At 42.6% G+C, this 60,575-nt stretch overlaps 1 protein-coding gene across 3 annotated transcripts; it reads left to right on the top strand.

Annotated features, from left to right (window-relative positions):
• The first annotated feature begins 33,072 nt into the window (after positions 1-33,072).
• On the top strand, positions 33,073-53,643 carry E2F7 (E2F transcription factor 7). 3 transcript variants are annotated; one of them, XM_064509408.1, is made up of 13 exons: positions 33,077-33,243; positions 33,450-33,542; positions 36,951-37,226; positions 39,304-39,472; positions 41,932-42,216; positions 42,827-42,985; positions 44,054-44,191; positions 45,023-45,211; positions 45,819-45,903; positions 46,710-47,250; positions 48,135-48,405; positions 49,955-50,379; positions 51,717-53,643. In XM_064509408.1, the coding sequence occupies exons 2-13, from the start codon at positions 33,450-33,452 to the stop codon at positions 51,891-51,893; spliced, it is 2,808 nt and encodes a 935-aa protein (XP_064365478.1). In that variant the 5' UTR covers positions 33,077-33,243; the 3' UTR covers positions 51,894-53,643. The 3 variants fall into 3 exon arrangements, with proteins under 3 accessions (XP_064365484.1, XP_064365478.1, XP_064365468.1); XM_064509398.1 differs by having other exon boundaries at positions 33,413-33,542; XM_064509414.1 differs by lacking the exon at positions 42,827-42,985 and having other exon boundaries at positions 33,073-33,243; positions 33,413-33,542.
• Positions 53,644-60,575: the final 6,932 nt, after the last annotated feature.

The following is a 60,575-nucleotide window of genomic DNA, read 5'->3' as shown; positions in this document are numbered from 1 at the left end:
GGACCGCTAGGGTTATCAAGCTGGCCGTGGACGTCCACACCCCTCACCCCAGACCAGATCGTAAGCAATTATAGCGAAACCGCGGACGACACGTGGGACGACAGTGGGACCTGGCCAATTCAGTTTCCAGCCATGGGGCAATATTGTTTAAATCGTACCCAGGAGGGAGGGATCGAAGTGGGGGAAAGTAAATGTCGATGGACACTCGCTCGTAAGCCACTCGATAAAGACGGGAATCTCCACTTATGGACGTGGCTCGATGAAACGGGGCACAATCGGGGATTTGAGGGATACTGGTCAAACAAAAATGAAACTTTAACTCTCCAACGATCCAATTATCCCCCTTACAAGCAAACCTGCAAATGGGAAGGCGCTTCTGGGGCTTGGTATTGTACCAGCCAAAATAGGTGATGGGACGGTCACATTTGTCAGCCCTCTGGGCAACAGAGACACAACTTACTTTCAGTTCCCACCAGGGATAGACAGGCCATTTGCTCAGAGCATCAGAGCTAAGAAGGGGCATTATTGGATCTGTGGACACAGCATATAAATTTTTACCCGTGGGGTGGTCGGGAATTTGTTATATAGGGATTATCAGATCTTTGTTTTTCCTTTTACCAGAAACAGGCGGACCTCAGTTAGGCGTAAAGGTATCTGATAACCTCGGAGACAGAAGTGTTGCCTGTAAGACGTGATCCATTAAGGCAGATTTGGGTGGGACGCAAAAATGGGAGAATAACGAGTGGCCTCCTGACATACCCCCTGGAGGCCACAATCCAGTGGAAAAGTTGAAAGAATGAATCAAACAATTAAGAGAGAGGTAGGACAATCAGCACCAGATATAAGGAGAAAGCTTCAGAAAGTAGATGGTATGTCGGGGATGTTAATATAAGGTGTACAATAACAGGGAAGAAGTAGAGGGAAAGGAAAAACAAAAGGAGAAACTGAAAGATAAGAGGCAAAATGCTGCAATGTTGGCAGCTGCATTTGCCCGGGCACAAACTTCCTCTCAGGGAAGGGGTTTTCCAAAAGGACAAGGATGTGGAAGAGGGCATAGAGTAGGAGGGGATTTGGGAAATAGAATTCCACTGAGGAGAGATCAGTGTGCAATTTGCAGGGGGAAGGGGCACTGGAAAAATGAGTGCCCGAAGAGACAATCAGATCATTGGAAACCTCAGTCTGCATCTGTTCCAGAGGCAGATTTGCTCATGATTGGTACAGAATATTCAGACTGACAGGGACCGGGGGTTGAGAAATTGGATTCCCCAGCCGAACCCCTGGTTTCAGTAAAGCTGGGGAACGAAATGCAATAGATCTTTTAACTCTGCAGTCCCAACAGATGCGCATGGCAATCCATCAGCACCGCATGGTTTTAGACTATCTGTTAGCTGAAGAGGGAGGGGTGTGTGGGAAATTGAATATTTCCAACTGTTGTTTAGAGATAGATGATGTAGGCGGAGTAGCTCTCCAGTTAACCAAAGATATCAGAAAAAATAGCCCACATCCCTGTCCAAACCTGGAATGGCTGGAGTGGCGATTCGTGGTCCTGGTTACTGGGGGCACTGTGAGTGAAACAGTTAATATTGTATTTGTAATGTGCAGTTGCTGCTTTAATGTTCTTATCTTGTATAATTCCTTGCTTTGTTCAATTAATCCGACATGTTGTGTCAAATATGCAATTTGTTTACCTGTTGTAACAATCACTTACCTTGTTAACTCAATTTTGATGTTTGTTCTGTGAAGTTATATGTTGTTAAAGTTGTTAAAGAATAAGTTTGCATTGAGCAAGACCTCTGTTTATTGTGCGTGCTTCTACCTTTTCTATATTTTTCCTTCTGATCTCTGTCTCATATCACCACCATGGACGAAGGCTATGAAGACTTCAGGAAGGAGACGTACCAATCAATGTTTAAGTCACGGGGTGGTGTGGCGGACAGATGAGTGAACTTTTGCCTTAAACATTTCTTGGTACATAAGGTGCAAGCAAACCAAAACCCCAAACAAGCCATCTGTTCCCAGCGGAAACAGGACTGAGCTGCTGCGACCCCTGAAATGGTCTCCCTGCAACCATTCGGGACACACCGAGCCTGCGCTGAACCGGACCACGATCGGGCAGAGACTTTGGGACCTGGACTGCAAATTACTGCCGCTTAGCACAACTTTTATAAAAGTTGCTTAGCATGAGTAGCTAAATTTGCTGAAGCCTTAGGCCGCACTCCCTAGTTCAGTGAGAAAGGGCCCCAGAGCTGGTGCAGACTGGAAAGATAAGGGAGTTACCAGCAGTTTGCATTCCTATGCGTCACACTCCGGGAGGGAGGATGTCAAGGCTTTGAAATAAGGCCTGCTTGGGCGCCAGGACCCTGAGAAACAAAGCCTCCCCTCACTGCTGAAACAGTGTTAATTAGGGGGGTCTGGATTGTATCCTCTTCATCAGGACCTTGGAAGATAACACTGTAAGTGTTAATTGCTGGAACAACACCTGTTTGTCAAGGCCCTGAGAAAGAAGGGCAGAGTAAAGATAACAATGATGAGACCCAATAAGGGAGCAGGAGACCCCAGACCCAAAGATTACTATTGGTCTGAACTGCCGCATGAGGGGAGGGAAACTTAATTTGAAAAAAGCTATAATTGCCCAGGGATTTCTTTGTTCAGGGTCCCTCTTCGGAGGCACCCGACTCGAGCTGTAACTACTGCATGCGTGTCATTACAATTTATTTATTTAATTTGCCTTGATTTGGCTCCAAACTTTTCAGCGGGAACCTAGGGTCGGACCCTGCTCGAGTTGTAATTACTGCATGCGCATCGCTAAAATTTACACCCAGGGTGAAGAGGACCAACGGGACACCGCTGGATCCACGGGTGGTGATATCTCTTTCTCTGCCCCATTTCTCTCTCTTTCTTTCTCTCTTTCCTCCCCTTCACCTTCTCCCCCCACCTTTTCTCCCCACTCTGTGGAAAATAAAGTTAAAAGGTTGTACAATATTTGACCGGTTTTAGCGTCTTAATCTCGTCCTTGGGATCGTAACGAAACCCTCCCGATATTGGATCGGGACAAGTGCCAAAGGGGACAAAAAGCTTATGTCAGCAGATTTTATAAATACACCTTCTATATGAAATTTTAGTGTAAACAGAATAACACAGTGGCTCAATTCCCAAAGATGCAGCCCAGAGACCTCACACTAACATGGTTAAGAAAATTGAGCATGGATATGTTATCAGTTCACGTTTCTTATATCTAGGATAATGAAAAGTCACAGAAAAATTAAATAAGCTGTGGGTAAAGCATTGCTTGGGACAAGCAAACCTGGCAAGATGCTCTTACACATCCTTAAGATTCTCTAATCATAATGACCTCACACCATCCAAATCCACTAACAGCTCCTTACACCTTGGGGTTATCAAAGATTCTGGGAGTGGTTTGTGCATTCTCCCACTCCTTGATTACTCATCCAGTTAGAATACTAAAACAGTACCATTATGAGATAGTAAATAGCAAAAGCCATTTAAAACAAATAGTTAAGATGAAATCGATTCTGAATTTTTCCATGGTTATAAGTGTACCAGTCCTTAAGCACTAAAATTAATTGTGTCTAACAAATATTTCAGCAACTGCCCTAGCCACCTGAGTCTTGTGTGTATAATTGTCACTGGGGCAATTTAGATAGTACCTTGAGCGCCTCTCAGTTTACACCAGGATAGTAGTGAGGGATTTTGATAACTATCAGCCATTTTTAGATGCCACCGGAAAAGCATATCTGCATCTTCTTTACACACATCTTGGAGACAATCCAAGGTGTTAGACTGGACTCCCTGCCAGCTCAAGCAGTCTATCTACAAGATACAGCATCAGACACTGTTTTGATTTCATCTCTCAAAAATGAACCTAACACTTGCACTGGAGGGACTACCCACTGGGCAAAAGGTGGGTCCTTGCCCATTGAAACCCCTGGACGGTAACTGTCATTCCTGGTGGCAGCCTCCTGTGGAATGGAGAACTTCAGCTGACTTCCACATAGGTCAAACACACTATGGATGTTAATTACCTTTGGTAACTATTAATTGAAAATGACTCAAATTGGTAACCCAGAGGCTCTCTAGCTCATTAGCAGTTCCCTGAACCATTCTGTCCCCTCTCTGCACGAATGACTTGTCAATGCAGAAGGCAACTCTGAATGAAGTGCAATAGCCACAGCTACAATGAGGGAACTACGCCATCCTCTGGCCTGGTTGCAGTATGAGGAATAATACAGCATAGATATATACAGCAACTTCTACGAAGAATACAGCACAGATATACACAGCAACTTTTACAGTTTCATTAGAACCGTAAGAATGATAAAAGACACTGCAGAAGAACAAAAAGAAAGGTCATTGCCATCGGAGACATTCCTCATATTTTTTTATCACTCAATTAAATCGACTATAGGCACAGCATACCTGTGTGGTGGTCTTTTTTTTTTTTTTTTTTTTTTTTTTGAAAAAAACAACCCTTTTAACCACATACAGCAGGCCAGAGTCAGGAACAGTGCACTGGTGTTACATCAAAATGGAAATCAGAGCATTGTCACATGTTATAATATTCAGTGCCTGTAATGCCTCACTACCTGGACTTCCAGGAGCACTGAATATTATACACTACCCTTGTTTCAGTACTGAGGTAAGAAACTTTAAGGCTCATTATAAAGTCTTAAGTACACTTTGAATATCTTCTGTAGAGTACACAGGAAAGGGTTTATGAACAGTGCTGAAAAATGAGTTAAACCAGCGAATAATGAGAAAAAGTAGAACAGCAGTATAGAGTTTACCTCTCTCTACCTGGAATAGAGACAACATACAAACTTAGTCTATGGATCTAAAGCACAGGTAACTTAAACAGCTTTAGATATGAAAGTTAATAGAAAACTAATTTCTCTTCCCACCCCAAAAGAAGTACTTTTCATCAGTGTTGGCATATAAATTTGGCACAGTCTGGGTAGAAGAACGATTATGGCACGTCCTCCACCTAGCTCATGATCAATCTGTCCCCATCTTCTCCCTTCCTTCATAGTGAACTGCCAGAAAAGGCAGAAAAAGAGGGAACAACAGACTAAACCAGTATTGATATTTGTTAATTTTCTCTACTATATAGACTTTCTCTGCTGTATCAAATAGGGATGTATGAATCCTCCAAGGAAACACATATCTTGCTAGAGCCACACCCTTTTTTATAAAAAAACCTTCATTCTTTATCGGCAAAACCTTATTTTTTTGCTATAGGCTTGGTGGATAATTTCAGCCTACTTCAAGGATCAGTTTGTCCCACCATGTAATCCCAGATGTTGATATTAAACCTGAGTTCTCCTACCTCCAAAAAAAGTAGACAGCTTGATTTTGAAAAGTCTTGGGTTCTCTCTTGTCTCCTCACATCTCTGAACTTCATATTGAAGGAGATGCATCAAAGACGACTGTCCTCTTCTCTGAAAACTCTGCATTTTGTTTTCTGTTGCATTTAAGTCCAAAACTGCAACTGAAGCAGTTCCTAGAACAGAAATGTAAATGATTTTTTTTCATTCCTGTAAGCAAGTGATCTACTATATAGAAGAATAAGCCTTAAAAAGTATTTAAAAAAAAACACATTAAAAAATTGGGGGTAAACACTGTCTGCTGTCTGGCTACTTAGTAACATGCAGCTATAGCTGGTGTCATTAGTAACAAAATACTATTGTTAAATCAAAGGCCTGAAGCTTAAAACTCTGCCTTGCATGAACTCCCAGCGACTTCCAGTCAGGTCATATTGTCTTCACCTCTCTGTCCTTGTCTCTATCATTTATGAGGCTCGAAAACCGCACTTCCTCTCTTACACCAAAAGTAGCTGTCTGTTCATTCAGAGACCGTTAAGAACCTTACACTTTTCACAAAGCTTGTCAAGCACCATCAGCCAGTAGTGGGTAAATTGCTCTGCCTACAGCTATGTCTGCTGTTAATCAGACAGCATTATTTATGATGTTGACCAAGGTAGAATAATTTCTGTTAGAAATAAAGCAGTGGCAAGCATCCCACACCATTCCTCACTAAGTCTACTTCAAATTCCTTTACAGATACCCACTTCTTTTTGGTTCATATATATGTAAACATAGACCCAGCTATCTACCTGCTTAGATGATTCTGTCAAGTGCTGCTCATCCTTCTGTCTATTTTCAGGAGCAAACAAACAAAAACTCATTTCCCCTCTCTCTCAAATAAGAGAGAATGAAAAATAATGGAATGCATAAGCCTTTATATCCTAACAAAGCATTAGAGGTGTTGCACATTTTTATTTTCAGAAAACAAAGGTGACATACTAGAAATTTTCTATTCCAAATAATTACTAAGCTGGTAAATTTTTTTAATAGTTCAGACAGGGTAAAAAATAGCTTATATGAAATGTGTCAAATAGAGCTTATTGCACAATGAAAGGGGAGACTTTGAAGTGTACCATCTTTAGATTTAATCATCCTAACCAGGATTAATAAAATGTCATTGGCTGCAGAAACTAACTGAATAACAAATGGTAATTAGAAAGCAATCATTCAGTATTATTCATCAATAACAACTCAATTTTATAAGGCTGCTGTGTACCTTCCATCTGATGTTGAAAAGCTTCAATGTCCAAAGAGTCTATAAGATTACAGGTTTGATCCAGTTCCAATTAAAAACAATGGAAAGACTCTCAGTGGCTTCAGCAGGAACTGCTTTGGATCGCCTTTGTGCAGGAAATGCTTGGGCCTATGTTGGACTAGTGTATTACTTGTTGCAACAATTGGGAAAATAATTGGTGCTGAAGGCAACTAACACTTTACACAGATGAGCTGTATCTGAATATGTATCAAAGAATGCAATAGAAACATCTGGTGAAATACAAGGTTTGGTGGAGGAAAAATGACAGTGGTGATTTTGAAAAAAAATCTCACTTCATGAGATAAAGTTCAGTGTTGAATATTTTTTTTTATCAGTCTTGGACAAGCCTGTTTTATAAAGTTCTTTAAACATCTCAGTTTTCTAAGAGAAGATATCCATCAGCATCATCTGAAAGTAGCCTAGATATTCTAAGATAAAATATTTTCTTTGTATTTCCCCTCTGCTATTCATGGACCATCTCCAATAAGAAAATATCACTTGCAACCTATTGCTTCTTTGTGATGGAGGAGGGAGCTGGTGATAAAGTCAGGGTAAGAAATATTGTCAGAATAAAATCATTTGGCCTTTTCAATACAGATTTACAGCTCACTATCTGTCCAAGTGTAGGTATAACTAAAGATAGAACAGGTGCAAATGTAGCAACACACACTTCTGGAAGAAGAGTTTGCTAAGAGGAAAGGTAAAATGTTTGCAGAGTAAATCTTTACTTAAGAGCCATAGAGTTGATCAAGGCTTCTATTTACTCATAGTGCCAATGTAACACTGCTCTGCAGAGCAGACTGGTATCCCCAGTGATCTCTCAGAAGGACATTCAGATATCATGACGGTGCCATCCTTTACCTCTCCATGGAGGCTGTCAGCAGGACAGCAGTTCACCCAATACAGGCCAGACAGCCAGCAGATTGTAGCAGCTTTACCAAAAAATAAGATTTTTGATGGCAAGCTGAATTTTGTATTGAGTGACCTCTAGCTCAAGTCAAGGTGAGCACTGAAAAAAAGTCATGCAAACACACAAGGCCCTGCTGGTTTGCATTTGTTAAAGTTTTCCTGCCGACCTGGATCCATACCTCCTTCTGAGACTCCTCTTCCTGCTCCCTTGGCAGAAACCGTTTGGTTGGCTCTAATCCAGATGCTTCACCTCTGACCCATTTCCCTCAGCTGCTTTTCTCTGTGGGCAAATTGGGTGTTTTCTAGTCTCTCCTACTCCTAACCTGAAATGGAAAAGTTCCTGGCGCCACTCACCACTGCATACCCCAGGTCAGGCAAGTGCTATAGCTTCCGACATAACTAAGTTCTTACAGAGCCTACCACTGAAAGATTTCCACTACGTTTCCACCATCACATAGAAATGATAATGACAGCATGCTGGGTTCGATTCACTTCCCAGAATAGAGGCATCTAATGCCCCAGCATGTCCCAACTCATTAGTAGCTGCCTCTCCTGTTAAGGTGTAAGTCTTCCAGAGGTCCTGTGCCATAGCTCGTGGCCCCATGCATGTGTCTTTGGTACCTTCCAGCCTCCCAGAGGTCACTAGACACCTCTGTTCAGGCAGCTGAACTGGTTCCCTGGTTCTATGCCTCATCCGCTCCCCTACTACTTCTCACTGTCAGAAAATTATCCCCTATGGGATTTCTCCTGAGCAGGAGTGGAGTCACCCTCCGGAGATCTACTCTGAGCATCTCTTCCACACAGCTGTGCAGCACGCTGTGTGAACAGTGGGGCGGGCTGGAAAAGTTTGATGCCAGTATCAGTAAAAATCTGGGTTTACTTGATGTAGCTCAGAAAGCCAACTTGAGCAGCTCAGTAAATACTTTCTTCTTAATAGGGCCAGTCTGGGTTTTAATGAGTAAGGAGTCTTCTCATATTATGCAGCACAAGTTACATGGAGGAAGCAGATTTATCCCAAAGAGCATAAATCCTGTAACAGATGGGCTGGCCATGCTTGCATTTATGGATCTGACTCCCCTCTCCAAGTCGGCATGATATTCACCAGCACAGCCCCATTAAACTGGATGGGTCTCTAATCCTTAAATGTACCCATGACTTTTCAGGCTGACTCCATGTTGACATAAAAATACATGAACCTGCAAGACTGAGAGCCTCCCACCTTACTCAAGATTTAGCCTTCCTGAGAGAACATGGACATGGAAAGGATGGGATGACATGCAAGCTCTGAAGGATGTTACTGAGCTGTGTTAAACCCGGGGGGTGTGTGTGTGGTGCCTGGTGCAATATCATTGCTCTGAGAATGATAAACTAAAACAGTTGTTTTTTCACATTGGTTAGCAAGGGTACAGGCTGACTATCACAGGCAATCAAGTTACTGCAAACAGCCATTACAGTGGTCTGACAAGCTGACTCATCATCTGAAGAATTTTAACTAACCACCTGCATGTTTCTGACTTACTGCAATTGAGGAATAAAACCTGTAAGTGTAGCTTAGCTTAACATGTTTTGCTTTACCATTGCATCAAGTTAGGAGTATACACACAGCCCAGGTTAAGGCAACTCAGCTTTCTATCTGCAGATTGATCATCTGTTCAGCCCTTAATACCTTCAGACGTTCAGCACAGCCTACCAGGAAAAGTTTATAAAATATTTTGGTCCCTAAGCATTTTGTTTTCATTTTGTGCTCTGAAAATCCCTCTTTAAATCAAAGATATCCCCTAAGCCTCAGACTCCTAGCTCTAGCTCCAAGGAAAGCTGTTCAATTTGCAGAAAGAGGTTTGAGCTTCTACACTGTTTCCCATTGAATATTTTGCTGGCAAGATTTTGACCACTGTTTGTAAATCCTCACAAGCTTAATTAGTTTGAGTCAAACCTAGATTGTTTTGGTTCAGCAAATGTTGTTGAATAAGAAACAGAATCTTACTGAACTGTGGAATTATATAGCACAGCTCCCTCTAGAAATAAATTAAAATTCCATAATTGGAGTAGGGTTACATGAGATGTTTTTGGAATGGCCAGATTTGGGCTTTGCATTAAAGTCTTCTTAGCAGAAAACACCTCACCTACATCAAAGCTTACTTCAAATTTAGATTTTTATATTTCACATTAGTAAATGTTCAAAGGTCAGTTTCTATTTTTGTTTCTAGAACAGTTATTTTAACTCCATTCTTCCTAAAAATATGTTCAACAGTACAATCAAAGCCAAGGGACTGTGAAATATTTTATTGCCAGGTAAAAGAACATTTTCCTCCCAAACCAAACATTCACTCAGGCACAAAGAAAAGAAATTATTGGCTCCTCAGACAAAATGTGTATCCTTAGGCTGTTGTGCCTTTTTGTTCCATTATGTCTGCAGCAAAGCTCAAATTGACCAGAGATAAAAATACACTTTTTATTTTGTTTATGACCAAGCCAAAGTATTTGCATAATTGAATAAAAAAAAATTTGCCTAATGCAGTTGAAGATGTATTTGGTAGTTCTGGATTGCTTGAATATGATTGATTTTCCTGTTTTATCTTTATCTTGCTCAATAAAATAGTAATGTGGACATATATCAGCATAATTCATGTCTGGCCATTCTCAAGGCTCTAAAGGGTTCTATAATATTTCCCTTGAAGTCAGTGTATACTTCACTAGATCAGCTGACTGATTTTTCATGTATAATAAAGATTCCTTTGCTTCAGTAAATCTCTTGATTCCAGCAGCTATTTGATAGACTTGTGTCACTTTGGCAGGTTTCTAATTCTATCATAAAGATGAAAACTAAAAAATGATTCCCAAACTTTACATGCAGGAAAAATATGAAATGGCAAAATCAGACTAAGAAGCACCTCATATAGCTCTAAGTAACAAATAATCTTTTGGATCTTTTTAATGTATAGCTGTTGGTTGGGGTTTTTTCCTTGTATCAAGGAACAAGTGTAGCTTTTGGAAGAATTCAAGAAAAATAATAATATGAGGTACAAGAAATATATGTTTTGCGGACAGAAGAAGCAATTAAAATACTCTTTATCATTGCAGCCAGAGAGGACCATACATGGTAGGACATGAGACAGGAGACCACTACCTATAAGCCAATACAGCATGGTCACAGTTCTGCGGCTCTCGTTGTACAAGGAATCTGGTAAACAATTTGAAATAATTGTGCACCCTGAAAACACAGAGCATTTAACTAGTGGGTCAGCATTCAGTCTCCACTTGAACCACTGGCTTCCTTCATGGACATCCCAGACAGAGAGCTAAATGGAAGTATCCAAGCACATGGGAGCCCAGCTCATGGGGCTTAGTGCAGAAACTGCCCATTTCATCTGTGGTGGGTGAAAAGCAGGCCTATGTCTTAGCCTCTGTCCAAGGCTTTTTTATGTCTCGTGCTAGTTTAGCCTATATAAAGCACACTCATCAAGTGACATGATGAACAAGCACAAATGTTTCAAGGAAATTCATCCTAACAGTGCCTCCCTTAATGAAAACATGGTCAACTTGTGGATCACAACCACAGGTCGAATTTGCAAAGTTCCTCTTTTCCTACACAGCTACAAGGGATAGGGCAATTTTGAAACCTCTGTGTTGAAAGCTAAGCTCAGGATGAGGAATAGGTTGAGAACCGCACCTCTGAAATTAAAAATGGCCGCCACGAATGTCACAAGGTCTGTTTTCTCTTTGCATTTTGGCATTGTTTTTTTTTAGGATTTATGTTTTTTGTGCTTTTCTCTGAAAAAATACAAGCTATCTCTAAAGATGAAGATAAAAGACTTCCTTGAGCACAAGCTGTCAGAAAGTTACTTAGGAGAAAGACCAAATATTATGGGACTTGTAACAAAATCTGAAGGAAATGGCAAGACTGCATCACTTTCAGGTAGGTCCCTCTTTCCTGAGGGAGCCTGATGGACTTGAGTTGTTTGTGCTTTTGTTCCCTGACACTTCTTCTTTTGCCATCATCTGCTTCCCAAGGACGATGTCTTTCTGGTCTCAGTATATGCATGAATGGCTTCAGCTATGTGCAGTCTATCCTGAGCTCTGGATGACTGTTCCAGTATGTCACACGGGATCTTGAACCAGCCACAGTTCCTCCTCAGTGGCTTACCCTTCACAGGCTGTTTGGGGCACCCAGCTGGAACAGACCTTGAGAATCCTTGTCCGTACTGCAGTCTTCTGATAGAGTCCCTGCTTAATGCTGCAAAGAAGACATTAGTATTCTGTCCTTTATTTTTCAGAGCTGTGAATTGTGGTGCAGTGCCTTGTGAGGGCTACTTCTCAGCGTAAAATAGCAGGAGGCTACACAGTACCCTTGAAATTTCCTCTCAGTGGCAGAAGGGAATCTGCTAAGCGAAGGCAGAGATAGCAGACTGCCAGGGCTGGCAGACTGCCGCTATACAGATCTCTAAGATCCTCGAGAAGAAAAGCTTCCTTTCCATGGAAGTCCGATATCTCAGGACTCACATAATCTTCTTTGTCAGCCATTAACCAACCAGCCCAGCCAGAGCTGTAGCAAGATATCTTGGCATTTGACCTCATCCCCAACCTTTTCAGCCTCTTTCCAGCTACTGCTACAGACCCTCTGCTCCTCTGTTTGAATAACAGCAGCAAGCGCCAGGAACTCACAGGCAAGGATTGTCCCTCTTCCACAGGTACAGGGTGGTGCCCTCCCCACGCTGCCTTTCCTGTGGCTCTGGGCCCAGCTTTCTTCAGATGAAATGGTTCCTGCTACACAGCATTGATTTCCTCATGTTGGAGCAGGAACCTGATGTCTAGAAAGGAGAATATAGTGCTATGACCTACTGTGAAGAAAGGTGGAAGAGGAAAAAGATGGTTGGGCAGACAGGTACATTTGCATCCCTCTAGATTTTTCTAGAGTCCTACACATAGGCAAAAGTTGTTATCTGGACTGCAGAATTTGTCCAACTAAATGATTATCACAACCTCCTCTTTTTCACTATCCCTCTCCAATATGTTGCCTTTGCCTCATATTCACAGCTTCCTCTTACTTTGACCCATTGGTGGCTGAGAGGCAGTGTGCACTCCTTGGCAAATCCAGGGGCCTAGGGATGATATATTTCCTGGCAAACAAGTAAAAATACAGGTGTTTTCTGCCTGGCTGGACAATCAGGCCCCTCCTCATTCTCAGAAATCCATTTTCCTCTACCATATCGCCTTACATGTAATTAGTATCTTAATAATGCTATAATATTCTGAAGAATTGTATGCACAAGAGCATACGTAACCCACCATCTTTTGTTGTAACACAACCCTCTGTGATTTTTAGGTGTGACAAGTAACTGTAAATCTGTTTGTTTTAGGATGTCTTTTGCAACATCTCTCTAAATGATCCAGTGAAACATAAAAATGAACATTCAGTTTATAAAGATGAAGACACTTTCAAGGCTCCAGGTTTTATTTCCTGGAATGCATATACCCAAAAGGAGATGAGGTGCTCTTAAAAAGCTCAGTGGAGATTTGAAGTTTAGCTGCCTGTACTTTCCTCAAGCAGTAATCTCACATACTTTATTCTCCTTTTACCCAGAAGTTAGACCAGCAAAGATTCACACAGGGTTTACACATGGCAAGGACCAGAAACCAATGAAATTATGCTGTTGGGAGCTGAACTGAAACAAAAATCTATTTAATGAGCTTGGAGAGTGGCCTTTACTTGTTCAAAGAAACCTGTTCTTTCATCTCCTTCAAGTGCTCTTAACTGCCTTGGCAGACTGATCCCTGCCCCTAATCCAAGCTAGGCTGAATATTTTGAAATGAGCACATCTCTCCCTCAGTTATACCACTGTGCATCACAGTAGGTGCATCACTTAGCTGTGAAGCTGGAGGGTGGGACGTCCTGGGTAAGGTGAGCTGTGGGCTGCCTAACAGGACTCACCATCCTTTCTCCATTAATCTTCTTCTTTTCTTCACTTGCTTCTTTTTTATGGGAACCCCTTGTCCTCTTCTCCTTTCCTGTTTAACTTCTCTCTGCCTTTGACCTTTTGCCTTGTTAACTGATTAATCCTTCTTTGTCTCCCCTTCCTTCCCTCCTTGCCTCCTCTTTGACAAAAGGTGACATGCTGCTCATGCTGGGAGCATCTACCAGATGACTGAGAAAACAAGCTTGGGCTTGTAAACTGCTGGAGGAAATGACAGACGCCCCTTCCAAAGTGACTGCCACACAAGTGCCAAAAAATAGAGGGATGAAAATCAAGCCATTTTCAGGCAAGAATGTATCATCTTACCAAGAGATGAATGGCTCACAGGAGCCTGTATGCACTAGGAGGAATGAAGGCTGTTCCTCTAGTCTGGCAGCTCTTCTGCAGCAGCCTTCTCTGCCACGTTTCCCCTTGACAGATTGAAATCCTTGCTTGAAGATATCCACATTTGACCTGCATAATGTTGCATAAATAGGGCACTGCATAAATAAGTAGTAATATCTTGCTATTTTCTACACCAGATTTCTGAAATGCCTTACCAAGATCAGCATCCTCCTTCCTGCTCTAGAGAGAGAAACTCTGACACACATAAAAGTGCAGAGACCAGGTTGGTGTCACACAATGAGGCGATGACAGAGCCCATATCTTGTGTGTCCCCAGCCAGTGCTCCATCTGCTCCCCAAAAACTAATACACTGACGTTTGTTTTTAAAATCCTTTTCTACAGAGGCACCCTTCAAATGTTGCATAATCTAACTAGATACCAATTAAGAGTCTAATGACAGCTGCGTTACACTCTCTTTCGGAAAGGGCCCAAAACAAACAATTTGTTTTCAATTGTTATTTTTTGTAGTTATAATAACTAAGCACTTTATAAATAAGAAAGGTCAAAATAAAGACCTGAAAGAAATTTACTGGATATAAATTTCCACGTATCTTCCATCTGTAAGTATTGTTTTGTCTCACCTGACTAGAATGATTACTGTATTTTTTCATTTTTAAATGGCTACCTTGGGAGTCTGAAAAACTTAAGATTGATTATAATTTATGCAGAAGTTTTCTAGCCAATAGAACTGACAACACTTAGGAGATGCTTTTGGCTTCAAAGCTTGCACATATTTTCGGTCCAGTGAGTGGCACAACATTATGCACTATGTCTACAGTTTATGTTAATATTGGATGGTCTTAAGTGTTGCATTTAATTTATGCCTGAAAGTTGTGAAGCAACTAACACTTAACAGAAAAACAAAACCAATTCTGAGAGCCTTTCCTCTTTTAATAAAGTTTGCTATGGCAGATATTTTATACCTTACAACTATAAAGGAGGGTATAAATGAGAGTTAACGAATCTTTCATACACTTTAACACCAGAAAGCAACATTCTGCTTATGTAGTTTGACCTCCTTTGTTTAAAAATAAGCAAAAATAGCAACAAAAACCCCAAGCCATAAAATTTCATCAAGATGTTGCTGAATAAAACCCATAACTTTGACATATGAGTGCCAAGATAAAAAAAGTCTGCATTTTACAATCTCTAAGATGTGGAGAAACACTTTTTTTAATAGGAATTGCCTTTAAAAGGCTTGTATACCAACCTTCTGACACTTCTCCCTACATACTAAGCCTTGTTATTGGCTCATCCTGCAGGGAAGAAACTGTTGTTTACAGTACAACTTTACCATTTTTGCTATTTTAGGACTCCCCTCTATCATGGCAATATCTGAAGATCCTTTAGGGCAGCTCTACTTGTCTGAGTAGTGTAAGAAGCTGTGTGAGAAGGTTAAAACTCCTTCAGGTTTATAAAAGCTTTGCAGACACCAATATCAGTTACATCCATCAGACTAGTAAAGATGCAGTATGGATAGAAACTGCCTGCCAAGAAAGAAATTTGGGCCTGTGTATGGTGGCTGTATCTCTGAAGTGGATTGACAACCTAATTCTTGCAGCCCCAGCTGCTCCCCAGTCCCCCAGCCCCAGCCCCACGGGGGTCTGCAGCTCCCTTGGCTGAGCCAGTTGAAGAGGGAAGAAAGACACTGTGAAACAAGTCTTGCTGAACAAAATTCTAATGCTTTTTCTTTAGGAGATAGTTTGAGCACTACCATTTTTTCTAAGTAAAATTTGTTAGCTCCAAAGCCCTTAGAAGACCATTCCTCTCCCTTTCCTTCCTTTCTGGATGCATTGACTCTCCTCCAATGTTATGGAGATACAACTGTTAAGCGTGTCATGCCCTAAACTGGATCAGTAAAAAGATCCAGACTAAAACAACATTCCACAAAAAGATTTTTTTTAAGCTTGGTGTATCTCATGTTCTGTCATACGTGGCAGCCACAGAAAAAGTCGTATCAGCAATAAAAGGGCAGTGAACTGCAGAATGGGTATAGGAAGGAGAGGGGGAGATGTGGAAAGGTCAGAGGACCCTCAAGCCAGCTTTGCAGGTAGAACTAATGCCCAAGGGATGCCATCCATGCCCTTGGGCTCCACATGGCTCTCTGTAAGAGGCACTCCCGGCTTCATGAGCCCCTACCTCTCTGTCTTCCCACTTTCAGATATTTGATCCCTCTCCACAGTGACCTCTCCTTGAGCCAAGTGCTGGTGGGGCTGCGCTGAGAGCTGTGCCAGGGAACTGGTCTGGGTTAAAAATAATCCTTTTGTACCCAGGGGCAGGAACTCCCACACCTGCATGACTGCTAAAGGAAGTGTAATATGACTGTAACTTGGATTTGAAAGTGTGTGCGTGCATGTGTGTGTGTGCGTGCACATATGCGTGCGTGCATGTTTTGTTATGCCAAATTGAGAGATTTAAAGAGCAGTCAGGCACACAACTCAACTGGCAGTGACATACAGAAAGGGAAAGGGACTGGCATGAACAGTGAGGGCAATTACTACAGCCTAAGCACAGTCACACTGAACACATAAATAATCTACCTTCCTTTCAATCTCCATTTTCTTTTCCTACCACTTCCTCATCAAACTGGCAAGAAATAGCAAGTATATTGAAAGACTAAAGTCCAGGTTGGACAAATTTATTCATATCCTGTTACTTAATTATTCTACTGACATCCAGTTGATCAAAATCAGATGTCTGAATCTGGGCCCAAATCTAGTTATATTAAACAAAATTTGAAACAAAAGTCCAGTTGCTCATAAAAGACAGTTTCCTGCAAGATGCAATTACACAGTACAATCCTTTCTGAGAAAAAATGTCTCTTTAAACACTCTACAGAAACACATACTATAAGAGAGAGAATGCTTTTACTTAAAAGAGCTATGTCAAAATTATTGTTCTCAAAAATAACACATAGGGTGAATATACATGAATGACAGGAAAAGCTCTCAAGCATTCGTCCAGTGCAATATACCAACTTACTTGTGTCCTTCAGAGTTTCACAGAAACAAAAGCTGAGTGTCTACTCTGAAACAACAGAGTATCTCATCCACATACCAAAAGGTAACTATTTTCATTATTAAAAATTTGAAAAGGTGTGTCATGGGAGCGCTACAATTAGAGAACAGAACATTGGAAGCCCCAAAAGGAACTGCTGAAATGGGAATTGTTCAGATAAACTCAGCAGTTTGCTGCAGCAAGGGAAAAAATCCCACCATCATTCCTGAACTCAAATCTGATGACAGTATAAACTAGAGTACGGGAGCAATATATACCAGCCTGATATATGTGAAGACTTAAGTCCTCAGAGTTCTTGTCCATAGCAGGCTGAATATATTTTCTGTCTACATGAAAAATATAGTGCAGTTGATGGGCTTTTCTTTAAGAATGTAGTAGCTGTTCCATAAGCTGTTTCAGAAGTCTTAAAGGACTTAAGTACTACAGCTGAAGCATGCCCTTCTGTCCTTCCCTCTGATTTAATAGGACCTTTCATACTTCAGTTTGTGTTACCTTTGTCAGTGAATAGAAAGAATATTAATGTAGTTTCATTGAAATTACTTGCCAAAAAGAAAGCTGCTTATTGGATTTTTTTTTCTACCACATCCTATGTATCAAATGTTATTTTCACCTCTGAACTATTAACATGCGTCTTCATTTCAGATGCCAGTATTACAGCTGTAAAAATGGAGAGTAAGGACAAATGAATAGTGACAGGTATATATTTAAACCTTTTATTCTGTCAAATTCGTTCCAGCAACAGTTGATTTCCAGAATCAATACTGGCTGACAGCCAGTCATTCTAAATATCGCATCTTCAAGAATCAAATCTTACTCCCTATCACACTACACAGACGGCATACAAAAAGCAAGACCCTGAGAGCTTCAATTAGGTACATTTATGATTGACATGGCTAAGTTCACTTCGCATGCACATACACTTGCTGAATAATTTGTCCTTAGCATGCTTTTCAATTTCCAAAGGAATGCAGAAGCTTTAATGAATCAATCTACGTGTTTGCAAGACTGATATTACAAACCTCTTTACAAGCAAAGAGGTGTTGCCCCATCCCCAGCTAGAAGAGTTATCAGCAAGTCTCGAGCAAAGCAAGGACGTTTCATGTCTGCAAACATTTTAGCTAATCTCCAGTGATGATAACAAGATTCTGACCTTGAATCCATGTCACCAGTCACCAGCCAGTGTCAGCAGACCTGTCTGTTCTGTGATTTGCACAAAAAGCAGTGTCTTTCCCTGAGCTGAATACTTGCAAATACTTGCTGTTCTTGAACTAAGTGCAACCAAGTTGCCCCAGCAGAGTTGCCAGTGGGATGCAACTTCTTATTCCAAATCACTCAGCATTTCTCTCTAGTCCCCTAGGCACCTAAATTTAATAGATAACTTTCTGCACAACTTCTCCAAAGCTACAGAGTGCCCCAAAGCTACACAGTCTAGACCACTCAGCACTCATGCCTGCACCTGAGCTAGCTCCCAGTTTCACAGTGGAATTTGCCATTGCCAGGCTGCGCGTGGAATTCCTAAGCCCGAGGTCCTGGGGCAGAAAGGGCAGGCTTTGGTACCCCAGTCACAGCACCCAGTACGCTGAGCCTGGGACAAGCCCAATCCAGCTGACAGCAAATACTGGACAGAGGGATGATCTGAAACCCTGCCTCTCCTTCAGACCTGCAACCAGTGCTTAAGCACCTTCCCATGGCCCTAGCCTGGTTACAAATGCAAGACTGAAAACACCTCCTGGATTTTGTATACCAAGCTATCCCTGTGGCTGTTAATGACCTTTCCCTCAAAGCTGAGGAGGCCAGCTCTCAGGGGCAAGTTTGTCTAATCTTTATTCCAACATGCTCCAAACTCCCATGTAGGAGTGTGAACCTCCAACTCTAGACTGTCAAGTCCACTCAAGGGAGGTTCCCAACCTTTAGACATTCAGGTCCTTATTGTGTCTGGTCATTACTTTTGTTGGTGCAGCAATGAAAAGGACCATCAATCTTAATCTGGAACAAAAGCAATTGTAAAAAAGGCCAGAATATACCTGCTAACACTTCTTCATTACTACTTTCTTACAGTCTTCTCGAACACAGGCAGAGAACAGGTAGTTCCCTAACAACCCCCTTGAACACCTTTAAGTTTCTCATTTGTACCAAACATTCAAAAAAGAGAAAAAGGCTAACTGAAAAGGAGCAAAAGAAGTCAATGGCTTTTCTGGAAATTGTTCTGATTCCTTAGAGAGTGAGAAGGGTTAAATAAAAAAGTTAGATTATTAACAATTTTCACCAAGCAGTAAAAGTAAGCCTTGAGCTTATATTTAGCCATCCTTGTTATTTAGCCAAAAGAAGTAGTGGTAGCTTCCATCTAAGTTTTGTGCCAATTCTCTAGGTTAGATACGGCATTCTTTCTTGACAGTGTAGGCAGTACCAGTAAAATCAGTTTTGTTATGCCATCTAAAGAGACAGCCACTGCACCGAGCCTAATTGCTTGCATTCCCAGCAACCCAGAGTGTGGTTGGAGAACACTGGATATTGTTGAATAAGCAATTCATTCAAAGCCTGCACTGAAAATGACTAGCTTTTTACCATGTGATTGACTACCTGGTCTTTGCAGCTTCCCAGTCATTAAGAAGGAAACAGTGCTGTTATCTATTTAAGTGCTATGTCATTTCAGACAATTGCAAACTATGTCAGCAAGCTGCAATGCAGGCATATTCAGAGGTTTCACACAATTATTACAGGCCACAGAGCTTTCATAATTATTTGCACTTTTCACCTGCTCAACCAGAGTAGCTGGAAGAGATTAATTTCATGCTATAGCTGAATTCCCAAAGGAAGCAGAAGCCTCTGATTGTACATGCTGCAGCTCAGACACAGCAGCTCATTCATACACTGTAGAGGGCTTCAGAGAGTGAGAACAGCACTGCCATATGAATATGCAATTTACACCTGCAAATCCAATGGTGGCATTAACACACTTGGAGCTAAATCCTACAGTAGCATTCCAAAGCAGAACTTTCACATATTCACTTTTACTGTCTTAACAGACAGCTTAATGTAAAGAAAATTTTTACACTCAATCAGGTAGCATATTTCAAAATTAAGTATTTTTCACCCTGTTTAATTAAATTGTGGAACTCATTGCTCCAGAACAGTGAATTGGCGAGAAGTGTAAGAGAGTTCAAAAGGCACTTGTGGAGGGCCTGTTCAGAGATGGCTGTTCAGCAAACATGACAGTCTAGATGCAACTGCTATCTCAAGAAGTTCTCTACTGTATTGGACATGGGAAGATGGACCAGGAAAAGGATTATTTGCTGTGTATCCTGATTTTATACACTAAGTGTTTGCTACTGTATGTTGTGGGACACAAGATGCTAGACAGGGCAGACTTTTGGCTTAATCTAACATGACCTTTCTTATGTTCTCCTATACTCATCATAGAATCACGAAACAGTTGGGGTTGGATGGCACTTGAGATCATCTGGTCCCAACCCCCAGCAGGTTGCCCGGGACCATGTCCAGACAGCTTTTGAATATCTCCCAGGATTGAGAGGCCACAACCTCTCTGGGCAACCTGCAACCTGTTAAACCACCCTCACAGTGAAGAATTATTTTCTTATGTTCAGATGGAATTTGCTGTATTTCAGTTTGTCCCCATTGCCTCTCCTCCTGTAACAGGAAACCACTGAAAAGAATCTGGCTCCATCTTCTTTGCATCCTCCCATTAGATATTTATAAACATTGACAAGATACCCCCTGAGCCTTCTTCTCCGGGTGGAACAACCCCAGCTTCCTCAGCCTCTCCTCATATGTCAGATGCTCCAGTGCCTTAATCATCTTTGTGGCTCTTCGCTGGACTTGCTCCAGTATGGCCATGTCTTTCTTGTACTGGGGAGCCCAGGACTAGACACAGCACTCCAGATGTGGCCTCATCAGTGCTGAGCAGAGGGGAAGGATCACCTCCCTGAACTTGCTGGCAACAATCTGTCTAATGCAGCCCACAATGCTGTTGCCCTTCTTTGCCACAAGATCACATTGCTCAGTCATATTCAACCTGTTGTCCACCAGGACCGCAGGGCCTTCTCTGCAAAGCTGCTTACAAGCTGGTCAGCCCCCAGCCTGTATTGGTGCATGGGGTTATACCTCCCCAAGTGCAGGACTTTGCATTTGAACTTCATGAGGTTCCTGTCGGCCCATTGCTCCAGCCTGTCAAGGTCCCCCTGAATGGCAGCACAACCATCTGGTGTTTCAGCCACTCCTCCCAGTTTGTATCATCTGCAAACTTGCTGAAGGTGCACTCGGTCCCACCATCCAGGTCATTAATGAAAATGTTAAATAGTTTTGGCCTCTGTATCAATTCCTCAAGGACACCATTAGTGACTGGCCTCCAGCTGGACTTTGTGTCACTAGTCACAGCCCTCGGAGCCCAGCAGTTCAGCCAGTTTTCAGTCCACCTCATTGTCTATCGTTACAGTCTGTACTTCATCAGTTTGTCTACGAGGATGTTATGGGACACAGTGTCAAGAGCCTTGCTAAAGTCAAGGTAAACAACATCTGCTGCTCTCTCCTCACCCACCAAGACAGTCATCTCATCATAGAAGGCTATCAGGTTGGTTAAGCATGATTTCCCCTTTGTAAATCCATGCTGGCTCCTCCCGATCACCTTCCTGTCCTTCAAATGCTTCGAAATAGTATCCAGGATTAGCTGCTCCATGAGCTTCCTAGTGATGGCGGTAAGGCTGAGCAGCCTGTAGTTTCCTGGATCTTCCTTCTTGCCCTTTTTGAAGGTGGGAGTGACATTCACTTTCTTCCAGTTCTCAGGAGCCTCTCCCGAATACCATGACCTTTCAAAGATGACTGAGAGTGGCCTGGCCTCAATATCGGCTAGCACTCTCAGCACTTTCCAACACTTTCTTACTTGACCACTCCCTCCCTCCTCCATCATTCCTGGTTTAAAGCCCCCCCTAGACGGCAGGTCAGGTCAGCAGATAGCGCCCTATGTCCCCCACAGCAGGAGTCTCCCACTACTAAGAGTTGCCACTTCCTTTGGACACTCCTGTGCAGCTGAAGCTCAGCTGGCACAGATGCTCCATTTGAAAGTGTTCCCAGCTCCTTGTCAGCTCAAGGGGAGTGAGCCTATTTCAAAGTCTGCAAGTCTTCAGGTGGAGCAGGAGCCCTCCTCCTGGTGCCAGAAGTCACAGGCTTCCAGCCTTCGCCACTGTGGGCGTTTCACTTTCTGATCCGCTAGGCATCAGAAAGGGGCTGCCTGCCTGCCCCTTCACTACATTCGGAGGTTCAGACTCCTGAAGCAGGGACAGTTGCTTAAATAGCTGTCAGGGACTATGCCCTGTGGCGTGTCACCACCATAGCTGAGGAGATGTGTGGTGGTCCGAGCAGTGTTGCCAGGCCCTTCCTTGTGCCCTTTTGTGCGAAGAGCTGTGCAAAGTGCTGCATCCGTTGGCTGCCTCTGTTAGCTGTGCTCACCAGCAATAACCATAATGACTGGGCCACAGCTATGAATTCATGAGTGTTGTACAGTTTTCCTTAAGGCATTCTCCTTGCATCTGGTATCCTTCCTGCAAATGACTTTATGTCTGTACATGGGAGTCTTTAATAAAAGGGATCTCAAGTGTATTTACTTAAGTTAATTGCAGCTTATAGGCCTGACCAGACCCAATCTAAGTGACTTCCATTTCTGTCCTTCCTCCTATTTCTCACCATCTCCCCCACAGTTTTAAAATATTTGAGAAACAGATGGTGAAAAAGACCGACCTGAGGCATAGCTAATTTCTTCCATAGAGAGGTGAAAGTTACGATTTTTTTTTGGTAAGAATTTTGGACCTCTAAAAATCTATATACTCTTGAGAAATCTTGATGTACTAAATCAACTACAAATAAATAAATCTAAGAATTTGTGCTATTTTTGTCACTGCGGACTTGGTGAAGAGGAACTTCATTATTATCTTTGTTAGTCAACCATGCCATATGTGCTGCAGAAAATCCTCTAGCAGGAAGAAGCAATTCTTCAACAGCCAGTGCACTTTTACATCTCCTTCTGCAATGAATCTATAGGTTATATTTGTTGAGACTCTTGTTCGCATCAGTATCACTGAGATTTAGGGCACATGACTTCAAGCTTCAATGTAAAAGCATGCAAATTAGGTATCAAAATACTTTAAGTAATTTTCTTTGCATAAACTATGTAAAGCCCTTTTTAACATCTTCTGATAAAAGTTTTGCATTTTATCATACCGATGGAACAGTTCACAAACGTTTGTTTCACAAAATACCACAAACTGGTCTGAACAATTTTGTATTTAAACTTACTTTTCATCAAATTGTCGTGTTACCTCTGTATGTCTGAAGCAAATACTTCCCTACCACAGGCTAGATGCATCTAAAAGCAAAGTTTGTTGAGTGTATGCGTGTTCCAGACACCTGGACATATGCCAGAGCTATAACAAGGTAATGTTATCCCTGCTTCCAAGAGAAGTGTTGTTTGTATTTTTCTAAGAGAATAAAAATAAGTGCATTTATAACAATCTTGCTAGTAAAGCACTGCCCAATATACACTCCAAAGGCTCTAAGAGAAAGCCTTCTTCCTCACTTGTTTCACACAAACTATGTCAGGGGCTTAAGCACTCAGTTAAGTTAAAAAATAATTTTAAAAAATGAATTCACTTAGAAATTTGAGTGGTTAATGAGAAAGGATATCTTCCTATGACTTTCCCTATAGTATACTCAAGCAAGAAATGCAAAAGGGTAAACACAAAAAGCAGCAACATAGAAGTTAGGCAGTTTTTCTGGGCTTGTAAATTTGATTCAAATCCAATCAATTCCACGGTGATTGACAAGCTATTGCAGTAAGTTAGGTCTTAAAATGCACCAAACTCTTACTAGTTCCTCAGCTGATTTGCCAGGCTCGCAGGGCATGTCTTGAAAAACAGACAAACGGTACTCCGCTTTTATTTGAAAGAGACTCACAGTTCTGTTCTATATTGTTATTTTAAACGCTAGGCTAGGGTTCTAGCATATTTTTTATGGCATTGGTTGACCTCTGTCAAATCATCCACATTCGTACATCAGAGAAAAAGCAAAGTACTACTGTTGGCTTACAAACATGAGAGAAATGGAAATGCATCTAGAGCAACCTTTAAGACACACTTTGTAATATAATACATCTCACAAACCTTTAAAGGATAACAATGTTAGAGTCTTCTCTGTTCTCTGGCCATGACAGGACCACTACACAGGTATTTCAGTTTATCCCACTTCCAAGAGCTCTCTTTTCATATCAAGAAGGAGGAAATTTCATTAAATCACAGCCTGTGTGTGCTGTGCTCGGATCATAAGTATCAGTTGGCTCCTTTTTTTCTTTGAAGTGTACTTTAAGTATAATACTAAATCCTTATAAATACCAAGGGATTCAGGGTCTGCTCCTATTAGGTAATAAATGTCTTCCTCCCTTTGCAGGACAAATAAGCCCCCTAGAGAGTGATCTCTATCAAATGAAATGCTGAAGTGTTGCTTTATTTTAGTGTCATTATTTAAAAAAATGCAGCTGTATGGGACTTCAAATGGAGAGCCAACTCTGCTCAGTTATTTATTGGTAAATTATCAGGATTACAGACTAACCTTGCTGCAGATAGAGACACTTTATATGGCTCTGCACAGAACAGCTTGGGGCTAGTATACTACTCCAAGGACAGCACTGCACGAGTGCACCTGTATTGCTCCATGGTACAGTTCAGAAGCAATGCTGCTGGGTAGAAGCAATTCAGCTAGTCAGCATTACTAAACCTTCTTCCAGGTTGCAATTAGTCCCCTTGAAAACCAATGAGGTATTTCTGCTCAGAGCTCCAAGAACTGAGAGTACTGAAAAGCAGTACAGATACCACTGCACACAGTGAGACAGATCTAGTGCAGCTCCATGCAAACTGGCTAGTGGCCTTGGGACAAAAAGCGTCAGGAAGAAAGAAAACGGACAACCAGCAGCAGCTCTGAGTAGCACTCCACGCACCATGGATGGAAGGAAGCTGAAAACGTAACCACAGCGCCAAGCACTTCTGCACTCCAAAAGGGTTTATTAGCCTGGGTGCAGGGTCATATGGCACCAGTTTGGGTTCACTGTCCAAGCAACACACTTCTGAAACCTAAACCTCCGGACAATGTGACGCATGGTCACCAGAGTGTCTGTGCAAAATATACTTTCTGGTTCCACTCTTCACCCCAAAGTTCGGTTGCTCTGAAGACTGCTGCAGCTGGCTCTACTGCACAGCATAGAGAGTTTCAGAAACCTAGACTCAGGCGCTTGGCTTTATCCTCAGTATCTCCTGTCTTCTGGGTGTATATGGCTTCCCTCTCAGCATGTGGCTGAGAGGGCTTTAGGATTCAGCTAACAGCCTCTGGCTAGCCCTGGGCTTCAGATTCCACTCTGAGGGTCGGGGACCTAAACGCTACTGTTTAGGCACTGAGGTGCCTAAATCTGTTTAAGGCTGCACAGAATAAATGCATTGTGCTGTACTACCCATGTAAATATGTTTGCGTCAGTTTAGACCTAGTTATTGACAGTAACTAGAGCGGGCAGTGGTGTTGTAGTTTGAGCCCAGGCTCCAGCCTAGTATGCTCCCAGGTGGCAGGAACCACTTGGGTGAAGAGCCCAAGTCTCCTTCTTCCCCAGCAAAGCGCACGTCTGGGACTTCGTGGCTGCTGTGCAGAGGTTTTCTAGGCAAAAACTCTTAGATAGGCAAGTTTGCCTAAGCTGCTCTTTAACTGCCTAACTCCAAGTTTTGATCTGATCAATTCCTTATCAATATTTAAGAGCTCCCTAAATCCTGCTTGTAGTACAGATTTTCCCCATTTTTGCTTATTAAGAACTGATTTTCTTTGTTTTGGGAGCCCTGCCTTTAGGACTCGCCACTAGACAGGTGAGTTTTATGTAAGCATAGAGCTTACGTAACACGAGAGACCAGTGGGAACTGCCCTCCTTTCTATATTAGGTTGATGGGCAGTGAGTCCAGTGACAGTTTCACTGATGCATGGTAACTTGTCGAAGCAGTAAGCTTTGAGGACATATTGCAAATAGACAGCTGTGCCTGCTGTCTTCCCGTTGGGTGCAAACTTTGTGGACAAATAAAAAATAAAAACTGGCAAAATGTGCAGATGAGCAGCGTTTTCATATATGAGATATGGATTGCTTGATGAGAAGGGCCTTTTGCAAATGAAGAGCATCTGTTAACAACCAACTTAAGTTATTCATTTAGGAAGAGGGAATGCAGGTCCCTCTGCATAGCTATGGGGCCACAGCAGTGATTTCAAAGGATGACCACAGAAGACAACCAGATAATAATGAGCTCCCACCGCACATGCTGGTAGAAGGAGGACTAGTGCAATCCCTGTATCGGAAGCAAGGAGCAGAACAGTTTGGAAATTTCTGCAGTGAGTTTTTCCACCCTGATGGAAATGCTGATTTTATCAAAACCAAGGCTTTCCTGGAAGGTTGGTCAATTAAAGAAAGCAAAATATGTACTTTGACTGACGTACAACATTTCTTTCTGGTAATTTGGTTTGGGAGAAATGAAGAATCTAAAAAAAACCACAGTCGTAAATCTCCATATAAAGTTTGAAATTTTCTCCTGCTGAAGGAGAACCCTCTTGCATGCAGTTTTCTAAGGGAGTACAGATTAGGAGTGGGCAATGATTTTACAACTCCGTAAAGCATTTGTGAGACTGGCACACAATATAAAGTTTGGATATCCGTATTTTAAAAACATGTAAAGAAAAACTGGAGAAGCTGTTAGAAGAATAGAAGCAACAGAAAAATGGCTTTTGTGGGAAATGAAGACTCTGAGTCTGTTAAAATGAATAAGAGGTGGCTTGCTTGTTATTCCAGCACTTTCATGAGAAAATGAAATACTGAAAGGCCCTGCAGTTTAGGGTAGAAAAGCATAACAAGAACCAATGGCTTGAAACTGAAGCCAGACAAAATCCAATTAGAATTAATGAACAAATTTTAATAGGGAGAATGGGATAATATTTAAACAAATAGCAATGGAAATGATGGATTCACAGTCTTTTGTTGTCTTCAGATCAATACCTCAGGCTTCTCTGGAACACAGGCTTCAGCCAAACAGAAGTTCTCAGGATCAATACAAGGATAATGAATGAAATTTAACAGCCTGCAATATACAGCAGGTCAGACCAGATGATCGAATGATACCTCTGGCTTTATAATCTAGGGACAAACATGTAAGATCAAAGTACACAGGGCAGAGTAATGAAATGAGGCAGGAGCGTGTACGGCAGTCTTTGCCAGGATTACTGTGCTACAAAACTAAGAAGCATGTGACTTGCTTCTTCTTGCTTGCCCATCTCTTGATTTTATTCCTACATTAGAGGATATTTTGTGGATACATTGCATTACTGACTATAACAGTTCTCACAGAATTCTCTTGGTAGCACACTACTAGGTCATATTGGGACTTCTGTTATAACACTTACAGTCATAATTTTCAGGTAAGATTCTGTTTTTCAAACTCGTATTTCCCATGTTTGGCCCCATTTAAAAATGACTGAGTGAGGACTGTTGTCCTGTTTTTGAACTGAAATCACTTACACTCATCTGTAAGGAGGTATTTGGCGCTCTTTTTTACTGCTATTTCAAAAAGCTGGACTTTCAGGTGGCGGGTCCATGGAGGAAACCACTTGCTGAACTATTTTGCACAATGAAATGGTAGCATATGACGACTAGAGAGCATTTTTGAATATTTACAGTACAGACTGCATCCTTCTTTGAGTTAAATTACAAATGGATCTATGAAATAACAAATCTTCCCTGTGAATTTGGGGCAGAAATGGTTGGGTATTGGTGTTTTATTGATATTCCAAAAAAAAAAAAAAAAAGCCCCAAACATACAGCTCTAGGATTTAACTTGAATCAATGGAGACTGTAGTTGTGTGGGAGATGTGTGGTCTCATGTCTGAAAAGCATCCCATACTGTGAGGTTCTGATTCTCCTGCGGGTAAGACTGAACATGCTAAACAGAGATACTTAAAACACTTTCCACTGAAGGTAACCTGGAAAGACAGAGAGAGGTGTTACACACTCTTGTCTCTGTGACACAGAAACAGCAGCCAAAAGATATCCACAATCCCTTATCTTTTAGATTGAGGGCTGTCAGGGTAAAGATGTTAGAGGCCCAGGAAGACAGGGTTTCAACCAACTATTATTGTGTCTTTCCAGCATCACCACATAACACTTTAATAATTGCTTTAATAATTTAATAATTGCTTTATGTTAGAGATATTGACTCTTTGCCCATTATATTTTGTTGGAAAATCAGAAGCCCTAGCAGAGAAGGTTTATGGTATGGCATATTAAGCAAACTATGTCTCATTCAGAGAGGAGTAATCTTACAAACAGCTGATCATTAACAGCTATTTTATTTCAGTATCTAAGAATCACTGCAACTGTAAATGCTACCTTGGTGAAAGATTCAGCATTCAATAAAAACAGCAACTGGAAGGGATTTTCAAGTGCAACGTGATTCAAGAGGGAGATGATTTAGTGAGCTACCTACTTTCTCATGTGACCTCTGGCAAGTTACTTGAGATCAGACCCATAAAAGAACTGAGGCACTGCCAAGCCAGTTGCTCAGCTCCCAGAAGGGGTTTCTCAAACCTGCTGCAGTGCCCAAGTGCACTGCAGGCAGAGAACCGGCTGTCTCCTGTGCGCAGCATTCACAACCCCGAGCAAGGCCACACCTATGTTGGGCAATGGGAAAGGCAGCAGAGAGGGAGCTGAACCTCTCCTACCAACTTGTAGCCTCAGGTGAAACACCAACAGCTCTCTCCTCATTTGAATCCAGGGAAATTGCTTCCTCTTTTCTATAAATAAGGCAGAGCCAAGGGACAAAGCAATTGTACTGATAAAACAGTTAAGCAATTAGAGCACTAAGAAAATGGGAGACTTACTCAATGCCTTCCTCTACTGGAATGCATTCAAACTTGTATAACCTACCTGTTGTTTACCTGAGCTACCCGGCTGCGGTCTACTTTCGTCGTTTGTTACTCTTCTCTGTTTCCCCAGTTAGAGCTGCAGCTCTGTATTGCAATGAATGCAAGCTTCGAAAGCACGTGGCACCGCAGCACAGTGACAAGGGCCGTGCTGGGTCCAGGTCCTGCTCCCAGCCCTGCTTCTGTATTTTAGCCATGGCAAATAATGCCAAATGTTCATAGGATCACTTCTAATACAACCTCTTTGGCTGGTTTTGAATGTCACACAGTCACGGTTACTGTCCACGTCCATGCAGAACACACCTAGCCCAAGGCAGCCTGAAGTCACTGAAGGGTGGGAACATCCCCCGGGATGAGCCAGAGCCCAAGGCAGCAGTATCTTGGGAAATGATGGGCAGCAGACATCAGGCACACTGGTAACTTCACTGGTGACTCACTCTGGTATCTACAAATTCCCTGATGGCTCAGCAGTTTGATGACTCAGTCTGGTTTTTGATGGAAATTCAAACAGACAATTTGATCTGTGTGGGGATCTGTCTCTTCCTCATCTATAGCTTTTGAGCCTACTGGCTGAACTTCCAAATGTCAGCCAAAATTGTTAGAGAAATATCCTTTCCAGAATAACTGAGCTCATAAGAAGAGACAGCTGGGGAGAGAAGAAGAAAGGAGAGGAACTATCAGGTCTTTGAGCAGTCTTATTTTTTTTGTGTTACAAGAAGTCATACAGGTTTAACGTGACTGATGTCTTCAAAATTATTTCCCATTCTGTGATGGAAATTACTGTTGGAACACTAACACATTGATATGATTTGTTTTTATCCATCTCCTGTGCCAAAGGTATTGGCTATCTATCACATAGAATTGCACTTTCGCCTCTGTCTTGGATGAAATACTGTATTTTCAAGGCTGGCAACAAGTTAAAAAACTTCAATGGGAATGTTTACTTCTTAGTAGTATTCATGTTAAATATAGAAAAAAATATACATTCATCCATATATCATTTACACAAAATTGTAAATAATCTTACAGGTTTTTGTGGGTCCTGTAATGAAGTTATATAATGAAAAAATTAAAGAAGAGGTATTTCTATTTAAATTTAGTAGTCTAATTTTTAACTCATTCCTTCCAGGTGTAGTAGATGATCTGTGCACATAAGATATAGAGGTAGATATAAAATCTTAGAGCATATAATGATGTGTGTGTATACAGCTGCAATAATTAATCTTAGAATCAGTAAGCTTCTTTCAGTTGCTACAGGCAGGAAGGGAAAGGTAGTGTTATTTCTGTTCCTGTTACCTTGCAATATACTAAATAGAGTTTGCATTTCATTATCAGAGGAGATTTGGGTGTTTATTTCACTAGACAACTAGCTAGCTTATTAAATTCATTTTAATAATGTATATTGATCTTAAGGAAAAATTAGCATTGATTAACAAATATAGTATATATTTGTGCCTTACATTGTATAATAGCTTAAAATTAATTTGCTAATTCTGAACATTTTCAATTCCACATTGCAGAATAATTACTATATCCAAATTACTGCCAGTATCTCCCAGCAAAGTGGCTTCTCCAGTCTAAATACACCTAATCTTCTCAGACTAAACCAGCAGCCACTGTTCCTTCACCCCCGCTGCTGCTCCCACAGCTGCCAATCTGATGTTACGTTACTCATCTTCTCCCACCCTGGTCTGCATACACAACACGAGCACTTTCATGTTCTGTACTGTACCTGGTGCCAAGGTGGATTCTTGCATCCCTGTTAAAACACAGAAGCACTGCATGTCTATCTCTGTCTCTTTCTGCCTGCACTTGTCCCCATGGTGGGCTCCACGACTCTGTCTCGATCTGCCCCAAGGGCTGAATTTCACTGAGCAAACAGGCTTGATTTCTGTTTGTCGGATATCTAACTCACACGTGTCCTCTTTAACAGACTGCGGCTTTTCCAGAACAGAGCTATTACATAATTTCAGCCTAGATGTAGTAAGCAGTCCGGCTGCCAAGATTAGTGGACATGTAAACCATCAGCAAAACTAAATGAAGGTGTCAAACCTAATTCAAATTAGTCCTCTCTTAATGACTTGTAAAGGGCTTTAGTAGTATGCAATTTATATTCAGAGACAACTTTAACGTAGAGTAAGAAAGAAAAACCACAGGTCTTGAGCATCTATTAAAGACCCCAGGTCCGTTCCAACGGCGAAATGGAGATATTACAACTCAGTAACATCGTAAATGGAATGTGCTGTATGACCTATATAGTCTATCTGTATTTGATGCTGACAAGTATCTGGACTTACGCTTCTCTGGTCTCATGCCAACCTATAGGTATGTTTATTTAATCACTTAAAAATGCTCAGATTTTTAGGGCCAGAAGCAATTATATCAAAAGTACTACAGTCATTAAACATGACCTCCTGCATGCTCATTCCATAGAATTTCACCAAGTGATTCAAACATTAAGGCCCTAAGCGCTGTTAAGCTGTTAATCAGAAAATCACTGTAGTAGAGCTGCGAATGCAGTTAGACCTACCAACTTTCACAGCATATACTACTTTATCACGGATTTTAATAATTGGCAGTGGATGTACAATTGCTTGTGACAGATCTAAGATAAAGGTCTGGAAATGCATTTTGCAAAGTCACTGCTTTCTAAGTACATGGACCAAACGGGCCAGATGGCATTTTCGTATCACCGGGGATGCAGCACACAAACAGGTTCCCAGCTGCTAAACTTTTTTTCTCTCTTTCTTGGCCTCAGCCTAGGGTCCATGCCTGGGCATGTTGGACTGCGATGCAGGATTCTTGTCTAGATTTTCCATGACTCTGCATCTCTTACGATTCTCAGGAGTCTGTTTTCAGAGTTCCTGTGAGTCAGAGCAGTAGTAGCTTACTGGGAATGTCCCTTCCTACATATATAACTGCTCTGCATGCAAACATATACTGCAAAGATATGCTTTGCAATCATGGGATTAATTTTCCTCTAGACAATAGGAAGACCAAAGCCTGAAAGCGTAAAGGACTTTATTTTTTTTAATTAAGGGGTTCTTGAGGAGTTTATATTTCACTCTGTTCAACAAACTGTGGTGCACTGGAACTTGCTGGAAAGAAATTAGAGAAGGCTAAAAATGAAAAATTAAAATTCATGCCCAAGACTTAATATTTACCTGTTATCTGCCTCCCTATTGAAAAATGTTTTTTTCCTTTCCCCAAAATTAATTATTAAGAAATGAGTAACTTTAAAAATTATCAGAACTGCATATGGGCGTTCTTCTTCTGTGACGACTCATTACTAAGCCATGAGTGATTTGAGAAGGAAATCCTCCTACAACAAAACAAGACAGGAATAATGCTCCAGCATGTCTGTCATTAGCATGACAAAAATAATTATCTTAAGTACAAACTCAATCTAAAAATCAAAATTAGTTACACTGCACGGAGGAATTTTTTCAGACACGATTTCAAGCTTAGAGCAACCCTCTTTCAAGTTTAAAGTACTTCTGCATAGCAGAAATCCATTATTTTGACATTTTCTACCATTTTTTTCCTAATATCAAGTAATCAAATAGGGCAAACTAAAAAACAAGGGCAGGACGACAGGAGCCCCCGGGCAGCATCCCAGGCAGGTGAGCAGCAGCAGCGACCACACACTGCACCGTGGGTGCACCCCCGAGGCCTGCCCGCACTCGAGGGAAGCCTGAACCAGCGCTTTGGGGCGGTGGGTGTGCAAAACCAGGTAGCGCAGGGCTGCTGCTTTCCACAAAAACAGTCACCAACCTACCGAAATTTCATTTTTCCGTTAACCGGTGACCTCGCGTCACGCTGCCTCGGCCTTTCCTCCCCCACGAGACGCCAAAACCGCAGGGATTCCCCCCCGCACACCGCCTTTCCCCTCGAGAATTGCCCCCTCAGTGAGCGGGGGGGACCCGCGGCCCCTCCCGGCGCCATCTGCTCCCCGCCCGTCCCCCCTCGCCCGCAGCGACCGTTTCCCGCCCGCCAACGGCCGGCGCGGCGCGGTCCCGCGCGGCGGGCTGCGGGGGTGGGGGGAGGGCGGGCCGAGCCGGGCCGGCGGCGCCCGCGCGCGGAAAAGGAGCGAAGCGGCCCCGCGCGGGCGGGAGCGTCGTCCCGCGCCGCGCCGCCACGCGCCGTCTCGCCGCGCGCTGATTGGCGGGCCGGGCGGCGAGGGCTCCCCGGCGGGCCGCGCCTGATTGGCCGGCTCGCGCAGCGATGGCTCAGGGCGCCAGAACGGGGGCTTTAGCGCCTGGTGGGAGCGGCGGGCGGCAGAGCCGCGCGCCGCCCCCGCAGCGCCCCGGCCCCGGGCCCGGCCGCGCAGGTGAGGGGCGCCGCGGCCGCCTCACCGCACTGCACCGCACCGCACCGCGCCGCGCCGCGCCGCCCGTTGGGGAGCGCAGCCCCGCGGGGGAAAGGGGAGGGCCGGCTCCGGGGCGGGCGTAATTTCTTTTAATTCTTTTTTTTTTCCGTTGCTTTTTTTTTTAAACGAGGTGGGTTAAAAGCGCCTTCTCGCTTGCGCCGTTGCAGATGGAGGCGAGCTGCTTGTCGCTACGGGACCTGGCGGGCGGCCGGCCGGCGCGGCGGGGCCGCGCGGACGGAGCGGCAGAGGGGGCGCAGAAGGTGAGCGGGCGCGGAAGGGGGGGTCGCGGGGCGCTGCCTGCCCTCCTCGCGCTCACCTGCGCCGGCCGTTTAACGGTCCCCCGCGCGCCCGGCGGGCGGGCAGCGGCGCGGCGCCGCAGCCGGGGGGAACCAGTCCTCGGCGCTGGGCTGGAGCCACGTTGTCCCTCGTCCCCTGTGCGGGGGGAGGCCCCGTCCCGGACCGCGGAGGGCCAGTCCCGGCCGAGGCGGGTGGCATGTCCCTTCCCGCCCCCCCGGTCACGTCCCCCCCCCCCCCCCCCACCCCCGGTCACGCTCCCCTCACTCGGGGCAGCTTCGCTGGGGATGCCCCAGTGCGGCCACCCCACCCTGCTATGCCCATGGCATATTGGCTTGTGGAGCCAAAGCAAGGAATGAGGCTTCTTACCTGTCTGCAGCTCAAGCTTAGAAGTGCCCCCGGCACTACTGCTAATGCTAAGAGACAGTCCTGTGAAGTAATCTGAGTTGTTTTGCAGTTGACAGTAAGTGGAGTGCTTGCATTCTGGGATTATTACCCAGGGAAACCCTTTTTAGCCTTCAGGTAATGCATAAAATTGACTAGTTTATTGCAGGCGTCCTAGTAGCGACCATTTGGCAAGGTGGGGGGTTGTGTACAGGCTTTCCCATTCAAAAGTAAACTAATGCCCAGCCTTAAATCACCTTAGGATAGTACTGTCCTGTTATTCGTCAGCACTTTGAGCATATCAGCAGGGGCTCATGGAGATGCCTGCTATGCTTGCCTTCTGGCTAGGAAAAGTGTAGCTTCATTAACACCGTTGTGTTCCCAAGCTGATAAACTGACCTGTGCTGCTCAACAAGAAGCAACAAACTTACTGTTCCCCTCCAGCCCTGAGAGAGGATATTTAGGCTCAGGCATCCATTACTCAGCATTGGTCCTGAACTAGACCAGACTGACCTGCCAGTCAAGCTGTTCATGCTTGGTCTGAGTTCACCCAAGATCACACAGCTTTATTTGCTGTTGACAGACTCAATTCCTGTTCTTTCAAAGATTTCTTTCAGTTCCCATTTACGTGCTAAGTTCATTGGGCCAGCCTCTCCTGTCCTCTTGTAAGCCATCTCCCCTTAGATCAAGATGGATCATGGATTTTTTTCAGTTGCCCTTGCAGTGCAATGAGTAAGGAGTCAATAGAGCATTGCAGGCCACTGAAAGAGCAGGGGAAGGGGATGGAAAAGGTAGAAGGATTTAAGTTAATAGGCATTATTGAATGACATTAAAGAAGAAATCAAGATTTGGAAGTTGATAGTAGATATGTGCTTCTCACAGTAACAGCACTACTTTTTCATTGTGATATGTTTGCACAAACATAAAAATTTGAGGTTATAGAACTGCTGGCTATTCTAGCTGCCCTCGTTACAATTCCATTAGTACCAACCATAATGAACAAGAACTTTACAGGAAGGTAGACTTTCTCCATTACAGATTAAATGTTGATTCACTGCCAAATGTGAAATTGCAAGGATATATTGAGTGCCAGTGCTATGTGAACATATATTACAAAAAGCATTATGGCCTGTAGATTGAACCCTATTTGTCACAGTGTAATAAGTTATAATTGGCTGTTAATCATAAAACATGGCCATTTACATTCTTCTGGATAAGCTGTAGGAGAATATATGCAGAAGTGTTCTTTATCGGTGCTCAAAGCAAAGTACTTCTGATGTGCCAACTTCATTCCCAGATTGAATGCTACACAACTGCTCCTAGTAAAAGTGTCCTTCACTTAGTAATAAACCTGTTTCTTTTTTCCAGATAGACTGTACACAATAAGGTGATACAGATACTTAAATACATGACTCCAAATACCAGATAGTTACAGCTGAACTGCTGTAAACAAACAGCGAAGTCTTAGTTAACTTAGCAAAGTTCTTAGCAAACCTGTAGTCACTTAACATTTTCTTTCAGGCAACTATTGCATTTCTTACAGTTGACTCTTTGCAGTGTTAAAAAAAAATATACAATACAGTATCCAGTCTCAAAGTTATCATGTTAGATTTTTAAAACTCAGGTCATTTTGAAATAAATTAAGTAGTAATCTTAGTCTGAGGAAGAAGACTTGGTTAGTTTGAGACCAACACCCAAGAAAACACAGCTAGACTGAAGAGCAAGCAACTTCAAGCCTAGTTTGTAGTTTAGGAGCACTTTGCTGTGGTTGCAAAGGCTTCACTCAATTCCAGCAAGTTCTAAGCTCGACTAGCTTTCTGTTGATATTCTGTCCACTTCCTATCTCTTACTTTATCATATGCAATGATTCCAAGGAACTAAAGCTATAAACCACTGGGAAATATCTGGAGTTTGAAGACAACAGTGCCCTGTTTGTAGGATATTAAGGAGAGTTTTAAGTGATAACTGGACTACCTAAAGACTGAACATTGTTCTCCCTGGGCAAAAAGAAACAATACAGCTTTCTGCATGGCCATTTTGCAAGTGCTGCTCTGTCCCCAGTCCAGGATACCTGTTACAGTTCTCAATATCTTGCAAAGAAAACTAGCATGGCATTCTGTCTTCTACTTCCTTTAGTCTTCAGCCTGTTAGTACAAATAGAAAGTCAATTCATGGAGTGAAGTAGCATCTCACGTTTAAAAAACCCTGATCTCTTTGCTAATTAAAGAATACCATTGGTACTTTCTTGAACCAGTCCATTTAGGTTAGCTATTGACCTGTAGCAAGAGTTCTTGCAGTAAGAGGGAAGAGGTAAAGAGGGTGGCCTTCCTATAGGACCCAAATATTAGGAAAAGTTTGGTTGTAGCTAGGGACTGGAGGGAGTTGAGCTTTAAATAAAGAATGATGAAAATCAGCTGATGAATCACCAGACTTCTTCCTCTTAGCTGTAGTCAAGGCATACTCTGAGGGAGATTTTTGCCGTTGTTCTAAGCAGCAGATAGCAAGCTCTGCAGCTGCACTTCACTTATAGATGAAGTTAAGTTCATTTTAGTTTGACATTTCATGACAGTCTGAGCTGGATCCCCAGCACAGCATTCCATTGGGGAGCTTTCTAAAAGCAGAACAGCATATTTTCTTGCTAAGTGCAATGTGACCAATGCATTATTTCAGTTTCAATCCAATTTAATGATTTATACTTACGGGCAGTACCGGCTTATAATAACAGGTAGAATTTAAAAGCCTGAAAGGCCACACGTTTGACTGCTTGACCTCAGCTTCTGTAATTCAGAGCAATATCTCATACACACTGCCTCCAGTACACTAGTGTATAGAATATTTTACTGCTTCTGACAAAGGCAGAAAAGTTGTTCTAAATATAGCAACAAGTGCCATTGCTTGAGTCACTAAGATTACCTTCATAAGAACAAAGGAATTGATTGTTGGACTGTTTTCTTTCCTGTTGTGTTTAAACAACCTTTTCTTTTTAATAGGAAAACATATTTGATAGATCCAGGATGGCCCCGAAGACTCCCATTAAAAATGAACCAGTTGACCTATCAAAGCAGAAAGGCTGCACCCCGGAAAGAAATCCAATTACACCTGTTAAGCTCACTGACAGACCTCAACCTGACCCCTGGACCCCCACTGCTAACCTGAAGATGCTTGTTAGTGCTGCTAGCCCTGACATGAGGGACAGGGAAAAGAAGAAAGAGCTCTTCAGACCTATAGAAAACAGTGAGCAGAATGGCATGTCTGATTGTTTACAGGTGAGACTCAGAACGCAGTTACCTTATATTTAGTCAGGACTCAGACTTTCCAGTACCATTATGCTGATCAAGCTGAAGGACTGTTTTTAATGAGCTTCTTTAATTTTAATAATGCCTCAGTTTTCCTCCAGCTGGCCTTTTGCTCCCTATGGGAAAATTGCATATTTCCAAGGACAGTTGCCCATGCAGCACTAGCAGAGCAATAGGAATTTCAAAGACTAGAAGTAGCTGTCTTAAAAATAATAATTTGAGACATATCCTGAAAATTAGTTATCAGGAAGGATGGAGAAGGAAGTAGAGCTTAACTGTGCTAGTTTCCCCACCCTAAGTACTTGTGAAGGTATTTTGCATCCACATTAGAAAAAACTGCCAGATCACTTGTAAACAGGCAAGTAGCATGTTTAGCCACAGCATAACCATTTTCAAAACCAAGTAGATTACAGTGGGGCATAATTTTTTTCCACTGTACTTTTGCAGTCTTTGTCTGCAGCAGCCAGGCAAAGCAGTCAGTTAAAGCATCAGCCACCTTCCAGCTCCAAAACTAGCAATCAAGCAGCATGGTCAAGACTTTTGCCTTCCAGGAGTCAAGCAGTGGAAGGCTGGTCCCTGTTCTCACTTTAAGAGGTCCTTGCCACTTCCTAGGAATGGAGAAGATGAATTCCTCAACTGTAATGAAGCATTATTACAGTTTTCTTCCCTCCCCCTTTCTTTTGCTCCAACCACTGCTTTCCCCTTACTGAATTGTTTCCCACAGAATGTCCTTCCCCAGTGATTACAGTGAGAGATAGATGGTTCTGGGGTCCTCCTGCTGAAGGATGTCATTTCATAGGTACAGGTCATGTCTACAAGTATAGATTTTACAGCATTTACAATGATTGTAGTCTGGAGAATTCTCCTCTTAAAATCATCGTAAAGGAGCAAACAGTTCTCTAAAGATAATTCCTAATATAGCTTCAAGCAAGTAAAAATACTTGGTGTTAAAGGTTAGTTATATTACATTCCAAGCCAATTATAATAAAAGTGCCTGCTAAGATCATGTAGCATTTTCAGGGTAGCTACTATAAAGAGTTCATATATTTCCTAGATAATAAAACTTAAAGATAATTTTCTCCACACAGAAAGTTAACTTACAAAAGACATGAAAATATTATTGTAAGAACATATAAACATTAAAGAATATTGATATTTCCATACCATATAAGCCTCAAAGAATCCAATCAGAGGTATAGCCTGCTGCAGGGTTACTTAATCACAGTCAGTAAAGGACAGGTAAGATCTTGTAAGTAAGGGAACTTTGGTTTCAACAACTACCACTCAACTTTTCTCTACTAGAGGAAAGATTTTTTTTTTCTTTTTTTCCTCCTTTTCATACAGAAGCAAAGCCCCCAAATTACCAGTGCAAAAAAGTCTCAGCCATTCTCATTTTCTGGGTCTTATGTGATAAACATACCTCTTTACATAATCCTGGCAACAGTTTTTAGCAGAGGTTGAAGGACATTATTCAGGTTATCCTACAGAGTTCCCTTAAGTTAACAGCTTGTCTTAGGTTAAGGTTCAGAGACTTGGTGGTGCCTTTTATAGTCTCTTAATTAGCATCACGCCCGTTTTCTTAAAGCTCTAGAGCCATTCCAAAGGGCAGTGAAATTTATTGAAAGAGGTTTGCAGGAAATCTTTGATGGTTTGTACATCTTCTGACTTACTAGATCCAGAGATGTTTGAGGGAGTATTCCTCCTCATTGTGTCAAAAAGAAATATTCCTTCTAAGTTGGATCTTACCATCTGCTAGTTTTGGGTGTTTGGTCTTACCTGTTTTGTTTCCTGATGCATAACCATTAAGTTACGAGCTGGAAGATTAAGAGTTTTCCTGTAGACATCTCTTGTATTGGACACTAGATTAAAATGAGCTTGCCAGCAGAAGTGTGTCACCTGGGTGCTCTGTGCTTGTAAGACGCTCATGGTTTTTTTCCTTATTGGAAAGTCTGAGCTTGAATATTGCTAACATCTGAAATATGCCTCGCTTGGCTACGCCTTGCTTCTAAAGCTCTGCACTAAAGGGATAACATTTATTTTTTAACAGTATGATATGGTAGACGACAGCGCGGTTGATGAATTTGAAAAGCAGAGGCCCAGCAGAAAACAGAAAAGCTTAGGACTCTTGTGCCAAAAGTTTCTAGCTCGCTATCCAAGTTACCCATTGTCAACAGAAAAAACTACTATTTCTTTGGATGAAGTGGCTTCAATTCTTGGTATGTATATCTGCAAAAATGGGGTAACTCTGGTCATCTGGGGTACCTCTTACAGAAGGGCCTTTAAAAGACCATCCTCCTTACATACTACATTCAAGGTCTGCATTTCCTTGGGTCTGGATGCTCTTTTAATCATTAAACAAGAGCTGGAAGTGCCTAATATTCATAAGTGTCTTTACTGCTTGATAATGCTACTATTTTGAAATCTGCTTTCTCATAGGACTTTTTACTAGACAAGTCAGTTCTCCAGCTGTTTACAAACACTGGTGCTTTCTTGAATTTTCAATTTGCTGAACTCTAAAGGAGTTAAGAGTTACAAGTCCCCCATCAGAGGACTTGAGAGGACTTGTAAACAATAAATTATGTCAAAACTGAAGGTTTGGGGAAATGATGGCAAACTGAGGATGTAGGAGATCAGTTGTGTTTTTACTTCAGTAATGTGCCTGACATTGTACCTTCCAAGATCTCATGCATCAAGGTTTTCTTACCTTAAGTATTGTCTTTTGATGGGGGATTAGCAGGAGATGTGCAAGAGTGGAATGAGAAAATGTGTTGTATTACAGTATGGAGGAGGGATCAAGTAGCTGATTTTCTGGGTCTACTGTTAGGCTTGGCATTAGCTAAAAGGTTAATTAAATATCTGAGAGAAGTAATAAAACTTGGGAGAGGGGACTCAGCCAGGTCACACCAGTAGGATGAGAGGTCGTCCCTTAGATGGTGAGGATTTAACAAAATTGGACTTCAACTGAATAAACACAGACGTATCTATATTTAGAACTCAAGCATTTAACAGAAAGTAGGTAACAGAAATGAAGTGTGTCTATTTTGGGAAGAAAGGGAAGAGAAGGGATGTCCCCTGTGACTCTGTTAAGAAAGTTCTTGAAATACTCATGTTAGCAGCCTTGGCAAATTAGAGATTGGGAGAGAATTCAGATAAAGTAAATAGTTAACAAATTACTGTTTAAGGGAATTGTTCTTTTAGACGTTGCAGTTACTCCCTGTGTGTTTGCATGAGACCCTAGTCCTCCAAACTGGTGGAGCTGAACACCGGTAGTACTTTATTCTGTGTTGAGAGTGGCATTGCCTTGCTTTCCTTAAGACTAGAAATTTTGTTTTAAAACTCTACTCCTGTAGATTTTACCTGTCAGAAAAGCATGTATTTGCTTTTCTCCGTTTGGTTTCCACTTCCTTGCTTGCCTGCATCTACTTCCTTCAAGGACCACAAAATTACTTTTGCTGTTGCTGTTCTGTGTAACAAATGGTTGTAATGCAGCTTTTGCTACAAATATGTAAGGCTGTGTTCACCGAAGTCCTGGCTATGGAAAGACCACAGAAGGAGCTAAGCTGCTGGTGTCTGAGGGACACCAGGATATGTGTGGCGCTCTATATTTGTGGGGTATGTTTCACTCCAAGATCTCTGTACACTTGGGAATACTCTTGAATTGTTTATTCTAATATCCATTTGAGACTGGTAAGTATTATCCATATTTTCCAGATGGGTAAACAGATGCATCAAGGCCTTGCCTTCCCTAGAAGAGTCTTTCAAAACCTTACCCCTTGCTAACATTTGTTCTGCTCAGCTGCTGTTAGCAGTTATGGCATTTCTGGTGCAGATGGCTGCCACCAGCACATTGTGTGCTGCGTCATGCTACAAACAGCACTGAACAACAATACTAGGGACAGTGATCAGAGCCAACAGCCTGTTCACATTCAGGCCCCAACCTTGCTTGCACCAGTCAGGCTGAACCCTAACTGGGCATATCCCATAGGCTTCCTGTCGATGCCTTTGTGCAGACCGAGCCAGACACTGAGGACTTGTTTCTGATTGTTTTGGGAACAGGGGGCCTCACTGTCCACTGCTTTACACTTGTGAAGCCTTTGAGACTCCTTCCTTTGGAACTTGCTAGTAACAAGTAACGTTGCCGTTGAAAATGCAAGGGGAGAACTGTGCTCCCACTGATTTCTGTAGGAGTAGGCTTCTATGTCTGCCCCGCGTCAGTGCCAAACTTGGACCCGTTCCTGCCCTCTGTATGACACAGGCATGTGGACAGGCATGGGTCTGAGCTCTGAAGCTTTCTGAAAAGAAGGATCCATGTGCTCTGGAAACCTTTGGGAAAGAGCTTGCAGTCATGCAGCCTGGGTAGGTCTGGGTGAGTGGGGCTGAGTAGACTGCAGTCAGTTCTTCTAAAGATAGTCTAGACGTTTTAAGCCTAAGCCATGGTTGGGCTAGCAGCTAACAATATAGACAAAGAGCACCAGACCATGGGGCTAGCCATGCACAGGTTCTTTCCATGTAAATTCAGTTAGATCTAATGTAATGTGCCTGGGAGAACACTGTGAAAGATGCCTTGTGACACTCATGTATAGAGAACAGCCTGTTCTCTGTTCAGCTCCTGCTGAAAAGCATGTTAAAACTAGATGAGCTGCTCTATCTCGTTTATTCTTCCCCCTTAAAACAGGAGTTGAGCGGAGACGGATCTACGATATAGTGAACGTCCTGGAGTCATTGCACTTGGTTAGCCGTGTTGCCAAGAACCAGTACTGTTGGCATGGCCGGCACAACCTAAGTCAAACTCTGAAAAGGCTTCAGGAAGCAGGAGAGCTGCAGTATGGAGAGCTGATGGCCTTCTTGCAGCACAAGGAGCAGGACCTGGACTATACATCTGGAGAAAGGAAAAAGGAAACTAGTCTAGATTCTCAAGACAGACTGCTGCTTGACTTCTCAGAACCAGATTGCACCTCTGGTAAGATGACTAATGGGTGTGATGTGATACACAGACACAAGTCTCTCTCTCCAATTTACTGTGTGATTTTTCTCCCCCTGCTTTGCTTTTAAATTAAAGAATAAAACTGCTGAGGAGACAGAACTCTTCCTTCTAGCCCTAGCATAGGTTTCAGAACAGACTTTCCCTCTATCCTCTGGACTATCAGGAACTTGCGCCTAACAGATTCTTCATTTTTCCCCACTCATAGCAGACAGTAAGTGCTTTGTCCTGACAGAAGGCTCTATTTTCCATTTGTCCACTGTTTACATGTGGCCCACGTAATACATAGTGTTTTAGTATAAAGTTCATTGGAGTCACAAAATTACAGTAGCACAAAACCGCGTAACATGACAGAGAATCAGCTTTGGAGTCTGACTTCCTAAATACCATTTCTGTAAGCTTTAATTTTTAGTGCCTTTTGAAGAGAGACTTCCATCTGCTTTATCAGTTATTTGCTGCCTCTCAAAAGATTTCTGCTTCCCAACAAGGAAATACGTTGCCCCTTTTATGTGTGAGAAACCTACTTACTACTTTTTTGACCTTGCTGAATGACATATGCTAAGAGGCTTGGGTATTATTTGTAACACAGCATCTGCAAACAGCAGAAAGGACAAGTCGTTGCGGATTATGAGCCAAAAGTTTGTCATGCTGTTCCTTGTCTCCAAGACCAAGATAGTCACTCTCGACATCGCAGCAAAGATACTGATAGAAGAAAGCCAGGATACAGTGGACCACAGCAAATTTAAAAGTAAGGACGGCTGTTGAGAGAGGAATCAATCAGTCAGTGAGTAAAAAAAAAAAAAAAAAAAAAAAAAAAAAAAAAAAAAACCACAAAACAAAACAGGCATGTTTGGACTGACACCAGTAGGTTACAGCTAGAGGGGGTCAGGAATCTTTTGCTGAAATATGGTTTATTTTAATTGGAAATGCCAGATTGTGAAAACTGACCTTGGGGTGAGAGAGGGTCTGTTTGACAAATATCTTCAAGTTTTAATTTCAGAATTAAGAAAAATCAGGGCAGTGTATTTTTAAATGTTTTCTTACTTTAACATCTTGTTTCCTGTAGCTTTCTGAATTATGTTTCAAAACTTACTGAAATACGCTGCTTAACTTACATTTTTTTTTCTGCAGAAATTTGTAACTTCTCCTTTTCACTCCCAAAATCTTCCACATCTGGATGGCACGATTTTTTTTAGTTGTTGGGGGTTGGGTATTTAGATCCCTTTAATGACTTGGAAAAAACTAAGCAGTACTAAATTATTCTGATATTTTAAAATAAAGTATTAGCACTTCAGTCATAAAATTCTACCCCACATACTGGAGTGAGGAGTTCAGCTGAACAATCTGTTGGTATTCTATCCAGTTCAAACATGTAATTCACTAGAGTCAGATTTTTCTGAGAGTGCTTCATGTATAACATCATAGATGTCCTCTTGTGATCAGCTGTGCAAACTTGTGAGCCTCTTGCATCCAGGTGCTTGTCTTTGCCCCTCAGGGAGGTTGCCACCTCTTCTGGGCAAGCCGATCATGTAATCCCTCCCTAATGTGTTTTCATCAAAATGAGGAAGGTTAGCTTAAACCTGAGCAGCTAAGCTGGCAGATAGTGGGGAAGCAGTGACAAGCAGCTTGGGAGTAGGAGGTAGCATGGCAGGATACATAGGAGGTAGTCCATGAGAAGAGTCCATGTCCCAACTTGATTTTATTTCCTTCATCTATGAAATCTACAGCCATATTCTGGAATAAAATTATCTTGTAAGTATGTATTGTATGCATTGTAAACGTGACTGTCTTGACTATTTCTGTCCTTTTTTGTTAGCAAAGGTACGAAGGCTGTATGATATTGCCAATGTTCTCACCAGCCTAGGCTTGATAAAGAAGGTTCACGTCACAGAGGAACGGGGGCGCAAGCCAGCCTTCAAGTGGATTGGGCCTGTGGAATTCCGAGGAAAGACGGGTAACTTGCATAGCAGAGCGCTTTTCCTTTTGTTTTGACACTCCCTTCCAAATTTTAAAGGGTGGTTTTCCATGTGTAAAGAATGAATCGGCATTCACTGTTTGCAGTACCCATTCCCTGTGATTATTAACTGCTTGCCAGCTCAGAATTTGCCCTTATTAGACTATACACTCAAAGACTGGAGCTATTGAGGGATACTGTGCCTTGTTGGTATTTTTACACTGGCTTATATAACTCTATAAAATGTAAAATAATGGAATATCATGCCTACATCTCCAAGTTTAAATCCATATATTAGCTCTTCTGGGCTGCAAAATCCCAGTAATTCCCCCCTGACTGGACAGTGAATGGTTTGCTCTTTAAGGGGAAGTAACAAGGTAAAACAGGGCTGCTTCTTGCACATGTCCCCTAATACAGAAGGCTTATCTGTAAAGAAAAAGGAAGTTGGTCAGAGCATCTTTGTAAGCTGCTGATTCTTGCCTAGAAGCCAGTGCATAGGAGAGCCCTTTTGCTCTGTATTTTCTAACTGGGGTGGGCCAGTCCTAGGACCAGATAAAAGTAAAGGATATTGTTAATGTCATCTTTGTCCACCTTTCCTTCTGGGTGCTCACACTACAGAGCAGATGCTGTCTGGGACTGCCACAGAATGGAAAGGAGGGAAGCCTTTATCTTGTCTTTTCCTGCTTATGGAGCTTGGGCATACTTAAGTGTTGTGGGGTTTGGGAGGTTAGAGGTTACCGCTTCTCTTATGTCCAAGTTCAGTAACATGGAAGAAGCCTAAAAGGTGAGCTATGTTCCCTGAATGACTTGTGCAAAATTATATACCTTCAGATGAGCCAAGAGGGCATAGCCCAACATCTGATCATCTACAAGAGATGCAGAGAGAAGCTTGTGCCCCATATCAGATCCATGGAAAGCAAAGATTCACATGTCACACTTCATTTAATGGTGCACAGCTGTGTGAAGGGACCAAAAGGAAGGTCATTTCTGAGTCTAACAGCTCACATCAAGAGAAGCAAGGTAACTGCCAAGGTAGCATGTTCTACTGTATCCCACTGGATCAGCACAAATGTGAGGCCACCAACTTAAGACTGTTAACTGGGTGAATCAGCCTAATTAAATCTGTGAATTAGCTTTGGGAGGTGCCTGTATTTCCTGGATGATAAGGTTTCTAATTTGGACCCCTCAATCAAGTACTTTAAGTTAGATGAGATGCCTCTGGGCCTTGAATCCAGTTTGTTTTTCAATAAATGTTTCTGTTCTCCACTAACTGCAGCTATAGTGCCTTTTCTTCAGTTAAAATTTGGCATAGATAAAGAAGGATTCTTTTGACAGAAAAGCTTGCTTTATTTTATGGTCTCTAATACAGTGGAATTTACTGTAACAATCTAATGGATAGCTCTTAACAATGATAAAGCAATTACAGGTCCTTTCACAGTTCCCTGCTGAGCACCTCTCCGGAAGAACTGAGTGCCGAGTGCTTGTAGATTCTGGCTGTAGGTGATTAGTGGATGTTATAGAAGTGTGCCAGGATAACAGAATTATATCCATTATTTTATATGACAAATACCAAAATATGCTTGGTAAAGTTGCCTGTAATTAATTGAATGATCCTTTGTTCTTTCAGCTTGTATTGTGAATTCAGATGAATATTGTTCCAAAATGGTAGACCTAACAACTGTCTGTAGGCAGAAAATAGAAGAAGATATTAGGTAAGTTGGTCTGTAAAGTTCCTGTCCAGTTTCACCTTGGTGCTTGTCATGTTTGGTTTGAGGTTAGATTCCATTGATGGGAGTAAGACAGAAAAACCTCAGAGTCCCATTATTACTATTTTAATTCTGATAGGTCTCAGCATGCCTTTTGTTTTCTGTAGAAGATTCATTCTAATATGCAAAAAGTTTTAATACAGAACAAATCAAGTTTATAAACTGATCCACCTCCAAACTCCTTTGTACCCCATCCTGTTCTGTCAGATTGTAGACCAGCTTTACTGCTCTGATAATTAAAAACTTTTTTCTATTTCACAGCTTAAACTTACTCATGGGCAGTTTTTACATGCCTGTATTGTACAACTGCTGTCCTTTAGCTTCAGTAGTTGTTCTTCATCTCAGATGTGCTTATATAGGGCATTCCTGTCTCCTTTAACCTGTTGTTTAATAGGCTGAACAAATCATTCCATGGAAGAGCCCTCTGTCATATTAGTGGGTCTTCTTTACACCTATCCCAATTTGAATTCATCTGTGGGTGCCAGTCATAGCTCCTTGGTGCCCCGTTCTACTCCAGTCAAGTGCAACTGAAAGCACTAAATCATAGCTCTGCCAAAAAATTGGTGAGTCTGCTTCTGTGTAATTTGATGTAATAAAAAAATGACCCCCTCTGTAAAGTGTTTAAAATTAGTAGGTTTTATTTGGGTATTTTCCACAGTTATGTCCACGATTGTACCTGCTTGATTTTAAATGTGATACACGGATTTACTTTTGGACTAAATTTTTTTTCCTCCTTTCCTTACTTTTTTTAGGAATAAAGCTTGTGCCACAGAAACAATCTTAAATTCAGGAAGGAACCCAAGCATAAACTCGCCTTTCTCCCTTCTTCCGGTTCCAGGGAACTTGGATTTTTGCCTTAAACCTTTGCCTCATGTGTTGTTCCCTGTGGTTCCATCAGATGTGCCGTGCCTCTCGCTGCCAAGTGATGTCAGCAACCAAGCTCAACATCCTTCCGCTCCAGCAGCCTCCAAAACAGAAAATGGAAAACCTACCCTGCTCCCCAACCAACCCTTTCTGTGCTTCCCCTCTTCATCTCTTTTTATGTTGTGTGGCAGTCTTCAGGAAAATGTCTTGAGGGAGAACCACGCCGTTGCAGGAGACGTGGGAAACAGGAGTGCTAGGGAATGGGCCTCACCCCTCAAAGCACAGGGTGCTGTACCTCCAATTAATTCCCAGAAACGCAGCTCCCACAAGTGCATGTCACCCTCTGCCCCTATGGACAGTGAAGAGCCTGTTGCTAAAAAGCAGACTGTGGAACAGAGCAGTGTCCCTCTCTCGCTTGTAGTACCCAAGGTAAAGAAGTGAATTGCATTAGTACTTAGGCTTCCTATTAGTGAGGAGAAACTTTTACCCAAGGCAGGGTTTTCTGAAGTGACTGAACTCATTGCACCACTCTTGCTATGGATACAAATACCACCTCCCACATGTTAAGAAAATTACAAGGGTGCTGTGCCAGGAAATGGGTATTAATTGGAAGATGTTTTTACACTTCCAGGGGAAAATGGGCTGTGATTGCGTTGCGTAGTGAAGTGATGCTCAGCTCTTCTTTGGAATCAATGTCTTGTTCATTGTCTTCAACAGAACAGCTTGCCAGAGGGGAGGAAATCAATGTGAATATTCCTCCTTATCTTCCCCTGTTAGCTGGGTCTTCCCCAGACAGCAGCAGCATTGCTTAGTCCACTGAGCTACAGAGATGTGGTTTGTACCTTCCCGCTATTCTCCAGCCTGAGTCCCTCTTTCTCAAGCCTAGTATTGCCCACAGTAGACTGGTGAGAGACAACATAATGGTGGAGATTAAGTGCATCTCACCCACAGTTCTCTTAACTGCTGAAACAGGGGTCAGGCTCAAGCTCATATCAGTGTAAGCCATTTGAAACGGGATGTTTTCCTTATCAATAAAAAGAAATTAATCCCTTAGCTCAGGTATTTCTAAAGAATCTAATGTTTCCAACTATTGGAAGTGAACTACAGCCCTGGGCACAGGGGTCAAGCATCACTAAAATTGCTCTTCAAACCCTCAAAACAAGACTTTTAACTCACTGATTTGCTAGTCACAGCTCTTGTGCTGCCCCTTTGCACAGGTGCACGCTTCACTCTAGCTGAGGAAGGTATATGACAGTCATCGTCGCTCGTTATTTCAATTTGGACTTCTCATTTCCTCTTTTGTTTTTGCTTAGGAGCCCTGTGAGTCACCTGAGGCAGAATCTACCCTGGGAAGTGGCTGTACATCTGCTGTACATCTAGAAGCTTTTCATCTTGACCTCACAACTCCTGCTGCTCCAGAGGCTGCAGACAAGGAGACTACTAAGTCTTTAGATTCTCAGGAGCAAGAAAAAACATCTCAGAGTAAAGACCCTGATGAACCCTCTCCAGGAAGAGAGCACAACTCTAAAGAAAATACCAATCAACCCTTCCTACCACAATATCTCTGTGTTCAGCCTACTGCTGGTAAGGACAGCCATCAGATCTAGAGGCACTCAGACTTCTGAGTCTGTTCACTGGGCTTTTCAAACAGGGACACCTACAGATAGGCCCATAAGCCTGTATTTGGAGACATTACAAAAAGTGTCAGCAGGTCTCTATAGTAGTTTAATAATCCTGAATTCTCTTGACTCCAGCTGAACTGTTGTCTCCTCTGAATATATGGCACTTTTTTTTGAGGTACCCAGATGTTGATAAGGGTGAATAGTCTGGGTTTCATGTATTTGAATTATGTGCTCTGCTCTTTTCAGTGTCAGTGTGTTTCTGAATCTCTGCTGCTTTGTTGGAGGAAAAAAAAGAACTTCAGCCCTTTGGTTGGGGAAAGAGACTGTAATCAGCCCTGCAAAGTATGAATTGTTACCTGCATTTCCTATAAGGGCTTGGGGACCTCAAGGATGAAATTTAGCATTTTGGCATCAGAATATACCACGCTGCTGCAGCCTGAAATTTTGTAACTCCATGCCCTAACAGAACCTGCCTGCAGGTTTTTAAGGGAACAGTTGCTTGGGAAATGGTGTCTACCCCTAGTTCTGCTCCATGGTGTTACTCAGCAAAAAGGACACTTACCTGGCATCCAAACTGGGGGCTAGTCTAGGCTTGTCAGGCAGCGAGAAGAGTGTAACAGCATTCCCCCCAGGAGTGAATTTAGTGTTATCTACGAGCTTTGTACTTTTCCTGGCATGTGCATCATCTGGATAACTGGAGAAACTGAAGCACAGGAGTGTAGCTGAGCCTGCTAGTGGGCACGGTAGGGATGGAGAGGAAGCAATTGATAATGCTACAAGTGGATTTCATATCCACTATTTTTTTGTGACAGTTTGTATGGAGTGGAAGATTGTTTTGTGGGAACAGAGTACATGCTGCAGATTGCCATGGCTACTGCTTTAGCATTTGGTTCCCTTGTGGCACAGTGTCAACTAAAGCTAAGTGGGGTCTATGGGATTTCAGTTATGTGAAGCAGCTTACAGGATGGAGACTCTCAGTTTGAAAAAGTTGATCTTGGTGTTTTGGAAGGTCAGACAAACTGGGAACCAGTGCAACTCTAGGATGAGATTCTACTAATTCCAGTCAGGAAGATGAGTGTCTATCAAGTATATCTTTATGGGTTTTTCTGTGTTTTGTTTTTCTTATTTTAAAGCTATGTATATGTTTTCATATAGCTGAGGGTATGATTCCTGTTAATAAGAATACAATTTATTTAGCCAAAACATTCTTTTTAACCATTGTTTAGAAGCATAACACATCAAGGGGTGGCTGGTACTTAATAAGAACAAAGTAAATGGATGCAGACATAGTGAACAGGCAGCAGGGAAGGAGATGGAGGTAGGTAATGAAAGGGAGCCTGACTGAACAGATCAAAAGCAAACACTTGTTTGTTGCTTAGCACAGTTTTGTTTCTTCCTGGGCAGCCTTTCTTTATTGTCATCTCTCTCTCCTGTTCTAGATGAAGTTGTAATGGCTTAATTCCAACTTGTCAACTGTATTAATGCCTTACTTTTTTTCTCTCTTTGGTTAGGATTAAACAATTTTAATTTCCTGTTCTCTGCAAACCAAGCCCCTGGTGCTGTTGGCCTGGCTGTGAGCCAGTTACCTTCTCTGAGTGTCCCCTGTGTTGTGGTGCCGTCAGCAGCCTTGGCTTCCTTCCCTCTTGTCTGTTCTCCTGCGATTCCCAGCCCTCTTTCTCCAGTTCCTGACGGTTCCTTCTCAGCTGCTGCCTCCATGAATGTCAGTATGTCTGGCCTGGCATCATCGACGCCCGTTTTCCTAGGCACCACGGCAGTGGTTTCTCCAAAGGCCTCACATTCACCTTCAGCAGATCCCCAGCAACCAGCTCACCCCGCTGTGCACCTGAGTCCTGTGCTAGCAAGGTCTTGCAGTACTGTTAAACTGGACTCCCCTGTGTATATGGGGCATCCTGTGACCCTTCTGAAACTGCAGCAGGTAAGTAATAAAAGGTGACTGAGTGACAAGGAAGTAACAGTACTGAGTCATTGAGACTGGAGGAGGCTTGTGGTGCAGGCTGGTGTCTGTGTGTCAGAGTGACAGGCTGGGAGCTGGTGTCTTCTGCTTGATTTGCATGTCCATCTGCAGCAGTGGGAGCACTTGCATTAGCATTAAAAAAACAGCACAGTGATAGATACACGTATCTAGCACTGAACAATAAAGTGCTGGGTTTTAAAATCTTATAGGAATAGAGGAAAAAATGAGTTGCAGGGTTTTTTCCCAGAAATCTGAGTCAATTTTTTTCCCCAGTGATTTGATATTGTCATTAGAAACATGTTATGCAATGGCTACAGAAACATGTTTAGGAGGACAGGAGGATTATTTGTCATAATTCAGGAGTCCTCTGGCTGAAAAAGTGTCTTAGACAGTAGTGTGCTGGGTGACCTAATCTCTGCTTTGCTGTCTGTCCACTAAGTAATGGAACCTTTTAATGGCAACATGAGATTGGAACTGGGGGAAAACACAGATTTTTGGTGTTTTGTTGATCTTTTTTATTAATATATTTTCCAAAATCTACATAGATAGGGACTTGAGTAAAATAAATGGCAAAAGAAATTCAAAAGTGGAGAAAGATTCATTTATCTGAAGTACAATGAATGATATGAAACCATCCTGTCAGTCAATATGTTACCTAGGTCTTCACAACTATTAGCAGGGCCATTTTAGCACTGCTTTAGCTTAAATTCTGAAGTTTCTGATATCTTTTCCTGTTGTCTAATGCAATGACAAATAGATTGGGCTTTTAGAAGCTTTATGAATGTTATTTTATGTTTATCCTGTTCAAGCTTTAGAAAAAGGCTATAACAGAGACTCAGTGGCAGCCAATCTGGTTACAGATTGTAAGAGGTTACAGTAGAGTGGCACTTAAAACAGAAGTGGCCTGGGTTTAGGAGACTAATTTTAGATCTGTTTTGATGCTAACAAATCATCAAAGTGAGTAAAACATCAAGGAGGGAAAAGAGCCCTTTAAGCTAAAGGACAAGGCTGGCATAAGAATGAATGAGTATGAACTAGTCATGAATACGTATAAGCTAGAAATGAGATGGAGGCTTTCAGCTTCACAGCAGCGAGGTACAGGCAGACAGCTTCAGAACAAAAAGCAGGGGTGAAGCCTGTAGCTTTTCATGTGAAGCTTCTGAACGAATTGTGTGACATGGTTCCCTATAGTAGCAGGGTGGAGGGCTTAATGTCTACAAGCTGTATTCCATTTGCATGCTTGCATGTAGACTTTGACAAAATGCCACTGAATCACTTCGTTTTTGTTTCACAAATAGACTTTGTCAGCTCCCCTCACTCCTAAGAGCATTCGTCCTGCACATCATGAGGCATTTTTCAAAACTCCTGGAAGCCTTGGAGACCCTGTTGCATGGAAAAAAAATGAAGGCAACCAGACCAGAAATGCCAGCTCTGTGCAGAGAAGACTAGAAATCTCTAGTACCAGCACTGACTAACTCCGTTCATTGCAAACGCTGGGCAGATTGTCCTAGGACTATCTATTAAAAAAGAACAAGCAAGCTCTTACCAAACAAGAGGAGCATATTAAAATGACATCCCTTTTGGCATGTTTCCCTGCTACCTGTTCACCCACTAGTTCTGTTAACCTTCTCTTTCACAAGTCATCCTTACTACTGAATACCTTTTATTTAGTTGTTCCTTCAGTACTGATTTGAATTCAGAAAGCTGTGAGGAGATGCAAACAGATTTCCTTGCAGTCCCCATGGGTTTTTTATTCGTGTTTGTAAGTGAGCTGTCAAGCACTTATCTGGGTGAGCATTTTTTTTACTCTACTTACCCTCAGTAAATCTGTGGTGAAAACGATAACCTCCTGCAGGTGCAAGAGCAACTACTTCCTTGGTTCCAATCTGTCAAATCCTGCCTCAGCAGTGCAGCCTCTTGCTATTTATTTTGTAAGTTGGAGTGGGATTTAGTGCAAAAAAAGTTTTTTGCAGCTTCAGAATAACAGATTTTCTCAGGCTATGATTACTTGAATGTCATTTGGTTGTTGTACTATTTGCCCAGCACTTGTGGTTATGAAAACCTAATAATAACTTAACATGGTATGATTGAATGTATACATGTGAAAAATATTAAGACCAAAATAACTGTGAATTTTAACATTTTTGTAGTTGTATTAATGAACTGTAATAGTCGTCATTTTTTTCCTCTTATTCTGAGCAAAAAGTACAAGTTAGATGTAAAAAGAAAAACAAAACAAAACCCAAACCTGATTCCTAAATAAGTTTGACAAAGTAATTTGAGAGTGGCAAGCCACTGAGAGGTCTGTGCCAAGACTTCATCTCCCATTGAATGTATAGTCTAGACTTTATGGCCAAAGAGCACTGAGAAGTCATTAACCACATTATTAGGTTAAAGTTCTAGCGGTCTACTTAAGTGCCTAACTGTTCACCTATGGGAATTTCACTCACTTGTGAATAGTGTATTTGAAAACAGTGTACTTAAAAGACAAGACCTCTCTTGTTTTCCAATGCATACCTATATAAACTGTCAAAAGAAGCTGAAAAAGAATGGGAGCCCTAAATTTTGGGATTGTGGGAGAAAATGGTTTGTATTCCTAGTGAGAAGGTAAGGAGGAAGAAAGGGATAGGTAACACCTAACTTTGAGAATCCTTTAAATAATGGATGGAGCTCTTAATACTTTATGATATAATATAAAAGGTTAATGCTGACCTTGGATATGTTTTCACTGGTGTAGCAGACTTCAGTTACATTTGTGCAGTCCCCTTTATTTAAAAAAAAAAAAAAGAGGAAAGAAAAGAAAAAAAAAGTTTTGCTGTTGACAACGTGTTGCTTTGGATTTTTAGCAACCATAGGGCCAGTTCTCTAGTTGGCAAGAACTTTGTATGGAGTGGTACTGGTTTTCAAAGGGTAGTCTGATGTGCTACGTCATTGGTCTTGAGAGGCTAGGGCTTTGGGGGTTGGGGGTTTGATGAGGGTTTTTTATTTTTATAATGAAATGTATTATGAAAATGGAATTTAAGAAAGAATTTTAGTGAAACTGGGAGCTTGAGTAATGTGGCCTTATGTTAGAATAGACCAATAACAGCCTTATAAAGAGGGCTGGTTAGCCCTCATTGAAAGAAAATCTGCAGTAGAATTATCATAGGAAAATTCAGGAGTGGTAAAGAGAAATCTCCAGACTGCTGCATTTAAACTTTTTTAATTAAAAAAAAAAAAAGGAAAATACACTACAGTTGTGAAAGTTTACGATTATTGCTTCTGAATCATTTCTTCTTTTACACCCACTTTAAAACATAATTTCACTTCAAAAAGCAATGTGTAATTGTCACAGTGCTGCCAATGCACTACTTCTAGCATACATTGGTTTCTGTTCTGGCTAGAAACAGGCTGCTGAGTTTCCAGACTGCAGGCACATTCTCCAAACCCTTTCTTTTCTCTCCCTCTCTAATATGGGCAACCTTTTAGTGAAATGGCATTTGGGAGAAGAGAGGAGGATTTGCGCTAAGTAATGGCTTTTTGCTGTAGTTAAGGCATCATTGCCTCACTTTGTCAGTAAAGTTATTCTGTTCCATAACTAACCTAACTATACTTGAAAATGCAGGCACTGAAAATATATCTTGTTTCCGATTTCCACTTCCAGTTTTGAGTTTCTGTAAATACAGTGGGCCTGCTCTCAGTTACACCAAGGTAAATCAGGATCCCTCCAATCAGTGCTGTCAGGTGGGCCATGGTCGTGACAGTAGATTTACACACTGTTCTGTTTCCGTCAATGCAAAATTCTTGCTAAAGTAGACGGGGCTGGGGGGAAGGAGTGGGACCACCGCAGCATTCAGGTGACGTAGTTAGCAGTACTACTGGCAGTACCTGAGCTGCTAAACCAGACTGGTGAGGGAAAGGGGCTGGTTGTCAAGAGGGAATGCATATACATTTCCTATCTTTGCCTTCACTAAAAGCTAAGAGTTAAAATACATTAATAACAAATCATCAGAAAAATAGCTTTGGAAAAGCAGAATTCGTATTTGCACTGAGAAGTGCGTACCCACGATGTTCTGCAGGGTTTGTGAAACCTTTCTATTCCAAGACAGGTGTTGAGGAGGGTGAGTGTATAACTTATACTTGAATCTACCTGCCACGTTTACATTTCTGATTATCTTTTGTAAATTGGTGCTATTTCTGTATTTAAAAAGCTGTATTTTTAATGTAAAGCTGCTTCCAGTTTGTATCTTTGCACTGCTAGTTTAATATAGATATTAATTTTATTGATGCTTATAACTGTTCTTCAGTGATTAGACATCCTGCTTTTTCTGCTCTCTAGCAAGCTTTTTAGCTGTTTGCATATAATTTTACTCCAATCACACTGTTGGGTTGAATTTTTTTTATTACTTTCTTTTAACAAAATATTAACTCTTATTGAATAAAAATGGAACTAAAAACAAGACTGAGACTTTTTTTTTCCTGTATGGGTAGGAGAGTGTCCTTCAAAAAAAATACCCATCCATGATGCATTCAAACTGGCAGTCACTGCTAAATCAGGACACTGAATAAATACCAGAGGACTACAGATTACCTCAACACTTTCCACATTTGGTTATTTTACTTAGCACAAGCAACATTCCCATTCCAACTGTTGCAGGTGACATAAACTCTCAAAATCCCAGGTCTGGCCAGGAGAATACTGGTTCCATAGTTCTGCTAGTTCTAACTAGTTCTGCTTCCATAAGATGCAGCAGATATTCTGGGTGAGGCTTCAGTAAGTCAGAAGCTTTTATCGGATTGTCCAAATACAGACCTGGAGACTGCTCTGGGAGCACACCTGGGTTAGAGCTCCCTGGCATGGCCCAAACACAACTCTCTCATGCAAATTGGGAATAATAGCAGTAAACTGCACTTCCCAGTAGGTAGAGGTTCTACAACCACTTTCTCCCTGATGCGTGCTTCAGGTGCAATGCTGGAGCACTGCTGGCTTCACCCTCCTAGAAGAAGGCAGCTGTCTCAAAGACCTGCAAACTTTTGTGGTGTGAGTCAGTGTTTCATTTTTTTGTCCAAAGAAAAGTAGATAGGCGTTGCTCACTGTCTGTATAGGATTTTCCCCAGTGGCACTTGGGAGGCCAGCCCTAGGTTAAAGGACTAGAAGGTCAGTTACAGTTTTATTTCTTGCTATGCAATTAATTTCCATACCTCATGCAGATACTTTTCCCAACTGTTCATACCAGTAATAGTCTGGAAGACACCTGAGAGGGCCTGCAACCTGAAATTTAAATGCTCTGCCAATGAGCTGTCCCTCACTGACCAATTTCAGTCCATGTTTAGGAAAGTCTTGGATGAAGGAGGGTCTGGAACTGGGACTGGGCACTGGTTGTTCAAAGGGAGTGGAAGGTCCCTCCTGTTTTCCCAGGAAACACCAAGTGGAGGCTGAGGGTGGTAGGCTGTGCCCCTTCATGCAAGCCCACAGCCCAAGCCACATGCTGCCGAGCGCTGGGGCTTGCACCGTGGTACATGTCCCTGCACACCCCGATGCCTGCCAGGCACTCAAACAAAAGGGCCAACGAGCCAAAATGAACCAGAAATGGTGTCCAAAGCTCTGTTTGGCACAAGGCACAGAGCAACGCTACCAAGGTGCTTAGGAACCATGCTTCACTCACCATGCTTGTTTTAATTGCTAGTTTGTTTTCCTTTTATAAATGAGGACATTTTCTTTTAAGTGCCTTTGATTAAAACCGCATCCCCCCACCCCCATCCAGCAGGTTGGGGTTGACTTGACTGTTGCTGGTGTTGCTCCCCGTCTCTCGGGGTGGCTAAAAGAAGCCCCCTTGGGCAGCAGGGTCAGGTCGGCCTGCCCCACCACCACGCAGCCTGCCCCACTGCCATGTGGACCTGCTGTACTGCCACGAGGACCTTCTCCATCACCATAGGGGCCTGCTCCCCTACCCTGGGGACCAGCCCAGAGCACCCCGTGGCCCCAGAGCCCTCCCCGTGCCCCAGCTCTCCACAGGATGGCAGCAATGACTGCTGGACGCCGCACCTCGGACACCGAGGAGCGAGCGAGGTGGCTGGCAGTGGAGCACTGCTGCGTGCGGGGTGTCCTGCACCCGGGCCACCACCCTGAGCGAGCAGCCAGCGTGGCAGCCAGGCCCCGCAGCCCCATCGCCTCCCACGTGCCCTGAGTCTCCCCGTGGTCATTCGGTGTGCTCATTTCTTAGCCATTGCTGCTCTTAAAAAAAGAAGAGGCGAAAAGAAAAAAGGGAGAACCCGTCCGTAGCCCAGGACGCCTCGTGCACACTGGGGATGGGTTTGCTGCATTGGAGTCATGAGTGGCAAGCTGCGGAGAAGCGCCTGGCACCCGGCCCCAGCCCTTCTGAACTGCCTGGTTTTTAATATTCATGAACATCGTGACAACTATTAAGTCAGGAAAAAAAAAAAAAAAACACATTCTTCGCTTTTAATTGGCTGGGTTTAAATCACACGCACACGCAAGATACAGTTTGCTCCCATTAAAATCAGTGATAGTTTCACTATTGATTTCAGCAAGAGCAATATTGCCCCTTTCCCCCCCATCATTAAAGAGACGTGAATTAATATCTTGCATTATGAATGAATGGCTGTAAAATGCCTGTGAGCTGCGACTAGCTGAGTTCCTCAAGTCATTCCTAAAATGGAAACTCCCCACTTCATTCGATATTGTGTGGTAGTTCTTTTGCCCTGTGGCTTCACCGATATTAACTTTCCCTTTCAACTGAGAGAGAAAAGATGATAGGTTTAATGAGATTAAATACGGTATGAGGAGCACTAATAAACCCTAACCCTGTCCCAGCTCCGCTAGAAGGAGTATGGCTATAGTTTCCATATGAAACAGCAGAGCTGCAGCTTCTTGTAATTGCCATCTTTGCTGGTGCACTTTTAACTCTCCTTTTTGAAGTAAAAATAATTAGAGGGGGGACAACAAACTTCCTCTGATTTAGTTCTCCCTATAAAAAAGGGTAAATTAAAAGCAGTGGCATTAGTGATGAAAGTCTTCATGGTCCGCAGGCTGGGCTGGGCAGCCCAAAACCAGCTGGGAGACAAAAATAATACTCTGATGCTGGAAGGTGTTCAACACCGCCGGCCAACGCCGCTTTGATCTGCAGGCAGCCGTAAACCTCCATGCAGCTCGGGAGCCTCACCGCCGCTCGGTTAGGTAAAGCGCAAGAGGCACTTGCACTGCCTTATGGAATAAGACACCCAGAGCAATAAAAGCCACCCCCAAGGCACTGTGCCACATGGGAAAAATTTAGCAAAGACAGATCTTGGGGGAAAAAAAGCAGGACTGCTTGGGCAGAGGTTGCACCAGAGGCTGAGGTCCTGGGCAAGGCTGGCTGATTCATGGGCTGTGTAATAATTCAAAATTGAGTAGCTCAGGGTTTCTATTAAAGCAAGGGAGTGAAAAGAAAGGCTTCGTACACAGATGAGACGAATCTAAGCCATGGTGGCCAGGGCCCTCTGAGAATATCCTCATGGGCAGCAAGCATTAGTGTCTAGAGTCTTTCCAAATGCAGTGACTGCACTGCAAATACGATGAGAATTAGGCTATTTTTTGAGTGCTGTATGCAAGGCCTCCTGACGTGCTGAAATGACTCCTAATGACTTCAGCCAGCGCTGGCTCTGGCTCCACAAGCCTACGGCCTTTCCCTGCTCCCCAAGGAGGGCATGGCAACTTGTTGATGAGCGGGCAAAAGGCTGCATGGCTAGTCTGCAAAATGCCGTGACTGTCAAGGCTGAGATCACAGGACCTCCCAGGGAAGGCAAAAGCCAGCGTGATGTGCCTCACTGGGAACTCGAGAGTCCTCCGTTTTCCAAACCAATAAAGTTCTCCTTTTCACCCTGCAGGAGAACGTGAGATGACAGATTTTACGCTTCTCCCTGATACCTGTCTGGGTATTTCTCACCCGGGATGTGACAGCAGCTTAATTTAATAGATGCCATTCCAGATTTGCTGGGAGGGGAGCATGGAACTTATCTTTTAGACTGTTCCTTTCTTGTTTTAAAAACGACAGCCGTCAGAGGCTGTCCAGCAGTTTGCAGGCTTACCCCTAGGGGTGGCGGGTTAGTAAAGACACTGTGGGGAACTCCAACAGATTTGCAGTATATGTAAAATACTGTAACGCCAGCTGAAACAAGTACATTTGGAGCAGGTTTAATATTTTGGGAGGAGAAGGGAAACAATTTAAGGCCAATACAATAAGATGTAGACATAAGGATTTTACTCTGCAACAATAAATTGTCCAGAAGGAAACATTTCCCTTGTTTTGCTAGTCAGTTCTTCACCTTTTACTGGGATAATGCTAACAAAAATCTCACTGATAGCCAACTAATATGTGATTCGATAAGCCTACACCACTTTAAAATCTTCATTAACTGGTAACAGTTTGTTGGCATCCTCCTGCGCCTGAAATGCAAAGCAAATTTGATAAACATAACATAGAAAAAGAAACGAAAGCTCTGGTCAGAGGGGGAACCCACGAGGGAATTAATGAGGCTAATTTTCCTCTCATTCCTTGAAGCTAACATCACGGAGGCCGTGATGTGGCTCCCACCTTGCACAGCTCTGAGCAGGGCTCTGCCTGCATGCGACTGGGAAGAGGCACCTGGAGCTCTGCGCAGAGCACCGGGATTTTCCTCCGATCTGAGAAGGTTTGTCTGGCATGGCAAGAAAACAAACCACTAGCACTGACATATGTTAGGGTTCCCATCACTTCTGCTGTTGCTGGAGCTCACTGACACTGGAACATCTGGAAGACGTTGATGAAAAAAGTCTCTGTAGATGCTCTAGGTCTAAATGTCAAACACTTGTGTTTGAGTTCCCATCTTACTTTATATTGACAAGGTGCCAGCGACTGCAGTGGACTCGCTCTTGATTTATTTTGGCGTGAAGGGGAGGAGGATCTGCCTCCTGGTTCTGGGTTTTACTCTGGTCAGAATTTACAGCAGGACATTGTGCAAATCAATCTTGGATTTCTCCGAAACAAGAGCAATGATAATCAACCAAGAATATCACTTTGTCTCACCACAGCTAAGGATCTGGCTTGTGGAGGTGACGTGCTGGAAGAAAGGGAGTCGCAGAGATGTGTGGCTGGGGAGAGCGAGGGGGCAGCCCCATTGAGCCGGCATTCAGAAACGGAGGGACAAGTACCTTTGCTGATTTGAGAATAATTTAGGGCTTTGCTGCTCAGCCTCGCTTGGGACTTTGCGTTATCTGGGGCCAACCCTGAGGATATGTCAGTAACTGCTAGCCTGGGATAGAATCAAAATCTGCCCTTGTGTTATTGCAGTACGAGTCTGATGATAGTCTTGGAGTGACCTTATCTTGCTGTCTGACCATTATGTGCCATTGATTTTTAATGTAAGATTCCTCTTTGTATGTGTGAGGCTGAAATCACATAGATTGGAGCCCATTACATCTCTAAGACATTTACAAAAATACTTCAAAATGTATTAGATAAAGGATTATTTTAAGAGGCTAAGGAAGCACAGGCTTTTTCAGTCTTCCCAGCATATACAATTAAAGAGGAAAGAACATTTCAGACGCAGTCAGGGAACATATTTTACTATAATCAGATAACTGCACAGTGCCTGCCAGGATAACTAGGGCTGGGCTCCAGAAGTCTCCACGGAGAATAAAAGGATTCACCCAGGCGCCAGCCTCCCTCCTCCCCCCAGTTCAGAAGTCTCTCCAGATATTTCTTCAAGCTAGTGCAAGCTGCAATGTCTTGCATGACCCTAGTGAGCTGCTGTCTCTGGCAGAGACCGGAGGACAGGGAGGAAGTGCAGACCTATCAGCCTTTCCCTTAGCAAAGTCCCTGCCACTTGTTATTCTCAGTAAACATGCCTGCAGCCTCCCTTTGACTTTCTCAAGACAGGGAGAGGTGAATTAAGGCGAGCAAAATGAATCCCAAAGGTTTGCTAACCATTTGAGACTGACAAGGCCCAAGAGATATTGGTTTGGATTATGATTTTGGATAGAAAAATATGAATTTTGTAATTCAATGCAAAACCAGGTCACACTTATTTTACATTTTCAGGGAGGGATTCTGCTTGGCCAAAATTAAAAGGAAAGAAAAAAGATGAAATGACAGGAGACAGGAATCAGTCCCAAAGGTATCTCTGCATATTTATCTATG

This window comes from Dromaius novaehollandiae, chromosome 1, assembly GCF_036370855.1.
Source record: "Dromaius novaehollandiae isolate bDroNov1 chromosome 1, bDroNov1.hap1, whole genome shotgun sequence".
In the NCBI taxonomy this organism is placed as follows: Eukaryota; Metazoa; Chordata; class Aves; order Casuariiformes; family Dromaiidae; genus Dromaius; species Dromaius novaehollandiae.
This window is presented reverse-complemented; position numbering and strand designations above follow the sequence as displayed.

Excerpts from the sequence above, each read along its gene's own strand:
- E2F7 (XM_064509408.1), top strand. The coding sequence starts at position 33,450 with ATGGAGGCGAGCTGCTTGTCGCTACGGGACCTGGCGGGCGGCCGGCCG. Across the intron at positions 39,473-41,931 it reads TGAAGTGGCTTCAATTCTTG|GAGTTGAGCGGAGACGGATC; the intron begins GTATGTATATCT and ends CCCTTAAAACAG. Across the intron at positions 45,212-45,818 it reads CTCACATCAAGAGAAGCAAG|CTTGTATTGTGAATTCAGAT; the intron begins GTAACTGCCAAG and ends TTGTTCTTTCAG.